Here is a 70,933-nt window from a genome sequence, read left to right as displayed (position 1 = left end):
TCAGGTGGTGTCTGCCCTTGTGCCATTTGTTACAATAATTGCCTGACTTCTTTTAAGTGGTGGAATTTTAGTTAATGTTATTGTGTGGAGGCCTTAATTTTTAAAAAAATTTTATTTAAAAAGAAAAAACAGAAAAATCAAGAAATAAACCTAAAAACAACAACAAAAACCAACAATAGCAGTATAGGTTTTCAAACAAGATGAATGATAGGAATTTAACAGCTGTTGTTATATTGCATATTGTTCTCTTTAGAATAGTTGCCCAAGTTACGAGATACAGGAATAAAGCAAAACAGTAAAACGAAAAGAAGTTGGATTTCAAAGACAAGACAGAAGGAAATCCCCCACAGTTGCCACAGTGCACACTGCCATCCTTCAAATAGAAGCCCAGACCAGCAGCCCCAGGCCTGCAGAGTCAATCAAGCAATACAAACATCAAGCTATTCCTTTCACCTCAGTTCCTATCATCTCATGCTGAGTTCCTCTGAATCAGCCAGTTGTTTACTGGGGTGTGGGTAAGGAGGTTGGGAGGATGTAAGGGTGCTACTCTTCTGGTTTCCCAGCTCAGGCACCCGCTGGCTCATGGGAAGGCATGGTTCAGCTTCTTGCTGAGTCTCTTTCGTTTCCCATGGTGAACTCTGGCTCTTACTTTTTTTTCAAAAACTCAGACTCTTCGTTTTCTTTTCTTTTTTGGTAGGGTCTTGCAATGTAGTTTAGGCTGACCTTGAACTCACTATGTAGCTCAGTCCGTCCTCCAATTCACTGTGATCCTTCCTGCATCAGCTTCCCCAATGGTCGGACTATAGGAATGCTCTGCCATGTCTGGTTCAGGTTCATATTTAAAGAATTCTCAATAAGTCTTGTGTTTTCTTCCCCGTGATCCTGCTTTTCTCTCAGCTGGGATGATTTTATTGCTTTGTATTCAGTTTCCTAACTCTAGTTTCTCTAGCTCCAACTCACATTCTGATCATTCTGCCGCAGCAAAACCAAAATATGCTTGATGAAATGATTACTGGCCCTGTATTGCTTTTGGGTCAAGTGAAAGATTGTGGTATTATTTCATGATTGTGTCTTGTTGCTCACATTGATAGGCACTAATAACAAAACAAATTACTTTTTGTTTCTATTATATTTCACCCCCACAAAATTTTCATCTGAAATCCCTTCTGTTTTCCTTTTTTGATAATGTTTTCACTGCTTCAAGCTCCATTTTCATGAATGAATTCCTCTAATTTAAATATCTACTTATCAGCTAGACATAGTATAATGTACCTATAATTTTACCTACTTGGGAAGCTGAGATGGGGATCTCAAGTTTGAGGCCAGTCTAGGTAGTGTTGTTAGACAACTTCTCCCTGCCTACTTCTCCTTTCAAGATCCAGTTATCTTTGATAATTCTCTTATGTGAAATGGTATACAGTTACTGCCAACAGAAAAATTTTAATGCATGAATTTCTAATAACTAGAGAATCAATTTTTTCGTGCTTTTCTGTACTCTGGTGGATGTTCAATTGCATTCTTAAAGTACTGTTTAATGAAATACATTGTGGCCAGATAGAATTCAGAATTAGTTACGCTATTTTGTGTTTTCCTACATAAGAAGCCAATGATAGCAGACTTTTCTGCTCTTTTTTTTTGTGAATCTCTTTTCCATAGTCTCATTTTTAGATTCTCTTTAGGAACTTGTAAAGTATGTCATTCCAAAGTGTTAGGGACACTACAAAATTCAAACAAAATAATATTTGTGACTTTTGAGTAAAAATCTCCAGATGTATAATACTAATAATTACTCTGGGCAGATGTAGTAAGAAGGATGTGGAAAAATAATGAAGTAAAAATTTATTTTTTCTTTTTTTGTGAAAGTACTGGTAATTCAGAGAGAATTCATTCATATTATTATTATTATTATTATTATTATTTTGTCTTTTTGAGACAGGGTCTCTCTATGCAGTGTAGGCTGGCCGTGAGCTCACTTTGTAGTTTAGGCTAATCTTGAACTCACAAGGATCCTCCTGCCTCAGCCTCCCAAGTGCTGGGATTACAGGCATGAGCCACCATGCCTGGCTCTCATTCATATTATTTAGATTATATATTCTGCAGGAGAACAGTGAACTCTTTATCCATCATAAAGCGTCATGGCCAAAATCCAAGTAACAAAGATATTATGACTTGTGTCTAGATGTTCCCTAAACCCTCATGTTCTCATAGGTGGAGCTTTTATGGAGGTGGATGGATTTAAGATGTGTAATACTGGGAATAAAGGTACATGGTCATATATTAGTCATCTAATTGGAATTAGCATAGTTCTGGAAGTGACTGAATGGATTGGCTGAACACAGCAGCCTCACCCTGTGTGTGGGTGGCACCACCTAAAAGGTTTATAGCTTGTTTGGGATAAAAGAGAAAAGGAGATTTACTTCTGCTGCTTTTTGTTGCTTTCTGCCTTTTGCTTGCCACACCATGGACAGTTTCTCCCCTGTGATGCACCTCTGCCATGCTGCCCTGCTTTTTAATCAACTGACTATGGACTAGAACCTGCACACACTGTGACCTGAAATAAACTTTTCACCCTTTAATTTATGGGTCTTGAGTATTTTGTCCAAGCAACAAAAAAAGTAAGAGAACGAGTTAAAAATGAAAATAAAAGCATACCACCTTTATCTGATCATAGTTTTATGTGACATAAGAGTCTTGGAGACAAGAAAAATGAAACCAAAGATAAAATGTGCATTTTTTTTTTTTTTTAAATTGGTACCAGGGATTGAATTTACCACCACCTGCTTGCAAGGCAGGTGCTTATGCCGCTGAGCTAAATCCCCAGCACAAAATGTGCATTTTAATAGGGAGAAATAGGATGGATGCAACTGAATGATATTAAAATGCATGGGGGAACTCACAAGGTCTGTTCAGATTTTTCTTGGCCTTTGTGTACAGCAATCACTCCTCCAGGAGAGGTGGCAGTACTCCTGGAATAAGGATCTTCTAATATCAAACAAGGTAGAGCAAAAAGTTTATGGCCAGCCTCGAGATGAAGACAGGTTGTTGTAAGATTAGAGCTTTATTTCTAGGCTCTATGGCCTGATAGAAGAAAAGCGTCTCTGTTTCTTTGTAATTGTTTTGGGAGGAGGGAGGAGATATTCTATTGTCTATGGTAGGCCTTGGTAGGTGGGATGAATAGGAGCTAAAGTCAAGAAAATAGTAAAAGATCAGAAACTTTCTGAAATGTAGCATTTAAGGGCCTCATTTTCTTTCTTTTTTCCTTTTTATTGGTACTGGGGATTGAACTCACAACTGCCTGCTTGTAAGGCAGGCACTTATGCCACTGAGCTAAATCCCCAGTCCCTAAGGGCCTCATTTTCTAAATCCACTGGTATCTAAAAGCAGTCCCATAAGCCTGAAGTGACTGTATAGCACAATTCACCAACAGGTACATGTAAAATACATGAATCAATTTGTGTTCTTTAGCTAGGTGTCATAGCACATGCCTATAATTCCAGAATTTGAGAGGCTGAGACAAGAGGATTGTGTAAATTCTATGCCAGCTTGTGCTTCATAGTGAATTCAAGGCTTGCCTGAACTATACACCAAGAACCTGTCCCAAAAAACAAACAAACAATCCAACTAACCAAGTAAAAAAAAACTCCACTCCCAAAAAGGATATGTAATTTCTGAATAAAATCACAATTTGTTTCATTTAGTCTTTTTATTTGTTTTGAGATAGAGTTTTACTCTGTAGCCTGGACTGGCCTGGAACTTGCAGTGACCATACTGTATCAGTTTCCTGAGTGTTGGGATTATAGGCATTATCTTGGTATAAGACATTTACAATTAAAAGCTTGAAATTCTTGTGTGTTCATGCATGTGTGGCTAACTCATCACAATGAGCCCAACCTGGGCAATATAGACAGTTACTGAGACTTTGTCTCAAAGTTAAAGTGGCTCAGTGTGAAGGACAGGAGTTAAAAATCTTAGTTTTCTCATTGCTTGAGACAAAATACTTGACACCAAAATTAAGGGAGGGCACAGTCTGTAGAGATTTCAGCCCATAATCAGCAGGCTCCAAAGCAGGATGGTGTGGCAGAGGGGCACCAGTTCATGAACTTAGAAGACAGTAAAAGTGACAAGAGCAAAAGCAGGAGAGCAGGGCTGTTTTCTTTCATTATATTCTATGCAGGCAACCCACCCTAGGGCAAGTATAGCACTCACACCGCAATCCCAGCACTAGACCGTGAACCAATTACAAACTCTATATCCTGCTATCTCTGAAAAGTCTACGTCTCATGAGCTCAAGAGGCTTTGGGGGGACATCCAGACACAATCTGTAACAAATCCCTAGTAATCCCACAGAAGTTATTAACTGAATGCCAGGTAAAGGCATTATCAATCTTAAAGCTATATTTTTAAGTATTTGAGTCAATGACATTTCAATGAAGTTTTCTTAAACTGTAGTGTAATACAGTTTACCAATAGAGCCAGTTGCAGTGGCATGGGACTATAATCTCAGAACTCTGGGAGGCAGAGGCAAGAGGCTGGCAGTTTGAGGCTAGTGTGGGCAACCTAGCGGCTTAGATAAGAAACAGAGCACAACAGAAGGCTGGGGATGCAGCACTCTGTGAAGGCCTTAGCTTTAACTGGTTATAACTTCTAACCCGTAAAAGGTTTTTTTTTTTTTTTTAATTATGAAAAAGTTTAAAACTCTACCCATAAAACTATATCAACTTTTCTTTGACGCTATCGTATTTAATTTTCTCATGATTGAGACAACATATCTAACTCCCAAAGTTAAAAAAGAAGAAAGTTTTATTTAGCTCACAGTTTGCAGAGCTTTCAATGCATAGCTGGCTGGGTGGAACTTCAGAGGGCAATGACAGAGCAGGCAGGTGGCAGGCAGAAGGCGGCAAGCAGCAAGCAAGCAACAAGTAACTTAGGATAGGCTTTTTTGTGTCCCTTATAACTTATCCAGGCTACTGACCTTTATGTAACAGACACTTCAAGTGGTAAAACTCTCTGGGGTACCTGATCATAGATGTGCTGATTTGATTATAATTGCAAACTTAATGTGAAAAGTATGGACTCTACCTACCACATTTCTGAAGCTTTCTTTTCTTGTTAGTTTAGTACCAGTAGAATGACAATTGTATCTTTGATAATTACACAGTAAATAATTAGTAATTTTTTGTTTTTATAGTATCAAAGAGGACTTCTGATCCATTGCAGCAAGTTAATAAATGCTGATAATTTTTATTTAGGATAGGAAAACTATATATTAAAATTACATAAGCTCTGCCTTTCATTTGTATTACCAGGAATGCACTACATAGTGATGTCTATTTTTTTCATAATCTTATTTTGAATGTCAATTTTATTAAAACTTCCCTTAGTGTTTGTGCTAGACACAAGGCCAGGTTGAATATTCTGGTGGATTAATAATTTAAGATGTTTATTCAGATTTAATCTGCAAAGACTTGAGAAACAACTCAATTGCAATAGGATCACAGGTGAGATCACAGTGATGGTGGTGGGGATGTAGCTCTGGCCAGAACCACGAGACATTGCGCCACTGCGTCTCAAAGTCCAACAGTTGTGAGATTGAAGTATAGGTTATGATTATGCAGTGCTAGAATCTGGATATAGGCAGCCTCAGAAATATGCAAGAAAATACATTCAGATGTGGAATTTTTTTCATTTGACATGATAGAGAGAGGTGTCTCTAACAATATCTGTGACTTGTTATTTTATGCACTGTTAAATTTTTTTCCACATAGACTTAGTTCACCAGGTAACAACATCCAAATCTTAATGTCTGCCCCTACCCATCACGATGGTTAACTGGGTTTGTGTATCACTTTATGGCACATTCATTATTAATTTTATTTCTCAATTTACTTCTTTCCTTAGTTATGTTTAATGGGAAACAACATATCATAATAATGATTTTTGATCTTATTTCAGTAAAGTTTTGTGTTTTTTGGAATAGAACCCTCTAATCTCAGTTAAAGACAACCCATGGATTTGCTAAATATTTAGGCAAAACTTCTTCCAAGAACAGTTTCTTACATAGTAAACATTCTCTTACATTTCTAAATCAAAGCAAGAGATTCAGAACTGAATTCCTGATTTCTTTTGGCTACCTGTTCAGAAATGATGAGGTGAGGAATCTTTCTTCCAGGGAAAGGACATATGTTTTAAAGATATTGCCATAATGGTGCTTTTGTATGGGTAAAATCCCAGAATATTTCCTGCAAGAGACAATGTTCCAGCAGCATCACAGGTTTTCTGTGTTTTACTGATAAATAGGGAATATTTCCATGCAACTTGATTTAGAGATTAAGAAAATATTTAGGAAAGCTTAAAAGATTTTTTGAGAAAAAATGAAAACAAAGCTTTTATGGATGAAGAGGAGAGAGGTTGAAAGGAGGATGGGGCAATGGAGAAAATAAAAGAATGAAGTTATTTCATGTAAGAGTTCAAATTCCCTGTAATGAATGTGATCATTATGTATACCTAAAATCTACCAGAAAACTCAATATTTTAAACAATTTCCTTTTGAGTACATCACTTGAAAAGTTAGAGATGCTTGGTAATCCTGTTGTACTCAGAGGTTTCTCTGAGACTGATTCATTTGTTTCTCAACTCTTTGCAGATTAAACCTGAATAAAGGCCAGTTGAAAACCTGTCTCTGTGTCCTTAGTGATCCACCTAATACTAATCTAATCCTTGGCCCATCTGGGGCTCAGGAATGTGTGCAAGACCTGATAGAAGAGGGTGCTGGCAAGCCTGGCATGTTGGTACACACCTATGGTCCTCAAACCCTAGGAAGCTGAGGAGAAGGATCACATGTTCAGTTGCAACATGATCACAGGTGAGAGTTTGGCCTGGGCAATTACTGATTTAGCAAGACAGTCTTTAAAAAAAAAAAAAAAAGGTGATGGTGGTGGGGATATTGCTCTGGCCAGAACCATGAGACACTGTGCCGCTGAGTTCATAAAAAAATAGGACTCCACCACGCCTTTGCCTCCTGTGCCTCCCTCTGCTGCATTCAGAGGTGGTACAAGTGTAGCTACTGAGAGAGCAACACAGTGCCTCCTGCAGACCAAGCCAGACACCTGCCTCCTCCAGAGTACAAGGCAGAGAACAAAGGCTAACTAAGCAAAATCAACAATGTATTAGAAAGAAACAAGGGTAATGATATTTCTTCAGGCACCAGTACTGTTTCATACAAAAGGAGCCTCCAGGTGGCTGAAGGTCAACAGACTTATATTCTAGTGGCCAGCCCTGAATCATGTCAAAGATGTAGCAAAGTGACTCTCACGTTGCAGTGTACCTAAGAATCACTGCAAGGCTTGTTAAAGAACTATAGTAGTCTCAATCAGAGCATTCTGAATTCGCCTAAAAATTTTCCCTGAAACATAGACTTAAAAGCACGTATCCCCCCACACTTATGTTGTTTTCCTTGTATTAAAGATGTAGTTATAAAATCATTAAAGGTCTACATTCTAAACAAGGAGATTAGGTTTATTCCGTAGGCACAAAAAATTGCAGAAAGCTTTTGAGCTGAGTTGATTAGTTTGCTTTTGGTGGCAGATGAGTAGACAGGAGAGAAATGTCACTGAAAAGTGATACAACACTTTTAGCTAAAGGAATAGTATGTGTAATGGGCCAACAAACAAAATCAGCGAAGTTGCAGTTTCTATTCGGGATCTAGCAACTTGTCAGTTATAGTTCCTCTGTGCCAAGTGTGAGGCATGCAGTGAACAGCATTAGCTATCATGGGCTAAAATATTCTTAGGAGACACAGACAATAAATAAGTCAGATGCTTCAGCAGAGTATTTCAAATACAGACTTCTGGATGCTGTAAAGAGATAAAACAAAACGAAATGACATGATCCTTACTAGGTGATTCTTTAGAGAAAGCAACAAAAAATTAGGAAATAAAGGTTTCAGGCGAAGGTAAGTATTGGTGTGTGTGTGTGTGTGTGTGTGTGTGTGTGTGTGTGTATTCCACAGAAAGAAATTTGTGCTAAACAAATAGGCTTGTTTGCTAAAATACTAGGAACAGAGATACAAAGATAACATGTTGAACTATGAGACTGAAGGTTAAACATGTGACTGAATATGTGATACATTATATGCCATAAAATGCACCCAGATTGTCATAGTTATGAAATCATAAAAGTACAGAACAGAGATTATGAGCACCTTTTAAGCTGAGTTGGAGAATGGAATTTATGAGAATAAGAATTAGAAAGAAGCAAGGAATAATAGTAGGTTGTAGCAATAATGAAGGTGAAATTATTAGAGTTGGTTGCAGAAGACAGTCAAGAGAATATACTGATAAACTGGGTTATACATTACAAATAGCTGACATTTACTGGATTTTTGTCATATTGTAGATAGTATTTTAGTCAGTTTTGTGCAGCTGTAACAAAATAGAGATTGGGTAATTATAATGAAACAAAAAGCTATTTCTCATAGATATAGAGGCTGGTAATACCAAGCAGCTGATGGCTAAGAGAGAGAAAGAGGCAGAATTATGCCTGAAAAGGGAGTTATTCTATATAATGAGTGCTGGAAAAAGTGGTTACCAAGGTGGTTGAATGGATGACAAATCCAAAGCATCAGGACACAATTCAGTCTTCTTCCTTAAAAAGGCTAAAAATCAATTCCTTGTTGCTTCTTATGGTTTATTTCTCAATCTTGTAAGATCCAGTCAATTCAGGGCCTTAGACCTGAGAACTGCGTTTTCCTCAGAATGGGGCTTTCTTCTCTTCTGCGCTATAAAATATGCAGAGGTGACCAACTCAAGAATATATAGATTCACTAATACCACTCAGCAAAGGGTGACAAAATGAACTTATGCAAGTTGTTCTCTAGCATTGTTAGGTCTGCCCTTGCTCTACAACTGTATCCTTCATTTCTGGGGTTCTCTGTCTCTGCTCTAAACACAGGATGCCAGGCTGACAGGAAAGCATGGGCAAGCCTCAGAGCAAAAATAAAGCCAATGAAATGCTTTATGTCCATGTCTATTTTTAAACAGATTCTTTTCAAAGGACTTTTTGATCTATCTATTAACAACTCCTCTCCAAAGAGAAGAGTGCTGTGAAATACCCAAGCCAACAGCACTTCAGACATAAGGGCAAACGTATCCTTTGATTATTAATGTGTAATGAACTCGATTCTGTTCTTCCCACACAGCAGCACAGTGCAAGAGGTAACAGGAAAAGGATCAATCATCAGCTTCCCTTAAAAGAGATGGCAGGTCAAGGCAGGGGCTACAATATCAGCTGAGAAAACTTTTGCATGGTAAACTGCTACATCCAAGTGAAGGATACATCGTTTTTAGGAACAAAGTTACTTTTCTTGTGGAACAGGCACGCAGTGATTGTTCAGCTTCTGTAAAGCCCTTCTGCCTGTGATCAACCAAGCTTTGCTTCTTCCAATTCAGTCTTGTGTGATACTTGCAACACCTTAAATGGTAGGAAGAGACAAGGTAAATTTCAGATATGACAGTGACTGTTAATCATAGCTGCTATGAAATCAGTCACAAAAGTCAGGAAGTGTTGACTCTGGCTCACAAAGTTGTCCTGCCATGTCATTATAATCATGGAATATGTATATGTATATATATATATATATATATATATATATGTATGTATTTGTAAAAGCCTTAGCTTCATGATGTTAATCTAGGTATTTAAGGCTAAATATAACTAAAGCTTTAACGAACCAAATACGACTCATCAAAATGTGGACTTAATTCCTTATAATGTAGTTGAAGATGCTAGATTACATATAGCAATGGCAGCATAGAACACCTGCTTCCGAAAGGTTATCATTAGCGAAGTTTACAATGTTTGTGACCCTCAAAATAACAAAATCTACCAAACGTGAGCATTAAACACTAAGTTTACCTTACTTCTAAGCTTGCTTAGGTGGCATACTAAAACCGCCTGGGGGCGTAGGCGCCATATCCGCGCTGTACCGCCGGCGGGGTTTTGTAACCCAAACAACCCTCCGTGCAAACTTTCCGAAATACACTGCCATCTTGTAAGTAGTTTGTCAAGCGTTCCGCCCTTTAGTGTGAAACAAGTGGTTGGTCCTGAAAAGGACCGTTTTTTAAAGTCTGTTAAGAGAAAATCCAGCCGATAGACTTAGCCGCCAAAGCCGTAGAGCGTGCGTCCCTGGCGCTTGAGCGCGTAGACCACGTCCATGGCGGTGACCGTCTTGCGCTTGGCGTGCTCCGTGTAGGTGACGGCGTCGCGGATCACGTTCTCCAGGAAGACCTTGAGTACGCCGCGGGTCTCCTCATAGATGAGGCCAGAAATGCGCTTGACACCACCGCGGCGGGCCAGGCGGCGGATGGCGGGCTTGGTGATGCCCTGGATGTTGTCGCGCAAAACCTTGCGGTGGCGCTTGGCGCCTCCTTTGCCAAGACCTTTACCTCCTTTGCCACGACCAGACATCTTGAAAGATCAGTGTGGAGAGAATAACAATGCTTGTACTGCCCCGAGAGAAATCTTTTATAATACTGTGTCGGACCTGATTGAAAACTTCAAGTGCAGGGGGCGGGAAATGTACTTCCCGCCCTTCTGCGCATTTTTTTTCTATTCAGACTGCAGGAGAGAGGAAGGAGCTAGAGAAAATAGCAGAGCCAGAGTCAGCCACTGCAGGAGAGAGGAGGAGCCAGAGAAAATAGCAGAGCTTGAGTCAGCCACTAAAGTTTGTGATAATCCTTAGGAAAAGATGAGGCGATGTGGGCTGACCTTTTGTCATGGCTCATGACTCTCAATCATCTCTTTTAAATTAGTGGAAAATTTTTTCTGTATGTACGGTGATGAAGCCGTTGCACGTATTACTTTAACACCTATCTTTTCTTTTCTTTCTTTTTGAAAGTCAGGGTCTGCCCAAGTTGGCCTTGAATTTATATGTGGCTTGGTCTGACCTTGAGCTAGTGGTGATATCCTGTTTTAGCCTCCAAAGTGTTGGGATTGCAAGGGTGAGATATCACTCCTGGACCAGGCTATTTGTGATACACATTTTAACTTCTTAAGGTTTTGGGAAAATTTTCTTAGATCGTCCTTTGTTAGGAATTTTATACAAATCTGAAACAAATGAGTGTCTTGTAGAAAAAAATGAATACTTTCAATTAAAGAGGACAGTAATGCCTGGTAAAATTGTCTTTGAGAGTGGGAAAATGCTAAAATTTATTGAGCAATTACATCACCAGTGTGGGCCTAACATTTATTTTCTCTTTAATGCTTTTCTATCTGTTAATATAGTCTTGCATTCTGAAACTATCTTCTGTTCCATAGTAATCTCCAAATGTTTGTATTTGTAAATGTTATTGAAGAAGTCAATGAAAATTCTCTTGATTACTATTAATCTAATCTCTCAGCTTTCTCAATTTTCGTTACCATCTCTACATCCCAAAAGCAATTTCTCTTCAGATCTTCCTGTCTAGTAAAATAATAGTTTAGGACCATTTGTGGCCTTACAATGTGGACTTGTTACAGACAGGAAAACATTAGCTATAGCTGAACAGTTCATATGTGTAAAATTAAGTTTTTCAATAAAGTTTATAAATCTGAAGGCACTGTATTTGCTTTTGCTAAGTTAGTTACCAGCTTGAATAAAATATACACTCAACTTGGAATATTAAGATAATCAAAGGCAAGAAATTTTACATCGATATTGTTTATATTGATTACATTTTGAAATGATAATATTTTTACATTTGAGGTTAAGTAGAACAAGTTGCTGTATGTTTTTTAGTTTTGAAAATACTGTTTCTGGAGATTTCAAATTTGTATACATGGCTTTCACTCTTTTATCCCTTTGCATTGTATTGCATTTTAAAAATTTATCAGGATTCTTCTTTTAAATTCTTCACGTCTTATTCTTTACATAATCTTGACAGCATAAGCTTTGCAAAATAACAAACATTCAGTGGCTCTCTAAGGAATTTAGAAGTCAATGGAGGCTGCTTTAGAGGGCCTGAGAAACTGGACTTGCGGAAGACTAATGGGTAACTCAAGCACAACCAATCTTGGCGTCTGTGTCTTCATTTCATAAATATTTAACTCATTATTAAAAACTTTGAGTCAAGTCTTTGCTTACTTCTCTATGCAATCATAAGAATCACTATATGTATATTTTTATAAAACCTTTTATAAAAAGTTTATTATATAAATTCATTTATATAAATTATATAAATTCATTTATATCATCCCTGTTCAGGAGTGAGATAAGATTCACAGGAGCTCTTAACTGCCAATTTTTGCAAAGTCTTGTTCTGTGGAGCAACACCTAGAAATCTTCAATTACTGTCCTAAACTTACAATGTACCTTGTAGGATTCTATGAAATGTAGAATCTTGTGGAACATCCTAAGATGAGGTCACATAAGTTGTCAGTTCACAAAGTCATAAAGTCTGCTCTGGAACAACCTAGAAGAACCAGACCTGAGGTTGTGATGAACCAGGCCACTACTTGACTAGGATTACCTGTGTTGAAAGCTATATACACTTCATAATGATGCAAACTTCTTAACTCTCCCTTTTACGCTCTTTTCATGTAAAACCTCATGGTTTCTGTCAAACATTAAAATACCAACAGTGATTGTCTTTATTTGTCCTTCCTAGAAATATCAAACTGATGAACACTTCTCCTGGCATTCACTAGGTCCTGTCACATAGAATTCAGGTGCTGGTCCTGTCACATGTAGTTCATCTACTTGAATGACATTTTGCCAGTAATGGTAAGGCATGGTTTCACAGATCTCTTAGAGCTGGGATTTTCCCCTTTAAACTGTGGCACCAGTTTGACTCAACACAGAATGAAGGATTGCATAAAAACCAGTCATACTAGAAACAAAGGGAGGCTTGTCAAGCTCATCATTAATCAAGGTGAAAAAAGTGGACAGTTAGAAAACCTATTTAAATTTTTCAGATGCATTCAGCAGATAGCTAGAACTTGATACTTTATGCACATTTTTTCCTCTAAAAGTGTATTTTTAAGGGAAAGCATCAAAAACTGGTTTTTAAACTCATTCGTATGCTCCCAAATTTAAGCATTATACAAAACGATGTATATAGATTATTAAACTAATCTTGCAATCTATAAAAAAAAAGTTATGTATTTCTTGATGAATTAGTAAGGTAAGTACATAAAAATTTACAATATGACAATTCACAGACTTTGAATGTAGAGGTGGATTATTTAATTATTTTTCTAGTGACTGAGGATTCAGAGTATGAGTTAAATTCTCTAGTTGCAAGCAATGCAAACGGCAGTTTAATTTTAGATCTGTTGTCTTCATTGGACAACTTACTACTGATAAAAGTACCAAACTTTGTTAAATTTCCTAAGTATTCTCTTTTCTTCTTATAGTCATTCACAAATTTTCTATTCATTGGAACAGCTGTAACTACAAAGACTGATGGCCTGTCATTGACTAATTTTTTTTTTTTTTTTTTTTTTTTTTGGTCTTTTTCCTTTTTATTGGTACCGGGGATTGAACTCAGGACTCCCTGCTTGCAAGGCAGGCGCTTATGCAGCTGAGCTAAATCCCCAGCCCCCAACTATGTTTTTGACAAATTCAGTAATCCATCCAAATTGTTCTTTGTGAAATTGTCTGCCAAATACATAATTTAAATGGCCTGTCAGTCTATCAGAAATTTTCATTCATTAATTGAGGTCAGTTTATTTTCTCATTTATTTATTTTTTGGTTTCTTTCTTTCTTTTCTTTTTTTTTTTTTTTTTTTTTTTTTTTTTTGATGCAGTGTCTTAATATATACTGCAGCGTAGCTTTGTAGTGGTTTTTGTAGTTAGACTGTCCTGGAAGTCAGGGTGTTCTTCCTTCCTCAGGTTTCACAGTCATGGTATTGTTTCCGTGATTCACTACACCCTACAAGTCTAACTCTCGGTACCTATTAATTTTGTTATTTTTAAGTCATTACTTCATTGTTGTTAGAGTATTCTGGTGCAATAGAAAAGCAAAAAGTACAAACAAATAGGTTTATTGAGGACATAAAAAGGAGCAAACAACCCATGGTGGTTAGGCTGTCTCCTTTGACAGGATAGAGAGGCAGAGGGTTGTATGACCTCTGATTGAAGTCGTGCATGAGGCCGATATTGATGGTGCTTGAGGAACCAAATTGGAATTCTCTGCATGTGCAAACAGGAAGGGAGCTGCAATAGGGCTGAAGAAGTACGAAGTGGTATGTGTTCCTGCTTTGGCCTTCCACCATGTTAGACCACTGCCAGAATTGTACAGTAATTTATACCAGGGCAAGAACCTTTCAACTGTTTTAAAATAATTGGTTTAAAGAGATGTCATATTATTTGTAGCTAAAAAGATACGTACTGGGCCTGTCACATATTTTCTGTCTGGGGAACATTAGTCCCGTATGTCATATCAGCATCAGTGGTAAGCAGCTGTTGGTGGGATAGAAAATACAAATGAAAAAGTTGATTGCCAGCATTCGCTATCAGACCTAAGGGGAGGATAGTGGTCTTCAGGAAAGAGCTCTGAACACTTTTTAGAGGTATGCAAATTGAAAAATGGAGGTAAAGGAATGGACTACACTCTTTCATTCTTGTAAGTTGGCATAGTCTAAACCTGCCAAAGTTTCCTAAGAGTGTTTTAGGGGAATCTACTTCTGTTTGAATATCAGGGCTCCTTATCTCAGGAGGTTAATAATTACAATGATTTGTGTACATTCCACATTGCAATAATTTGTGTCCAATAGAAAACAATTCAAAAGTTACAACTGTGTAAGACAATAACAATTTTGATTATGAGTTTCCTTTGTTTCTCAAATCTTCCTTGAACCATGTATATTCTTGTTAATCTCCTGTGTTCCTTTGAAGCAGGATTGTCTTCTTGATATATCTATACTAATGAGTTCTGCAGTATAGGGATATTTGACTGAAATATTTTAGGCTTTTTTTCTGTTTTTAATTTATCTGTTGATAACGATCATAAGGTATTGCTTTAAAATCTAATTGTTTATATGCGAAAGGAGGCATTTGCTTAGGCCTGCCCAGTGCAGTTTAGGTTTGATAACAAATGATTTCTTCTGGTTTCCCACTTGTACATGTTTGTAAATGTTTTTACCAATGTCTTATAAGAATATTAAGAGGCAAGCCTCATCAGCAGTAACTTTCTTCTAACAATTAATGCCTAAAATCTTCCCATATATCCCTGCTTTACCATCAACGCATTCACCTCTACAATTTGAAACTCCACCTTTGATGGGAAAAATGAAGTGATTTTCTAAATAAATTACAGATCACCCATTATTATATATCACAGACAAGGTCCTATAAAAGAACAACGATATATATATATATATATATATATATATATATATATCATTCCAGTTTTAAAAAAATTTGATTTCTTTTCACCAAGGGATGTACACTATTGTTTCTAAATGCATTACAAGCAGTTTTTATTGACAAGATGGATCCAAGGTTCTGAAAAGAACTTTTTCATTCCCAAAGAAATCATTGGTTTGGATTAGGCCCTCTTTTCTATGAAAGCAGCATGCTGGCTCAGTGTCCATTACTATGAAAGTGATGCCCTGGATGAAGACAGCAATTAAACTGGTTACTGAAAGAGAAGCACCACGTACAGTATTTCCCATATGCCACCTGCAGTGGCATGCTAGCCCAGTTCTGGAAACGCAGGTCGATCTTGAAGTCCTGCATGGCATCACTCACCAGCTGCTGAAATGGCAGCTTAAAGATCAGCAGTTTGGTGGACTTCTGGCAGCGCTGGATCTCGCGCAGCACCAAGGTACCAGCACTGGGCTTTGGTTCAGTGAACTTGCTCGCTGACTGCTTCCTATGGCTGCAGCAGAAAGGACCACTACAGGCTGATATTGTCCTATCATACTTTTATGAAGCTGACTGAGCCCTGTTTATCGATCCCTCGCTGAAACTTCCTTTAGGAGCAGATTGAGTAATACGTTGTTTCCAGGTTAGTTCACTTTTTAATACATGTAAGCAAAGAATCATGTAGTCTTTATTTTTTATTTTATTTAATTTTGGGGGTGTTATAAGGAATTGGGCTCACGACTTGTCAGGCAAGTGCTTATGCCACTGAACTGTATCCTTGGCAACCTCATGTAGCCTTGACTGGCTTTTTCAACCCTCATGTGGTCTAAAATTAGCTTTTTCATAACTACATTTTCTTGAAGGGTGATAACCAACAGTTAAAAGTATTACTGCTTATAGAAATGCCCTCTTCTCAACTAAAAAACCCAGCCCTGAAATCTAACTGATCACTTTTCCTTCTTTTTCTTCTACCTTTATTATTTTGGGCTTTATACTTATCTTCAGATTTCATGAGAGTATGAACACTCAACTTACATGTAATTTTGTGTACTGAGATTTATGCGTACATGGTTACACACACAAAGTATTTCTTTGGACGTTATACTTTCACTGCTTTTGATTATATTGCCTAAATCCCACTTTTGTTCTGATATGACTATAGTTGCTTTTCTTTTGAGAATTGTGTGGATGTTAGGAGCTAAGTTTTGCTTTTCTTCTGAAATACTGATGTATGAAAGTTAAAAGTGCCATCCTGGGGCAAAGCTTGATTTTTCAATTCGTGAAAATTCCAAGTGTCAGTAAAACGTCTGGTACACTTCAAAAGCATTGCAGCGCTTTACAGAAAAACTGGGTGGCTCTGAAAAGAGCCTTTGTTTTTCAAGGAATATAGATCACTAGAGCTGCTAAGCTCCTCACTTGCCCTTGGCCTTGTGGTGGCTCTCGGTCTTCTTGGGCAGCAGCACGGCCTGGATGTTGGGCAGCACGCCGCCCTGCGCGATCGTCACCTTGCCCAGCAGCTTGTTGAGCTCCTCGTCGTTGCGGATGGCCAGCTGCAAGTGGCGCGGGATGATGCGCGTCTTCTTGTTGTCGCGCGCCGCGTTGCCCGCCAGCTCCAGGATCTCCGCTGTCAGGTACTCCAGCACCGCCGCCAGGTAGACCGGAGCGCCGGCGCCCACGCGCTCAGCGTAGTTACCCTTGCGGAGCAGGCGGTGCACGCGGCCCACGGGGAACTGCAGCCCGGCGCGGGAGGACCGCGTCTTAGCCTTGGCGCGAGCCTTGCCGCCCTGCTTACCGCGTCCAGACATAGCTGAATCGTAACAGCAAAACAGTAGAAAGGAAAAAAAAAGAATAGGACAGCTTGCTAGCCAGATGACAAGCTATTATACTGCCAATACGGATTGTAAATTGCAACTTTTGATTTGCTAAAAGAAGTCTTGAAATGAGCCAATTACAAAAGAGGATTTAAAAATGCTTAATTTGCATATGACGTATGGACCATGCAAAATTCTCCAATCAGAGTCTAAGTTTTGAAACACCTCGTTTATTTACATAAGCGCCTTGCAACTATATATGCTGTTTTCCATTGTAGCCATACCATTTCTCTTTTCCTTGGTCTCCTGAGTTGTGTTCGTTATGCCTGAGCCAGCGAAGTCGGCGCCTGCCCCCAAGAAGGGCTCCAAGAAAGCCGTCACCAAGGCGCAGAAGAAGGATGGCAAGAAGCGCAAGCGCAGCCGCAAGGAGAGCTACTCGGTCTACGTGTACAAGGTGCTCAAGCAGGTGCACCCCGACACGGGCATCTCGTCCAAGGCCATGGGCATCATGAACTCCTTCGTCAACGACATCTTCGAGCGCATCGCCGGCGAGGCGTCGCGCCTGGCGCACTACAACAAGCGCTCCACCATCACGTCGCGGGAGATCCAGACTGCCGTGCGGCTGCTGCTGCCCGGGGAGCTGGCCAAGCACGCCGTGTCGGAGGGCACCAAGGCTGTCACCAAGTACACCAGCTCCAAGTGAACGCCCCTGGCTGCTGCCTATAACCCAAAGGCTCTTTTCAGAGCCCCTCATTTTTTCAACAAAAAGAATTGTAATACTTTTCTAGCGTTTGACTTTTAAATTTTGAAAGAAAGCAAGCGGTTTAGGTGATTGCATTCACTGTATTTTACAAGTACTTCGGTCTTTATTGTTTTCTCATGGCATTCAGAGTGCTTTGAGTAGTAAAATCTTCCTGCAAATTCATTTTTCACCTCAGTTTTCAAATTATAGCTGAAACCTGAATACTTCTGTGTGGAATGGGTGCAGTGGCCCCAATGAGGTGTTTTATTTCCTGACATATGTTGCACTTAGATTTTCACTTCAAACTTGTGGTCACCAACTAGGATGTTAGCGCTATGTATAATGCAACACAATTGTATTTCTTGTATATATTTTCCATTTTTTTGTGTGTATCCTCTTTGAAAGTTAGGCCAAATTCTTTGTGGCAGTGGAGTATCCCTAGGACTCCTTCCAAAATGATAGTGAACTTAAGAGAAACCGGTCACTTTGTAACCTTGTAAATGGGACCCTGTCACTTACTGGATTGCATTTATTAAAAAGTATTATTCCCTTTTCTCAAGATGATTGTATACTGTAAGTGGGTCACTCAGAAAATCACTGACATGTGATAGAAGTTCCTTTTCAGTGATAAATACTAGTAACTAAATGTATTGGCACACAATTCTCTAGTTTTGACTGGAAAACAGATTGTGCTTTCTGTTGCTTGCTTCGCTGTCTAAAATACTGGCTGGACCGGGAAATATGGGGCATCAGAACCATAGCTGCCTGGGAGCAGTGGAGAGAAGTCAATGTGGACAGCATTGTAGACCTTAATTATTTTCTTTCCTTTTCTCTTCTGTTTTAGTTTGGTCTTTTGTTTGTTTGCTTTTCCCAAGTTGGATATTCTTAGGCTAGAAATGTAGGGAACTGGAAACCAGGAGGTCAAATGGGTGCTCTTATCTGCATCATAGAATTAAAGCTCTCTCCTTCTGGTATTAGTAATTTGTTCCACTTCTTTGGTTTTCTTCGCACACTCCTAGGATCATCCCCATTTTCTCCTCCCAGTGTTCTGATCCCCAGCTGGCCCAGGTTGCCCTCCTGTTTTCTGTATGCTAACCTTCTGATTTTTCTCTGCATTCCCTGGCTTCTACTATTGTCCTTCCTCTCAGAATACTGTAGGTCAGATTTTGTTTTCTGTATGCCAGTATAACTTTTATTAAATTATTTTTATAAAAAATGATGTTTAAGAGTTTCTGTGTTCCTGAGTGGATACTGACTGAAAGAACCAAACCTCTCTTGGTTTATGGGGAACATTGTTACTTTACATATTAATACATGTGGCTATTGAATTTTTTATTCACATTAAGAACTTTGATATTTTTTCTTGCTCTCAAAGAACCAAGTCTCTAAAGCATTTGTCACTGTCAATTTTTGCAGTAGATAAAGCAATTATTTGAAGTGTCATGAGAAGATTGGTAAAGTTTAATGTTGCATACAGGCCTCTAAAACAACAGTGCCTACCCCAGCAGGAGATTTTGGTGAACTTAAAATATTCAGAGATGGATAAGGAGCCTGGGAATTTTGCTCAGTGGTAGAATGCTTGACTGAAATGTTTGAGGCCCTGAATTCAATCTCTCAGTCCTTAAAATACTACCATCACCATTGCTACTGCCGCTACTAAAATGGAGCAGGAATGCAAATAAATCAAGTGTAGGCTATAGTTGTGGGAGAAGATACTCTATTTTAGAAATAATTCCCAAAGCTTTGAAACATTAACTGACTAAAGTGCTTTTGAATTCTATTAAGACATCTTTGAGAACACATAGTGTTGTAACCTAGTTTTAACCACTGTGCCTCATTTTCTGTTCTGTATGCATCTTACTGCCTCCCCCTCCCCTTTCCCCTTCCTATCTTTCTAGGTTAAGTTTCTGTTTCCTGAGAAAGCTGTAAAAGCCTTAGGTGTCTCTCCCCTACCCCTCATCTGACTATCTGTAACAAAATGTGCTGTTCTTTAAGAAATGCTTAACTTCAAGGAAATTACAGGAAGTTCTGTAAGGCCCAAATGCTATCTAACTGAGTCAAAGTTTGCAACATTCCTGTGGTTTTCGGCTTTAAAACCCAACCTTTCTAGCTGTAAGGTGCGCAGTCTCCAAATTGGCTCCTGGAGACTGTGATGCCAGGCCTGGCCTAAAATAAAGCCTTTGCTCCCCAAATTTTAATTTCTTACTTCCTTGGATTTTATTCCAGGGTATGAGCTATCACACATAGCATTAAACATTATAATAGATATTTGTGTTTTGTCATGTAAATGAAGTTTTTTTCTCACATACTGTATTCCTTTCTTACAGTGAGAATATTATTAAATCAACTCTATTGGCATTTTTTCTCAAAAGAATTATAATGCAAGGAATCATTTTAGATAAGTTTATAGTTCATAGAGTTGTCCCATGGAACCCAGGTCCTTTAATGGTGAAGAACCAGCCTCTCACTTCCTGGATCTTTGGATCTTTGTGCCTTTGGTTATGGGAGAGCAGGCTGAAGAATCAGACCTACTTTGCGTCTTTTATGAGTACTAAGGAGAAAGACTGAGTTCAAGCATGCTGACACACTGCAGGTTCCAGAAAAGATTCAACAAAGCTGCGATCCTATTGTTTATCTAGATATGTACCAATGATGATGGGAAGCAGATGAATCCTGTGATATTCTGATTGCTAGTATCTCTGTCTGAGTGAATACAGGGGAAGGTGAGCCAGTCTGAGGGTGAGGAACATCTATGCTGAATGAAAATAGGAGTCATTGGCTCACATGATTTTTAAAATTTAATGGTATCTGTCTTTGTTTTTCATCATCTTAGTTCTTTGGTTAGATATAAAGTATTTTGGGCTGATTCCTACACTTGATGAAAGAATCCAGTCAAGACATGTAGATACTAGATAATGGTAGAATGTTTGTAAAGTACTTTTAGAGAGAGTTACAGCTTCAAGCAAGAATGTAAGCAATGTCAAGTTCCCATCTGCACCAGCTGACAATTTGAATACCTCTATCAGTGGCTAGCTTGGGCCCTTACTTCTAGAAATAACAGAATTTAAACTAAAGCACAATTTTATAGACAAACAAGTTTTAATTGAAAAGTTATAGAGGAGGAGATAGGAAAGGACTCCAGTTTACGTAGCTGGAAGGGCTTTAAGCTGGCATAAGGGTGAGAGAATTGTGGTGTGGCTGAAAAGTTAAGTATGAAATATAAATGACTTTTATTTTAAATATGCAGGGAGAGATCCCCCGACCCTCCGGGGTCAGGCATAGTCTCTGGCGTTGGCAAGCTCTCCGTTGGACACGTGGAGTGGGGGCATACAGGTAGCTTAGGTTTGGGGTGGAGCCTACGGGGCATTACTGATGCGCAGGTAGCCCATTGGTATTTATTTGGTGCCAGAGGCAAATTCCTAGGGGTGGGGAAGATAGAGCCACAGGTAAATTCCTAGGGGTGGGGAAAATGGAGCTCCTTGGTTTTGCCTTCAAGGCTTTACAGGTTACAGTGTCTGGCCTAGGGCAAGATTCTTTCAAAGGGTTTATACTGGCCATCCACAAGGCAGGAGTGCAGCTCTTAAGGATTATCAGGTGGACTGGGTCATGTTGACACTTACAGTACCTCAGTTCTACTGTCATAGTTTCTCAGTCCTGGTGTCGTCATGTTAGAATCTTTAGCCCAGGAGACTGTTTTATTCTCAGATGCTTAGAGGGTCACAACAAGCAGTTTAAGGACAATAACTAAAGACTTGTTAGGCATAGTTGGATGTCCATAGAGATAACCTATCCTGGTATCCTCAGTCTTCACAAAGGTGAGATAATGTAAATTTAGGGCCAATCTTGTTCTTCCAACTTTTAGATAGATCACTACTAAATAACTAATATACCTATCTGTAGAGCTCAGATTTGACCGAAGTTTTATAGCAACAAGAGGGTATAAAATTAAAGTCAAACTTTGTTGTAATTCTGGTGACCTATTGAGCATCTGTAGGTTCAAGTGAAGATTTGTGGTTCATGGCAAAGATGACTTCAAGTCCCTAATTATCCCAGGAGAAAACATAAGTCATGTGTTTAATGAGGAGTGGAAAAGGGCCCATGGCTCTCCTTCCTGTTTCCCCATTCCCTTAGTGAATCCTAACTGTGTGCTTGTTCTTGCATATACAAAATGGGTGCTGTTTACCTACCTTAGGTAAAAGTAGGTCTTTGTTTATTTCTCATGTGGTTGTCTCTATTTAGTTTGTGTGAGCTTTTGAGGTTTTTCTAACCCATCACCAATAGTCCAAAATTTTTATGGTCCCTGAGCCTCATCAGCAACACAATGCTAGGCAGAAAGGAGAAACAAACATGAACTCAGCAATCAGGACAGGTTTACTTGGAATAAACCTGAGAGAGGCTGCTGCTCTGTAGATCAAAGTAGCCACTATTAGAAAGGGGGCTGGGGATTTAGTTCAGCCACATAAGCCCCTGCCTGGCAGCTCCAGGTCCACAGTATCAAAAAAAAAAAAAAAAAAAAAAGACTACGAGGCTTTTTTTTTTTTTTTTTTTTTTTAAGGGTTGTGAGCATAAAGGGTGCCTCTGAGGGGAAAAGTTCAGTGAAAAGCTGTTTTGGCTATCTGTTAGAATTAAGGCTTAAGACTTGCATGGTGTTGTGGTTGTCTGTCAGGAGCAGGGCTGAAGACTGATGGGAATTATTGGATTAAGCTGTGGTTATTGGGCCTAATTAACCCATGATTATACATCTTCAGTAGATATGACAGCATAAAGGGATGGAAGAGGATTGCAGTAGCCTCTAGTTAGCCTAGGAAGGTAGTGGTTGGATTTCTTCATTTAGAGGATGTTACGTTCTTTTAAGCTACATTCTTTTTAGCTTTCCAACCTTCAAGAATCCAGTGATTAAGAAAGTGAAGGAAAAAATCCCATCTTTGCTTTTCAAGTAGCCCCTCTGTTACTAGTCTCCAGGCTGTTAACAACTCTCTGTCTAACACCACGACTTGCAGTGCCTTTTATACATACAAACAATTATTCTTGGGATTCAAGGACGCATGGTGATTATGAAGCTTATCAACATTTTCCTTAGAAGTTACTTTTGAGCTGAAAAATGTCTTATTCTTCTTTTTCATTGTTCAGTGTTTCTTCAGAGGCTTCTGTCACATAAGAAACTTCTGAAGAATAAATTTATTTAAACCACGTGCCAGCCTAAGATTGGAGCCTCTTTAAAGAACCCTGGTTTTTCTCATACCACTGAATTGTAGGTTATGGTAACTAAGAATTGTATATGTTTTGTTCTGGAACTACATGCAGGTGGCCGGTTATTTAGGTAAGATGAAAGAAATAAAGATAGGTTGAAAAGAGAAAAAGAAAATCATAATTAGAAAGTACAACTTCTGCGACCCAATCATGGTTACCAAAAACTATCTCTGTATGAGTCAGTTTAGGCTCCTCTCTCTTACAACACGTCACACTGAATGTTCCTTCAGCATATTGTAAGTTCATGTGTTTCCCTGAGTAAGAGTAGGAATCCGATTCAAATATAAAGGAACAGGTTGAACCTTTTAAAATAATGCTTACATTATCCATCATACTGAGTATATTTGTCACTGATTCTTTTACTTGTAGTGTTGTATTAGCTTCTTATTGGTGATCCAAAATGTATTATGCACTTTGTGGATAAAAGTAATAAAAATTTAAAATTATATAGTTCTGTAAATCTATATGACATAAATCTCACTGGGCTAAGTTCAGAATGTTGTTCTGATTTTAACTCACGAACTGAACACTTAAGATCTATTTTCTTATTTTTCAGATGTTAGAGTTCACTCTCTTTCTCACTTTTGGTCATATTCCATCATTTTCAAAGCCAGCAATCTATGGCCAAAGCATTCGTACACTGCAATTTGTATTATGATCTATTATCTCTCTTATACTAATGAGGACCGTGGGGGTTAAATAGTTATTTGCAAATTATGGTAAAATTTTACTATTAATGTAGGTCAACTGGCAGACTTAATTCAGTGTACAACTTTATTCTTTGTCAGATAAGGTGAAGAAGTCTAGTATCACTTTGGTGACATTATATGTATGTCACTATGGGATACAATAATTTTTAGAACTTGATAGTTACATAATTACAAAATAGTTACATAATTTCTACTCTCGGAAGAGTAGCCAAATAAGAACATGTTTCCTCTTATAACATAGGAGAGTTCAGTAATTCCGTAAATTACAGGCCATGATTATTTTTATTTATGCTAACAAGCAGTTTTTGTTTTTAGTTTTTCTTTTAGTTTTTGCTACTTTTGTTAATTTGAAGTTTATACATGTTCTTGTGTATGTTGTATACACAGTATTTGTTGGACAGAGAGTAAAACATGCAGTGCAGAAACATCTTTTGCCAGGACTGGATTGAAATTCTGAAATATTTTTTATGTAGATAACATTTCTTCAGCATTTCTTACAGGCTGTAAATTTTTTTTTTTTTTTTTTTTTTAAGATAAGGTCTAGTTCTGCAGTTCAGGCTGGACTTTAACTCACTTTGTAGCACAGGCTGGCCTCAAACTCAGTAGTCTTCCTGCCTCAGCCTCCCAAGTGCTGCAGTTACAGGCATGTGACATCACTTGGCTAGTTTATAAATTTAAATAAAATTTGTAATTATCACAAAAACATGTAAGTCTCCATTATGCAATATATACATATATATGACAACAAAGTCAAGGTCTAACTATTTATACTATTTTTCCTTAATTTATCCAGAACAAATTGCAAGATAAACTGATATAAATCATGCATTAAAAAAATCCCAAAATAATTTTTAAATATCTACAAACTGAGTTCCAAGAATTTCCTGAACTTTCCTTAACTGCTGTAATTGTGTCTGACTTGGTACCTGGAAAACTGTAAATGTACCTTCCCAGGAACCAGTTAGTCACTTTGATCTTGTTGCATGTCAGTTGCACTCCTCTCCTTACTTTGGAGGATTTAAAGTAAATTAATTGACTTGAAAGAAATTTTGCCTTTACTAAGAGTATTGTAATTTAGTGGCCCCCAAGGATACAAATAACAAAAGAATTAAGCATATTTACTGAATCCTTTCCATTAAGAAACCAATTAGGTAATACACATGATGCGGCAATGTAAGGATAGTAAGCAGCCAATAGAAAAAAAATGCAAAGGTGGTAACAACTGTTACTATTTGCAAGTAAATGTGATTTATCTATGTGTCACTGTTCCACACAAATGCAAATCTCCATTTTCTGCAAAGTAATTTACTTCAAAAAATAAAAATACAAATAAATGCTTTATCACAAAAAACAGGTAAGTCATCACAACTCTTACAGTGAAAAAGTAGGTGGCTCTGAAAAGAGCCTTTGGGTTGTAGGCAGCTGCCAGATGCTCACTTGGAGCTGGTGTACTTGGTGACAGCCTTGGTGCCCTCCGACACGGCGTGCTTGGCCAGCTCCCCGGGCAGCAGCAGCCGCACGGCCGTCTGGATCTCCCGCGACGTGATGGTGGATCGCTTGTTGTAGTGCGCCAGGCGTGACGCCTCGCCGGCGATGCGCTCAAAAATGTCGTTGACGAAGGAGTTCATGATGCCCATGGCCTTGGACGAGATGCCCGTGTCGGGGTGCACCTGCTTGAGCACCTTGTACACGTAGACCGAGTAGCTCTCTTTTCGGCTGCGCTTGCGCTTCTTGCCATCCTTCTTCTGCGCCTTGGTGACGGCCTTCTTGGAGCCCTTCTTCGGGGCAGGCGCCGACTTCGCTGGCTCAGGCATGTTAACAGACCTGGGACTGAAATACAGATCGAAAAGAAAACTAAGCAGAAACACAAGAAGCAGTATATTTATAGGGCGTCTATGCAAATAAGGCTTCAAGAATATTTAGATTTGATTTGAAAACATACCAGTGACGAAATATATGCAAATTTGGTTTATTCAATCTGCTCTCTTATTGGTTAGCTAGGTAAAGCAGCTGTTAACCAATCAAATGTTGCAGTTTACACTTCCACCTATCAGTATAAGGAGCTTCCTATTGCTTGTAGCTGGACAGTTTTTTCTTTCCTTCTTAGCTGTTTCATCTCTGTTTTTATCTTACAATGTCTGGACGCGGTAAGCAGGGCGGTAAGGCTCGCGCCAAGGCCAAGACGCGGTCCTCCCGCGCCGGGCTCCAGTTTCCTGTCGGCCGCGTGCACCGCCTTCTCCGTAAAGGTAACTATGCCGAACGTGTGGGCGCTGGCGCCCCGGTCTACCTTGCAGCTGTGCTGGAGTACCTGACAGCCGAGATCCTGGAGTTGGCGGGCAACGCAGCGCGCGACAACAAGAAGACACGTATCATCCCGCGTCACCTGCAGCTGGCCATCCGCAATGACGAGGAGCTCAACAAGCTGTTGGGCAAAGTGACGATCGCGCAGGGCGGCGTGCTGCCCAACATCCAGGCAGTGCTGCTGCCCAAGAAGACCGAGAGCCACCACAAGGCTAAGGGCAAGTGAACAGCTTCGCAGCTGTAGTGATCCATGTTCCTGGAAAAAACCAAAGGCTCTTTTCAGAGCCACCCATGTATTCAGTAAAAGGGCGCACATTTTTTTTCCTATTGCAATAGTTAATTTTTGTTTCTAGTGAGCGAAGCAGAAGTTGGAGAAAATGGGGATATGTGCTGTGAATGTCACTCCAGATATCAGGCTGTTTTAATAGCTAATCATGTCTTAGAATGTCTTAGAATGTCTGGACGCGGTAAGCAGGGCGGTAAGGCTGGCGCCAAGGCCAAGACGCGGTCCTCCCGCGCTTTTCGAAGCTTTTTCGAAGTGCAACACAATTAGGATCCAATAACCTTAAGAAAGGTACTGAACAAGGCAAACAGTTGATGACTTAAGTTTTAAGTTTTGCAAGTAGGAATACATTTGAAATACACCTAATGGTGTGACCATATTTGCACAAAAGGTTTACTAGTGAGTCTAATAAACATTTCTAGTGACACATCAAGGCCCTCTTCTATCAGGAATACATCACTAGCCTTAAAAAGGCTGTCCCCTATGTAAAAGTGCTCAGCTTCGCTATGAAAGGACACATGTTCTCTAGGCCATCCGTAATGATATATTTTTCAAAATGTTTCCCAAATGTCTTCAATTTATGTATGCTCTTATGAGGATGCTGTACTTTAATTGAAGGTGTAGTTGGACATTGGATTTATAATTGTTCATTTATAGTTAATGACCATAGGACAGCTATAACATGTTTGAGTTACCAGTTTACAAGTCAATATATTTAATGTGAGGTTACGCTTTCTTTATAAATGTGGCTTAAAAAATCACTTAGCTAATCCCATCACGTGCTCGTTTAAAAAAATGACAACCAACTTTTGGTGCCTGAATTTGAAAATATTTATTTTGCAAGCTATTTTCATTGTAATGACTAGGTAAAATCCCCCTAAGCTTTGTAAAGGAACATCCTAAATAAAATGCATGAGGACTCCTCAAAGGACAAGTTAAAAAACAGCAGTTAAGGGGGAGTGACTACAGAAATATGATTTTTCTTTTTTAAATGCTAGCGAGGTTTAAGTGATCCGGAAGCAAAGGTAGCCACCAATGCTTGTGTTTGGAGCTACAAAGTATCCAATGACAATAAGTCAATTTCTCTTTCTCATTCTCTCTCTCTCTGTCTCTTGGTCTCCCCTCCCCACCCTGTTTCTTTGTCTCTCTGTCTCTCTGCTTGACAAGACTTCTGGAAGTCTCCATTTTGTTATTAGCGTTTTTTGTTAGTGACTTTTTAATGGCTCGCACGAAGCAGACAGCGAGCAAATCCACAGGCGGCAAGGCCCTGCGCAAGTAGCTGGCTACCCACGATGCTCGCAAGAGCGACGTGGCCACCGGCGGCTTGAGGAAGCCGCACTGCTAACCAGCTGGCACCGTGGTGCTGCGCGAAAGATCTGGTACTACCAGGAGTCCACCGAGTTGCTGATCCATAAACTGCCTTTCCAGCGGCTGGTGTGCGAGATCGCGAGGGACTTCAACACCAACCTGAATTCCCAGAGCTTGGCTGTCATGGCGCTGCAGGAGGCTTCCCAGGCCTGACTGGTGGATCTTTTTGAGGACACCAGACTGTCTGCCATCCTGGCCAAGCGGCTCACCATTATGCCAAAGGACCTCCAGCTTGCACCACATTCTTGGGAAAGAGGGCTTAAAGTTTTCTTCTTGAGCTATTGCAGAATTGAACCCAAAGGCTCTTTGCAGAGCCCACTACCTTATAAAAACTGTGTAGTGCTATGGTAGCATTAAAAAGGCAGGCGCTTCACACAGGTATATAGCCTCTGTCCTCGTGAAGATAAAGGAATTAATTAGGTCTGATTTTTGGACTTTTCTGTACTTCCTGTTTTGGCACTGCTTTGGATCCGCTTGACTTTTGTAGGTTTGATTACTTCACTTGTGGGACCTTTGGTTTTATTTTTGCCTCTAGTCCTTTTAGCCTTACCTTCCTTAATCTTTGGGGGACTCTAGGCACTTTATAATCAGCAGTTGAGTATTTTGGGGTTCCTGCTATGAGCTAGTCCATCGCTTTCCTGAGATTCTTGACTGCACTTGCCCAGTTGCCTTGTCCTTTCTTAGCTAGAAATCCTGAATTGAGCTTGAAGGGAGAGGTGCCGTACTTTTAAGTCCCAGCTTGGCAAGGTATTGTCAAGGTTTCCATAGCTTTGAACTTGGCCAGAGAGAAACTTTGCCTCCCTGGGCTGGCAAGGGAAGTGGGGAGGTGGATTCTAAGGTTTGATGTGATGATCTTGAGTGTAATGTGCTGAAAAGTCTTGTTCTTGAGGCATTGCCCCTCCACCAATTTTTTTTTCAATTGCAATATTTCTGCTGGAAACAGCGTAAGTCTTGAAAGATTGTTTCATACATAATTTCAGGGTTTAAGTGACCACCTATCCTCCAAATATAGTTGTTAATGGTGCTGGCTTAAGTGTATGGTCATTTTATGCCATATCCCATCTCACATTCGATGAGCTCTTCTCCTTATTTGAATTCCTACACTGAGATCTTTACTAGCCATTTTAATTTATGTTGTTATTTGCATATCTGTTGTCTTTTAAATCTACCTAGTACATTGTACACACCCCAAAGTATGGAGTTGTGACATCTCTTCCTCCTGTCCTTCTCTCTACAGAATCTCACAGTGCAGTTTGGTCTGGCCTTAACTCATGTGGTCCAAGTTTAAGCTCATCCTGCCTCAGCCACGTGAATGCTGGACTCACAAATGTGCACCACCATGCCAGGTGGGCTGCATGCAGTCATTTATACAAGAGAACGTGTGCAAATATATGAAGGGAGTCTGCTGAACTTGAGCAGCATAAAACTGTGGAATTTAAATTTCTCCCATTGCTGCTTCTTGCTGTCATGGCTGATGCTCAAACGCATCTTTTATTTGCCAGTGGGTTCTGTGCAGCACTACAACTGTACTAGTACTTGATCTTTGTTACTCATTTTAAATGAAAGGAACCATGAAGACATGGAAGAAGTAAAATAAGAAGCTGCTTTTTTTTTTTTTTTTTTTTTTTTTTTGTCTTTTTCCTTTTGATCGGCACCAGGGATCAAACTCACAACTGCCTGCTTGCAAAGCAGGCGCTTGTGCTGCTGAGCTAAATCTCTAGCCCCAAGAAACTGCTTTTAATATAAATCAAAAGCTTTTGATCTCTGAGAGGCCAATATTGTGTTTCTTTTTTAAAGAATTTTAATACTAATAATTGATAGATTTTTCGGCATGGATAAAAAGATAAGAAATATGAAATGAAAGTGGACTTTATTTTAGGAATGTGGAGAGAGACTCCATGACCTCTGAGGTCTGGCTTTGTCTCTGCTGGACACGTGGTGTGGGGGTATACATATAGCTTAGGTTTGGGGTGGTGCCTAAGGAGCATTACTGATGCACAGGTAGCCCACTGGAATTCATTTTGTGCCACAGGTAAATTGCCTAGGGGCAAGATAGAGCCCCTTGGTTCTGCCTCCCAGCCTCCCACCGGTGCATCTGTCCATTCAATCCTTTCAATAATGTAGGCAAATAATTTGTACTCAGTAAACATTTTTAAATTCAGAATAAAGCAACATGACATGTATGAGTGGAAGAAATAGGTCGAGAAAGTCTTTAAGATAAAGACCTAAGGCAGGAAAATGAGCAATTGTTACAGAGAAAGGGTATATACTTCTTATATGCAATGAGGAAGTTTAGGGCCTTCTATTGTCAGAATCAGGTATTTGAAATTTTGATCACTGGGCCATCTCATAAAAGGCTAAATGCCCTTTGATCTTGGAATGTCTTGCACAGTAAACAGATTTCATGGGCTTTGTAATTATGGGACACAGAAGAATGTAGGTAGGGGCAAAATGCCCCTTCATGATAAAATGCGCACTGGCTTTTACCTTCCATGGAACTTTTGGGCACCTTCACATTTTGGAGAAACAAAACAATCTGATAATAAAATGATCTGTAACCAGAGAGAAAGAACATCAGTTGTTATTGAGAAACAATTAACAGATTTACATAGATATAAGTACAACAGAAATTACAAAATTAGGACAGTGTCTCTATACAATGAAGTAGAAGAACGACAACATCTTTTATCTCCTTCACTGCTCAGGGCTACATTTTCTGACAATTTATTATATATCTTGAGTGAGACTATTAAACTAATTCCAAAGATATAGTTAAGTATATCAAGAGGACATTTGTCCTATGACCTTAGAGATATAGACCCATTATTAAAATTGGAAAGTGCTTATAATCTGTATACTATTTTATCGCTGTTTCTAAAAGTTGAGTAAAGACTTAGGCCATTTTTCCAATAAAATTTCATAAAGAATAGTTTTACCCTTTATCATGAGAAAGTCAGGGTCCTTTATCCTTATGTATTGCCTTGAGATTACTGTGACTAACATGATTTTGATCTCTAAGTTGATACTGTTTCTTAATTCTCCTCACTGCACATTTTTGGATGCTAGAATCTTTCAAGTATCTCTGAATCTTCTAGAAGACTTCTTTCCACTTTTCATGCCATGTATTTTTTTTTTTGTATATTTGATGAAGTCTTAGTGCCCCTTTTTGAATGTTTTTTAGCATCTGAAGAAACATACATGGAAGTACAAAAGAAATAAAATTATCATATTGTCAAAATATTTTAAAAAATCAAAGTTGATAAAACACTAACATGGTTTTGTGTTTCTTCATTAATGCATAAAATAACCAAATCTACCGATCTAACACACAATAGTGTGAAAAAGAAGTGATATATTTAAATTATATGTTGAGAATTTGACAAATGAAATTTTATGTGAATAGCATATGTCATGTCACTTACATTGTTTGTTGTCTGTGGAGGACAAGCTGGAGGACAAGCTCCTTAAAAGAAAAGTAATTATCACAATTTTGGGTCAACCTGGCCCTATTCCCATGTATTACTATGCCAAGAGCTGGTTAGGTCTTTTCCTTATTCTTTCAGTTGCCTTTAAGCAGTAAGCACATCGGTCTAGCCAAGGTGCTAAGGTATAGTCTTTGAGATAAGGTGACCGTCAGTGTTATCCTGCCTGGTAGCTCCTAAAAAACTTGTGTGAGCCAGGCTGAAGGGAAAGCCATACTCCAGGATGTTGGTTAAGATCCAGCCTCTAGAAAAGAGGGTATGACTTCCCAGGGCATAAAAGATTACCCATCAGAGCTTAAGCACTGGGCCCAAAACATTGGCTACTACTTCAAATTGTGTTACTCTTTCTGCATATCCTTCTCTCTGCATATTGCAAGGGTGACTTCAGACCTCCTACTTAGCCCAGTTCACAACACCTATGTACTCCCTACTCTTCTCACAGTCATTCATCCTTGAGTTACTCCCTTCTTCACAAATGGATAAAACCTGGGTTAGGCCCTGGATCTAGGCCTTTGTTCCAGTTATCCATCATCCTAGATGTATTTGGAGCCCTTTTTGCTCCCCACAACTACAGATATGCCTTAGTGCCTCTGTTCTCACTATGAGTTATACTGTAAGGGTCAAATTGGAATAACTAGAATTCCAAAAATTTTTCCATGGGATAACAAATATAAACTTCCTGGACCATCACGATGACTGGAAAGGGCTTTCTATAGTTATCTGAATTCAAGCTATATAGAATGTTAAGGTTTGTTTGGGTGTTTATAAAAATGAAGATCAAAATTTTTGTGTATCTGTGTTTCACATTCCTTGAATCCTGAGATACTCTCAGAATAAGAATGCATCAATGGGAAAGTTGCAATGAACTTGGTCTTTCCCATCAATCATGGAGAATACCAGCTTTCTACCCAAAGGACTTAACTTCTTAAGGATGTAATTGTGAAATAAGTACTCTTTTTTTTTTTTTTGGTCAGCGAGGATTGAACTCATGACTTCACACTTGCCAGTCAGTCTTTATGCCGCCGAGCTAAATCTCTACCCATGTATTCATCATTTTGAGGAGTTCTTAAAACGAAGTTTAGCAATGAGGATTATCTCTTAGGAGCATTAGTCTAAAGAAATCAATTTTGCAGGAAGAGGAGCCACAATAGTATCATACAAGATAATAATGTTGGGTTGTTTTTAAAAAGCAATTTATGTAGTATTCTAAAACAATATATGTAAAAACAAATATATAACCTACCCAAGAATACTCAGTGGTCATGCTGAGGATGCTCTTGAAGCTGGATATTATACTACAGGTTGGTTGGGAAGACAACATGTGGTGACAGACACAGAGTTGCATTTGATTAAAGATGACTGTAAGCCTCGAATTCCCCTAACTAGTATCTCTTGCCTTCGTGATTTACCCATGTATAAATCTTCACTGCAGCCCTTAATGCCTTTAGCCGGACTGACCTGTAATTCTGTAACTGTCACATATTTTTACCCCTCATTCTGTTTGGGTGCCAAAGAACTTTGTTAACTACACATACATCAATCAATAAAATAACCTTGGATTCTTAAACAACAAGGACATGAATTGCTTAAACCATATTTCAAGCATGTAATATATGGGATAATAACTTTAACTTTACATACTCTGTGAATTCTGAGGTACTACTACAGGTTCAATCTTCTTTCCTGAAAATATGAATAGGCCAGTTCCAAGCTGCCTCAGGCTCTGCTGTTGCTTCTGCTTCCGCCCCTCTTTGGTTTGAACAGGAAAAAAATGCTCAGACGGGCGGGAAACATGGTTCCCGCCCTTGCGTTTCCTGTTTTCAACCAGGTCCGCAGTGCTACTATAAAATGCTGGTCCATGAGCCCTGAGACACATTGTGCACTTTGCTCAAACACAGCTTGCATAATGTCTGGACGTGGCAAGGGAGGCAAAGGCCTTGGCAAGGGCGGCGCTAAGCGCCACCGTAAGGTGCTGCGCGACAACATCCAGGGTATCACCAAGCCAGCCATCCGTCGCCTAGCCCGCCGTGGTGGCGTCAAACGAATTTCTGGCCTAATCTATGAGGAGACCCGCGGCGTACTCAAGGTCTTCCTGGAGAACGTGATCCGCGACGCCGTCACCTACACGGAGCACGCCAAGCGCAAGACGGTCACCGCCATGGACGTGGTCTACGCGCTCAAGCGCCAGGGACGCACGCTCTACGGCTTCGGCGGCTAAGTCTATCGGCTGGATTTTCTCTTAACAGACTTTAAAAAACGGTCCTTTTCAGGGCCAACTACTTATTTCACTTTTAAAGGGCAGTACACTTGAATTAAGGTAGTAGCCCTTGAGTTTTCCCTCAAGGAGGCGAGTTGCTTAGGTCATAACTGGTGGCTGCACCGTGGTAGTCTCAGCATGCCAAGAATGTTTTGAAACAATTGGTGAACTACATGGAACTTTGAAGGTATGCCTTTCTAAAAACCACATTCCAAGTCCAATCAAAAAGAAACTTGGAAACTGTTAATGTTGATTTTCAGTGGTAAACTCTCTACTGCCACTGGTGAATGATAACTTACTGCCTGGTTAGTCTTTAACTATGAAGGAATACACATTTACAAGTTATGTACTCGGTTCTTTAAACGTATGGTTATTCAGTCAGCACAGTGATGTACTGTTAGAGTAACGGGTGTAAGCCGTCTTGTGTATTCCAAGGTTCTCCCCTCATCGGCATTCATATACGACCGGGCAATACGGCTGCTTTTTGAGCCAAAGTCAACACTTTAAAAAAAACATGTGGCTGATTTCCTAACTTTGAGAGGGACATTCAGTGTCAGATGACTTATCTTTGCATTGCCTCTCCTTTTTCTTCTAGTTCAGGTGTTACAGGCATCTTCAGGGAACCAAGAGTTAAGTGAATGGAGCAAGATTTCCTCATTGATCCCCCAGTAAAGATGCTTTACGGAATCCAAATAAGCACTATGCGCCTATTCCACAACAAGAAGTAACTGTCCTTATAAACGCATGTATCATTGGCTCGGGTGTAGCAGTTTAATTTCACCATACAAGAGGATTTTCTCAGTTTATATTGTAGCCCCTGCCTTGACCTGCCACCTTTTTTAAATAAAGGTGATGATTGATCCTTTTCCTGTTACCTCTTGCACTGTGCTGCAGTGTGGGAAGAACAGGATTGAATTCATTACACGTTAAAAATCAAAGGATACGTTTGCCCTGTGTCTTAAGCGCTGTTGCTTTCACATCACTCTTCTGTTTGGAGAGGAGTTGTTTAATAGATGGATCAAAAAGTCCTTTGAAAAGAATCTGTTTAAAAATAAACACGGACATAAAGCATTTCATTGGGTTTATTTTTGCTCTGAGGCTTGCCCATGCTTTCCTGTCAGCCTGGCATCCGGTGTTTAGAGCAGAGAGAGATAACCCCAGAAATGAAGGATACAGTTGTAGAGCAAGGGCAGACCTAACAATGCTAAAGAACAACTTGCATAAGTTCATTCTGTCACCCTTTGCTGAGTGGTATTAGTCAACCTATATATTCTTGAGTTGGTCACCTCTGCATATTTTATAGTGCAGAAGAAAAGAAAGCCCCATTCCGAGGAAAACGCAGTTCTCAGGTCTAAGGCCCTGAATTGACTGAATCTTACAAGACTGAGAAATAAACCATAAGAAGCAACAAGGAATTGATTTTTAGCCTTTTTAAGGAAGAAGACTGAATTGTGTCCTGATGCTTTGGATTTGTCCTCCATTCAACCACCTTATGTTATTTAATACAATAAATATTAAGTAATTGGTCATTATGCAAGTCATACGTATTAAATTTATAGGAAGCATTCCCAGGATCCCCTGGAAGTTTTGGAATGCTTTGCATGGAAGGGTGCTTGTGACAGTACTATTTCATAGCTTTGGTACTCAGTGGAGTTATTTACTAAATATTTTGTTGACTAGTGCATGTCACAGGATACCCTATGTGTTTAGGCAACTATGATTGCTATGTCTTGTATCTCATGACAATAGCATGACCTAGACAAAAAAGACAGATTTGACCCTGCAAATGTGTAGTGAAGTTTTCAGAGCTACGCTTCTTAAAAAATTTAATCTTTGTAGTCTGTGGCAAGTTGGCACTATTGTGGCATTCATTATATAGGATAACTCTCTTTTCAGGTATAGTTCTTCCCCTTTTTCTCTCACAGCCTTTGTCCACCTCCCACAGGATGCTGCAGGGAGAAAGACTTTGCCAGGTACCAGCTAGCTGCTTTATCTTACCAGCCTCTACATCTCTGAGAAATACTTTGTATTTCATTATTAATTGCCCTGTCTCTGTTCTGTAACAGCTGTACAAAACTATGATACTGTCATTGGTATGGTAAAGGTCTAATAAATGTCAACTATCTTTAATTTGTAAATTTCAATTAATTCATCAGTAAATTGTGTTCTATAAGTAACTACTGATTTTCCCTTCACTATTTCTATCATCTGCTTTATTTCTGTTTCTTTCCAGTTTTTACTCTCATTAATTTCATTCTCCACATTACAGTTAAAACCTTGCTTATAATCTCTGTACTGTGTTAGGTATGACTAAATAGTAATCTGGGTCCGTCTTTTGGCATATTATATACCACATAAGCTGTGTCATGTTAACCCTTGCCCTCATGGTTTTACTCTTTATCCTTGTGACTAGTACCTTGGCACAGAATTCTATTTTTTTTTTTTTTAGCACAATCTCCTTTCTCTAGGATATATATATATATATATTTTTTTTTTTTTTTGAGATAGGGAGGCTACCAATACTTACCTTGCCCTAGCACCTTTAATTTCCTACATTTTGGTTTGTTCCTTTAAATAATTTTCTAGTCCAGAGCATGTCCTTTCACAGCATGCATAAGTCTTTACTAAAAATATCCTGATGAAGTTTCTAACTTGTTTATTGTCTATCTCTCATTAGGATATTTTAACCTAGGATGTCTAAACTCTGTTCATTGCTGTGCCTCACACCTGGCAGAGGAAATAGAACCAATGATCTGCAAATCCCAAACAGAAACTTCCGGGCATTATAGTATTCCCCAAACCCTGGCCCATCATTGTCACTGTTTCTTTAGCTTGAACTTTTGTCACTTTTCAGTGACATTTCCCTGCATTCTGTCCAGTTGCCTGCCATCAAAAGCAAGCTAACCAGGCTAGTCCCTGCTCAGAAGCTTTCTTCAACTTTTTTTTATGACCTATGTAATAAGCGATCTCATTGTTTGGGATATAGTTCTTTCATGATTTTGCAACTTCATCTTTAACACAAGGAAAACAACATATTATGTGTGTGTATGTGTGTGTGTGTGTGTGTGTGTGTGTGTGTGTGTGTGTGTGTGTTGGCAAGAGAGGATTTTGCCTATAAAGACTATTTCTCAGGGAAACATTTTTAGTAAGGCAAATTCCTGGGTCTTACCCTAGACCTAATAGAACAGAAATGCTCTGATTGGGACTAGAGTAGTTCTTTAACAAGTTTTGCAGGTGATTTTTCTCTACAGTGTATTTTGAGTTATTTCACTATATCTTTCGACATGATTCAATGCTTGCCACTAGAATGAGTGAATGATTATTGACCTTTAGTGTCCTGGACACCCCTTTGTGTGTTTGGAATGTTCTAGTGAAATACTACTACCCTTTTTCTCTCTCTAATACATTGTTGGTTTTTCTTAGTTGACCCTTTGTTCCCTGGTTTGTGCTCTAGAGGAGGCATAGTTCTTTCCAGCTTTAGGAATTATTCCCGATTCAGCTACAGCAATTTCTAGGGTTCTAGGACTTTTACAAGTGAATGACTTAGGTCCAGATATAGAGAAAGTTTTCTGGGCCATGAGAATCTTTTACAGTGGATATGTTTCCACACGCTGCGCTTGAAACTGATCAATAAATCAGCTCTGTGTGTGTGTGTGTGTGTGTGTAATGGTGTAAGAGTGTATAATCAGAGGAATTTCAGGAGAAAAAAATTGAAAAGTTCCTAAGCCTATAGGCGTCATGAGTAATTCCAAAAACTGGAAGAGGAAAAAGAAAAAAGAAACAAACAAAGAAATGAACAAAAACAAATAGAAAAAAGACCAAAAATAAGGAAAGGCACATTATTTGGTTTGCAGAGTTAGAGGAGGCCCAGACTTTGCAGTTTGAGGCCATAGAACCATTTGTGATTTTTATAACACCAGTTCGGAGTAGTCACAAAAGTATCAGAGCAGGGGCACACAGGTGATCAGATGTGCCTTTACAATGATCACTGTGACTTAGAAAAAAGTGGATTCATGATAGATTGGAAACTTTCAATGTAACTCACACTAAAATAAAAGTAAGTAGGTAAACTTAAAATACAGTTGCAATTTGGTAACTAACAAAAACTTGTTCCCTTTCTACTTTTACTTTATTTAGAGAATAAAACGATATATAAACTGCTGGGAAGACGCTAATCATTTCGGAAGAATCGTTTATTTCTGATTTAATCTGTTAAGGGTGTGGGACCCTTAACCAAACTTCACTTGCTTCTATTTTCCCCAGTCACAAAGCTGTGTCCAACATAGGAACAACAAAAACCTACACCTCAAATGGTGTAGCTATGGATTAGTGGTAGTGGTATGTACAAGATCCTGGGCTGTATCCCAAGTGCTCCATCTGTCAAAGCCCACTTATGCCTAGGTCCAAATTTTTCTTCCTTTCTAGGGTTGATAAATCGTTGTGATTAACTAGAGAGCCAAAAATTTCTGGAGAGAAAAAGATCAGGATACAAGAAGTTGCACGTAAGGTCTAAGTTGGATTTAGATTCATTACATTGGACTTACATCTCATATAGTTAATTTAGGCCACATCCTTACAAATTCATATGACAAACGCTAAGAATCTTTGTAGGCATAGCTTGTGAGAAAAAGGAATCAAAAAGATGAAAAAAGACCCTAGAAAAAAAGCTTTAACCTCAATACTGCCCTAAAATTTTTATGGGATATTCGGGGCCCTTAAAGCCCTAGTTAAATATGAGGTGAGGAAAACACCCAAACTGACAGAAAATTTCTCAAGTAAGTTTTGAATTGAAAGTAACTGTGGGCAACAGCTTTATGAACTGCTACTAAAACCCACCCAACACTGCAGGAAGTATTCACATCTATGTAGGATTCAAAGGCTCAGAATGAGCATTGTCATAACTAAAGCTTGTGCGAAATTGTAGACAGGTAACAAGTGCTCAGTAATAAATGTTCTAAAGCTATACCAAGCCTTGCCCCTTGTTGGGACGCGATCTATCAGTGTGCAGCTCCCATTATGGAGAAGTGGGTGGCTCTGAAAAGAGCCTTTGGGTTATAGGCAGCAGCCAGGGGCGCTCACTTGGAGCTGGTGTACTTGGTGACAGCCTTGGTGCCCTCCGACACGGCGTGCTTGGCCAGCTCCCCGGGCAGCAGCAGCCGCACGGCAGTCTGGATCTCCCGCGACGTGATGGTGGAGCGCTTGTTGTAGTGCGCCAGGCGCGACGCCTCGCCGGCGATGCGCTCGAAGATGTCGTTGACGAAGGAGTTCATGATGCCCATGGCCTTGGACGAGATGCCCGTGTCGGGGTGCACCTGCTTGAGCACCTTGTACACGTAGACCGAGTAGCTCTCCTTGCGGCTGCGCTTGCGCTTCTTGCCATCCTTCTTCTGCGCCTTGGTGACGGCTTTCTTGGAGCCCTTCTTGGGGGCAGGCGCCGACTTCGCTGGCTCAGGCATACTGACTACAGTCTTTGCAGGCCGACTGGAGAATGAGTGCGAAGCAGTGAGATTTTTCCCTATTTGTAGACAATGGTATGCAAATGAGGACTTGAATTTTCCTGCTTCTGATTGGTTATTTCTAGCATGGTACGTATGCAAAAACAGGAGTCTAAGTGAATCTCTCATTGGCCAAATCCTTGAGCCAGTCCCTCCCCCCAGTCAGGCCAGTTTTTTCAACAAATAATATCTTTTCCAAAGTAAATTTCTGTATTTCACAGCAATTTAGTTATACTTATCAGATATTACTTTCTCCTATGTTTTGAAATGTCCGGCAGGCAAAACTCGCGGCCCAGATATCTCCACGATTCGTTTAAAAGCTCTTGGAAGAGCAATAAAAATTTTAGCTTTCAGTCTAGATTCTAGACCAATGGCAGGAAAGGGAGAAGTGAGATCGATTTTCGCCCGCAGTTAGGCAGACAGCCTCCTGACAGTGTTGGTTTTCTCCTGCTGTGCCCAGAAAACAGATAAGGGTGAAAAGGAAAAGTACCAGATCCCGGAGAGGTAGCAAGATATTTGCGCAGAGATAACCAGAGAAAAGATTTAGCCAACATTGTTCTTCCTTCTCAGAGGAAAAGAGCGAATTCAGCCTTCATTAACCACAGACCGGAAAGTGGACAAATACCCAACCAAATTATCCAACCTAACCAGTCAAAAGATGAAAAGAAAGAGTGTAAAATTCTTTTTCTTTCTTTCTTTCTTTCTTTCTTTCTTTCTTTCTTTCTTTCTTTCTCTCTCTCTTTCTTTCTTTCATTCATTCTTTCTTTCTTTCATTCTTTCTATCTTTTTTAAATAGAAGATGCCTTTTAAGGGGATTTCTTCCGTTCTGAAATTTTCCTTCTACCGTGTCCTTCCATGGTCCTTTTTCTAGATCCTCCTGCTGTGTCCTCTCAGTCTCTCCTGCTGGGTTTTAGGTCCCTAGGGGGAGGAGTCGCTTGTTGGAAAGATTTCTATAGGGAATATTTAACTTCAAGGGATCACTAAGGAGTTGAATTGGAGGCCCAGAAAAATCTGTTCATACAAATGTTATAAACCAAGCCTGATGTAGTTTTCCACTGTCAACTTCCTTATCCTAAGCCCTTAGTTTCCTGGTTTCATAATTTGCTGCACTTTATCTAAATTAATGTACATGTGAGTGTGATACAAATGGCTTTTTTGGTTATTTTTCCCTAAGGATTCATGTACATGTAAAATTTACTAAATCGTGTATTCTTTTCTCCTGCTAATGTGTTCTGTGACACTTTAACTCTTAGGCTCAGCCAAAGACCATGAAGAAGATACAAAATAAAAATTTCCAACATTATATATGTATTGTGAAAAATGAATAGCCTATGTCTTTTCATATATAATTAACAGGTTGGATCTGTACACAATTTTGATTTTTTTTTGCTTCATTTTTCTGATTGATTAGATATTTAAAGCTATTTCTTATTTAGCTCCTTAAAGGTGGGTCATAAGCATTGATTATCACTAAAGCTACAAATATGTACATGTGTGTATGGTGTGGAGTACCGGGAATCAAATTGACGGTATCATGATAGCCAGGCAGGAAATGTGCCACCGAGCTAAATCCCAGGCCCCTAGAGGTTTGTTACTTTGTCATTATTTAACTGGCTCTTATGCTTATTTTTTTGAACTTTTTTTAACTTACTTTTCTGAACATGCCTCTGATTTTCTTAACTGTAGTCTTGCGTAATCATGCTTTGCTTTGGTGGGTCTGCATCCCAGGGACTTTTTCCATAGAAGTAACTCAATATAACTGCTTTCTTTCTGCTACAGTCTTGCTATTCGGTTGTGGTCCCTGGACCAGCATTAGCAAGTCATCCATAAATTTAGAAATGGAGTCCAGTGTAGATGTACATACACTATATCCTAAAGTCAATTCCCAGGTGTTCTGGACTGGCACTGCAGTGTGAGAAGTGCTGCGCTAGGAGATGTGTGGATCTGTCGTGCTGCTGCTTTTGTCCTTTCTTTCTGAGGAGGTTCTAGTGGCAGAGACACTATAGAATATATATATATATATATATATATATATATATATATATATATGGAGAGAGAGAGAGAGAATCAAAGGACATATTTCCTTCATTCTTCCTCTATCCCACATTTTTTCCATTATGCCTTTTTCATTCTTCTTTCCTCCTTATATATGTATTTTGAAAAATGAATATCTTTTCAGATATATATCAAATGTAAAAATTTATATAAGCATTTTTATTTTACTTATTAATGTACATTTCAGCAATATCAGTTGTTAATTTAATAATTGAGAATTTCATAATTTTCAAAAGACTCCTATCAAGAACCAAAGCTTCAGAGTTTAGACAATATCCAGTCATTTTGGACATGACATTTTCTTTCAAAAAGGAGGCCAAAATTTGACCCGACTGAAATTTCAGCTCCTCCATGAGATTTCATGCCAAAACGAATATCTATTTGTACAAATGTATATGATCAGTGTTAAGGCACAATGCCCAGAAACCCAAGATCTCTTTAGTCTGACCTGCTGTCAGTTTCAGAAAAATATAACCAATAAAATGAGAGTACTAATTCAAAAAAGCTTTATTATGTGCCCCATAATCATTTGGATTCAATCCAAGGTCTTATTTCTGCTAAGCAAGCACCATAACACTGAAATAATTCCTTTTCATTTTCATCTTGAGGCATGGTCTTGTTAAGTTACCCAAAGAGACTCAAACTTGTTCGTGGCCCTTTTAACTCTGCCTCTGAAGTAAGGACTACAGGTGTGGATCCCCATATCCAACTATAAGTCATCTTTGTTTTTTAGCTACAACCATCTTTCATAACTATTGGGCTTACAGGATTTAAATCATGAATCTAAAGGGTCAGTCAACTAATTTAAAGGTGTACATCATATATAAATGAATTTGGCTTGTATGTGACACTGAAAAGTGGAGAGAATAGACCCGAAGTGCAATTATTTCATTCCTAAATAAATTTGGTGAAATATAATGTACACAAAGCAAACACAATAACCCAAGCATTATGGCAAATAAGATTTAGGAAAACGAGAGATTTTCTTCAGGTTACTGATGAGTAACGCACTAATATGGTATGAGGAGTGTGACTATCATGTAAAGATTTGCAAGTTTCACACAGGTCATGCAAGATAAAATTTTCCTTTTATAGAAAACAGTGAAAAAGATTGGAAGGCTTTGAGTGAGGAGAAGTAGGAAGAAAAAAAAATCACCTTATTGGATGTATAATAGATCAAAGAATGTTTTACCCTAAAGCCACTCCTGTGCAGTAACTCTTAAGCAGGATATTTTGGTTCAGGCAGAGTGGAGGCAAAAGTTCAAGCACCTGGGGAAAGGAGATACTTTAATTTTTGGCTAAGAAACATACTTTTGCAGGGTGTGATAGTGCATGCCAGTAATCACAGCACTTAAGGAAGGCAGGAAGATCATTGTGAGTTGAAGGGTAGCCTAGGTTACAATAGTGTGTTTAAAAACAATCACTTGGTTAGATGGATAATATTTAATAGATCAAAGAATGTTTTACCCTGAAGCTGCTCAACAGTGACTCTTCATCAGGGTATTTTGGTTCAGGCTGAGGGTAGGCAAAAGTTCAGGTGCTGGGGAAAGGAGATATGTTAACTAACTTTTGGTTAGGAAACGTATTTTTGCAGGGTGTGGTGGTCCTTGCCTTTAATCCCAGCACTCAAGGGAGGCAGAGGCAGGAGGATCACTGAGTTGAATGGTAGCCTATGTTATAAAGTGTGTTCAAAGGTTAACATAGATAACACAGTGAGTCCCTGTTTCAAAAAACAAACAAACATTTTGTTTTGTTTGTTTATTTTTTAATGCCAGTACGGAAAAGCAATCTACCTAATTGGTTATGAGGAACTTGGAGTGTCTATGTTTGAAAATGTATTGTTATAGGTGAAAAAGAACACTCATAAGAGATTTTTTTTGTCCTTTGAGTTTCTCCCAGCAAGCCATTTTCAGAACAACAACAAAGGTAAGGAGATTTCTTTATTTGTTGCTGTTTTCCTGGAGCACAGTACTTACATCAGATTGCGTACAATATTTTCAATTGCAATTAATAACAACACATGATGAATCTGATGTTTATAAAGTAGTAACACATTTGGTTTCATTTTAATGTAATATAGAATTGTTGAACTACATCAGATATTTATAATAACATGTTGTATACCATGAAGATTTTTGTCCAGGTCAAGGTTCTAAATGAATCTTGTTCTAAAACTCTTTGTTACAGTGATCACTTGGTAAGGAACTAATGGGTAGAAACTAGATCCCAAGACTATTAAAAGTCAGAAGTTGGCCACTGTATTTTCTTTGATACCTTTTTTTTCCCCAGTAAAAATTAACTCCAAATTTAAAGCTGACTTTTTTTCAGGAAAACATAAACTTCAAAGTAATAGGAAATATTAACTTAAGTATGGCATAAGTATTTTGCTGAATGACTTTGATCTCATGAAAGAAAATTTTATGTTTTTTTCTTTTCCAGAAAAATATATCAGTACTGAAATATGTACGGTGTATTTTAACGATATGTTTACTTTTAAATAAAAAAAATATTCAATCAACTCTATTTAATTTCTTATTTCAAATTAGAATTGCTAAAATATATTAATTAAATATTAACAAATATATTGGTCTTAAGAAAAACTATACATGGAACGAAAAATAATATAACAAAAGATGAACAAAAAAAGGAAAATATTTATCAAGAGAACCCAAGTGCAGACACGGTAAGGTTTTATTTGCAATGAAGAAAAGATTTTGGGAAGCTATTGTGAAGCAAAACACCTAAGGATACCCATCACCACATCTCTGCTCAGCTAACAAAAAACAAATTGGAAAATTTTCTGAAACTTCCTTACAATAAAAACCTAGGGGATGAAACTAAAGTGGTAAACAAAGTTTACAACAGCTACAGAGCCTTCGACCAAATACTGTTAGTAGAAAACTGTGAACTTTGGAAATTAATGTATGCCCTCTGAGAAGGAGAATTCTAGGGTCTTACAAACAATTAAGTTACCTAGCACAAATGGAAAACTCTCCAAAAATGCATTAAATAGGAGGAAAAAAAAAACATATAGCAATACAGCAACAAAATCTGCTTGTCTCTGCAAGGTTTTGCAGAGGAGGTATGGCTTGCATCTAGATGTACTGCCAAAGCCTCATGCAGTCAAAATTGGGACTTTGAAGAGGTGGCTGAATCTAGGATGTACAATGCTGATATTAAGTGTGTGATGCTGGACATTAAAGGTGTGTGATTACTAAATTACTCTGCTGGTTGGTTTGGTATAGTTTTGGGTGTTGATAATGAGAAGGCCCACTGTGTGTGTGAATGCAATCACTTAAGCACCGGTAGCCTGGAAGAGATAAAAGGGAGAGAAAGGCTGTGCTGAGGCTTTCCTAGCTACTTTGCTGCTTTGTTGTCTTCCTGCTCTGGCCTGCCACAAACTGCTTCTCCTTTCTGATGCCTCTTTGCTATGCCACCTTGCCTTGGATCCAGCCAACTATCAACTGAAACTTCCACAAATGGTTAGCCAAAATAAATCCTTTCTTTTTATAGTTGGGTGTCTGATATTTTAGGTACAAGAAAAGTAACTAAGACAGGAGAGGAAAGGGAGTTTGCTCTTAAATTTAATCCTAGATTTGCTCAGACTTTGGTTTTCACTGAAATGGTTCTCAGATTAAAGTGATGCGCGTTCCTATCGCCACCTAGCGTCTTAAAAGACAAATTCTTTCTCCGGAGATCCAGAACCTTTAAAATGATGTGGCCTGGGACTGCAGTTCCTTTGAAGTGGGAAGCATCTGGAACCTTAAACTCTCTAGATGGACACAGGTTTATTTATTCATTAAGTGTTTATTCTTTTAGCACTATACCAGACTTGAAAACAGTACTTGATTTAAAAAAGAAGAAAAATTATTTACTAAAAGACAATTTGAATACAGAATTCATGATTAATAGGCAGTCAAAAAAAACCCCAAAACAAAACAACAAAACTCCTCTGTGCCCTAGAATACACATAATGACAAGCCCAGTTGAATTTTACAAGTTTTGGTGAATTTTAGGGACTCAGTAATCTTTATTTTACAGAATCAATAGAAAAATAGTTCTTTTTTGTTTTGATATTATGTAACCTTATTCTAAACTGGAGGACAACAGAAAAGAAAACAAGAGAAAGAGACAGAGAGAGAGAGAGAGAGAGGGAGAAGGAGAGAGAGAAGTGAAGAGAAGAGAAGAGAAAGTAAAGGACAGGAAAGGAAGTAAGAGTCCCACCTCATTTATAAAGATTCATTTTAAAAAGTCCTATTTAAAATGTTAGGAAATGTAAACAGGACATTTGCTTTAAAAATAGTTTATTATGTAGAGTTTATTGTAACAGAAACATTTAGTATTATAAATCTCCAAACATAAGGGACTAATAGATACAAACTGTGCTCATCTTCATAAATGCTAGGAAATATATAATGGAATATAAACTTAGTCTTCATAACCATTTTAAATAGATTAGGAGGAGAACTTCACAAAGCATAGCTAGAAGGAGAATAACACTTAATGGTGTAAATTTGAAAGAAGTCTCATAGAAGCAGAAGCAGGCCTGGAGGCTGTGGCACTACTGCTATTCTGTGTGGCAGCACAGAGTCCTGAAACATGGACAGGAAGAAAGAAAGGAGAGATTAAATAATAGAAGATGATTAATTTTGCTTTTGAAAATAATATAGCTGCCAGTGTTAAAGTTCATGAGAATTTATTAGCAATCAGATCTAATAAAAGAACTCAATAAAGGTGTTAGGTATGAGACCACCATGTAAAAAATTATGGTCTTTCTATATATTAGCAATCACCTATATGAAAATAGCTAGAAAAACCAGACATTATGTACAACAGGACTAAAGATTCTAAATACAATTGGCTGGATGTGGTGGTACACATCTGTAATCTCAGCATTCACACAGGCTGAGGCAGGACGATCATCATAAATTCAAGCCTGGCCCGAACTACATAGCAAGACGCTGTCTCCAAAACAAGCCAACCGACAAACCCAAAAACCACAACAAAATATCCCACCAAAACAAATAAACAAAAAATAAAATCCCAAAATGAGACTCTAAATATGAGAATAAATATTCCATATCTATATAAAATATCAGATTTTATTGAAGGACAAAAAATCCATATAGTAGAATATATAGTAGTCCATATAGTAGAATATATACCCTTTCTCTATGATATATATATATATATATATATATATATAATATTTGATGATTCAACATGGTAATATGTTCACACATTGCAAAACAAGCTAAAAATTTGTTGTAACACCAAGCTTTTGGACATATTTGGTAGGCTCTTTTGTAACATTCATATTAGTGAATAAAACCAGTTAAAATGATTTTCAAAAAGGAAGAAGATAGTAGTGTCTTAAATTAGATGAACACATATAAATTTACAGTGATTAAAGGAATGCCATTGGCTCAGATGTAGACAGCAGGGAAACAGAGCACAGTTGTGGATCTTTGCTGTTCCCTAAGAGCCTCTTTTACTGATATTTTCTGGTTGTGAATAGTTCTTCACCAAGTGTTTTCAGTCCTTTGAGTCTTAGCTTCTGTATCCTTGGAGACGTGTCAGGGGTATGAACATTAAACTCAGCTCAATTTACACTGTTCACAAAAGTAACTCAAGATTGGGTGCTCAGATTGGTGAGTGCTTTCAATACAGAATACACAGGCTTCCTTTATATAAATATGGTGTTCTATTGGGAACCACAAATTGTGGCTAATTTTGCATACTTCCCTACAGGATAAAATGGAGGTTCCAGATTATAGGTAGCACCCATCTGAGATTTCCTGATGATTTTTCTTAGCTTAAAACCATCTACATCCCCTTGAGTCAGCCCAGGATTATACTCTAAGACAAGATCTCTCTTAGCATACAACCATTTATGCCCTTTTGAATCGTCCCAGGATTATTCTTGCTCATTGAGTCATAAACCTCTGAGACTTCTGCCAAATTTGAATCTTTCACTAGCCCCACGTATCACTGCGTACACCCAGTAAATTGTGACTGTTTTGGAGTACTGGGGGTAGACCTTCTGGGGGCATCAGCTTCCCAGCAACTCAACTATTACTAAACTTGTCTCTGTTTTGTATTTTATCCTCTAAACATAGATTTAACAGACAATCGGGGCTCTTCTCTGCGTCCCTAATGGTGTTCAGTGTCAAAGTAACACATGATAAATCCCTGCAGAAGAGATGGGTGGTAGCTGAAGTTATGCACATAGGAGAGAATACCTGTGTAGCATTACACTGGGGGTAGGTACGGCAGAAGAGGAGAAATGTCAGTATCTTGTGAGAAGTGACTTTTTTAGGGGTCAGATTAACATGCTACTTGGATTAATTCCTTAGAATCATAAAGAGATAATATTTGTACTGTGATGTTAAGAAATTCCAGCTGACTTCCCTGGCACAGAAGGCACCGGCAATTTGTTAGCTATAAAATATCGAGTAAGTTATTTCAAGATTCATTTGATACACTCATAGGTAAAAATGGAACAGTGCACAGGTGCATTGTGAAAATTAAATATGTGAACATCTGAAAAGCACTTGAAATATGTCTGGGCATTTACTTTAAAAAAGAAAAGTAAATAAAAGTAACTCTGAAGAATGATCTGCTATGTGCACGAACAGCCACAGTACTTTGTTTGTATCCAAAGTACTTTCGCCTTCGTGGGTCTCTTCCTCTATTAAAATAATGTAGAGCTTAATATATACTAAAACATTTTTTTGATCTTTTCATTCTTTTATTATTTTGGAAAGAAATTAAATATTTTTAATATTTAATTTCGCATGTTTCCAAATGATAGTGTCCTAGGAAGACACGATTGTGCCTGAACATAGATTTAAGTGCATATGTAGGTGTTCAATTAGGGCATAACTATCCACACACATGCATACATAACATAATCCTCACACCAACTGCATATTGCCAGCAAGTGTCCCTGGTATTATGAAGGATGTCCCCAGCTACTGAGAGAGAGGAAATGTCTGTCCCTAACAGAGCAAGGAGGTGCAAAAACATACAAGGAGGATAGAGCTGCAACTTCTTGCTTCACTCCTTAAAGGTTTCAGTCAGCCGAGAAAGGCTATAAGTGGAGCAAATAAGCTGACGGTGGGTCGTTGCCCTGCTTTTCGTTCTGTGGCTTGAGGTGCACACTGGCTTGATGGTGTTTGTACACTCCTTTGTTTAGTGGTCGTGCTAAATCAGGGGGACTTAGAAGGTGGGGTCGTTGAGTCATCAGGGGCGCCCGCAGGCGACGTTACTTTATAAAGATATTAGCGAGTCTGCAGAGCAGCCAGAGAGGCGTAACGTGACGGGTGCTTAAGGAGTGACAACACGTTCCCCTCGTTAGGGGTCGTAGTGAGAGGGCCCCTGGAGCGCATCCGGCAGCAGGAACCACCAGACTTAGCAGACAACTGTTAATGAGGCTGCATAGCAGGATGGCCGCCTCTGAGAGTCGGCGTGGAGAGGTGTGGCGATATAGCCCTATCAGAGAACCAGCGTAAGGGGGCGTAGCAAGACGGCCCTATCAGAGAGCCGTTGAGGCGGGCCCTCAAGGTTGTTGCTAGGCTTGGGTAGTCTCAACAGGAGGAGTCTTGTCTGATCTTTCTCTGTGCTCTCAAGTCCATTTTAAAGATACAGACTTTAAGGGTTTGTGTGATTATTTGGTATTAGCAGTTAAGGTCAACTTCATGTCCCATCCACATGTCCTCAGACCAGCAGCACTGGCATCGCCTAGGAAGGTTATAAATACAAACTATCACGTCCTCCTCCAGACATAATGAATCAGAAGCTATGCAGGTGCACCCAGCAGTTTGTTTATAAAAATTTTTCAGGAAATTTTGGTGCACATGCCTTTGTTTGTACTAAACTTGAGTGTTCACCAAATACTACACCAAGGTATTGTTTCCTTTATTTCAGATACACGAAGTGAATTCAAAAAGGTAACAGGTAAATTAAACTGTTTTACCATCAGGATCAATACTGGAGCCCCAAAGTGCTTAGGACTTAACTCAGGCTTTGAATGCAGAGAATAATGTGAAGCTAGATAGGCACAGACATGGATGGATGAATAGACAGAGAAAGAGTAGATTGTATAATAAAGACTCAAACTAACCATGAAACCAGACTTCTAATTCTTTACACGTTTCATCAGTCATGTTTAATTTACAGACATTCTGCTGTGCTCTCATGCAAACTCTTGTGGGAAGCTTAGTCCATGGTAAATAATCAATTCTAGTAACTAGTAAAAGAAATAAAAATTCCAACTGAACATGTTGATGCATATCTGTAATTTATGCATTTGGGAGGCTGAGTCAGAAAGAATTCAAGGGCAAGTTTGCAACACTTGTCTAAAATAATAATAATAATGTATATCCTATTTTTATAAATCAAACAAAAAGTAAAAAGCTGCAACATCTTGTTTAATCTTTTGTGCTCAATTAATTATCCTTTTGATGAACCAACGTGCTGAAAACCACGATAGGTTAAATTTGTGTAGGATATACACACTAGTCAATCATTCTTATACAGATGAGACTTTTCATATTTTATAACTTCTATGGACAGATAGATATTTTCACTTACTTTATGAATTAACATTTTGTCTGTATTCATAAGTATTTCTTCTGATTAAAGAAATAAAAATGTATTTTAGGAGTCATTTTATCATCAGTAATATTTTCTATATAGAAAAGAGAATAGTTTTTACACATGTCTGCATAATGATCTACCATTAAATCTCCACACCTTTTTTTTTTTTTTGCATTTTTGACAGAAAATTTCACTATGCATTTCAGACTGGCTTTGAGCTCATTCTGTAGCCCAGGCTGGCCTTGAACTCATAGCAATCCTCTTGCCTCAGCCTGCAGAGCACAAGGATTACAAGCATGAACCACTACACACATCTTAATGTTACCTTTACTTCACTCATTATTAGCATTAACAAATAATAGCTTAAATCATGTTTAATGAAAAGACTCTAAATATTATGACTTTACTCTGATCTCCCTTGGTATCTTTAGGAATCATTCAAATAGTTTAAAATCTCATTTATTGCCTTTAGTTTTTGACCTGAAGAGATGTGGCAGCCAACAATAACTGCTTTTCATTTCAACTCAGTGAAAAGAGAAATACAGTAATTGATAACACTTGATATCTGTAAGTGCTCACTAGTTGTCTATCATTTGAAAATTTATGTGAATTATCTCAAAGCTTAAAATATTCCTAAAAAAGAAATCTATTATTATTATCCTCTTAATACAGATGAGGTAAATGAAACCTTTTTTCTGGTCACTCATTCAGCTGAACCATTGTGACCTCAACATTTTCTTCTACCCCTGTTGCTATAGACATATATGCACTTTAAACAGTTAGTTATAACTCCTTGAAAATAGATTTTGAACATCTTCTCTAGGTACAGAATGCTTTAAGCATTAGGGATCCTAAAAAAAAGATGAAGTCCTCCTCTTGTAGATGAGAAGCAGAGGCAAAAAGTAGACAAATAAATTGTTTATTAATAGTGACTATAATTAAGATGAATGAATAAAGAATGGATAGAAGGATGTGATTTTTCATATGACACTCAATGAAAACCTTTTTGATGTGATATTTTAACCCAATCCACTCAACTCAGAATCCAAGAAATGTGAAGTCTTTCTGTTAATATGACAAATATTTTATACAGCCAAGACATCAAATGTATACGATCAATTTACTCATTCTCCTTTTAGCTCAGTCTTTTGCCTTTCACACTCTATTGTAGGATTTTCTTTGGTACCTAAGATTTTTTCCAAAGTTTGTTTTTTTCATCTATGACACATTGTCGCTTCATGCTGTCTTAAAAAACTCAAAGCAGCAGCAATGTTTATAAAATAGTTTTGTATTTCTAAAGCACTGCTTAGCATTGTAAAAAATTTAAGCAAAGTTCTAAAATACAATTTGTCCACACTTCTACGATCCCCATTCCCTGTAATTTTGGCAAACACCACGGTTTACAGAAAGAAAGTCCACGAGAGTGAGTTGCTGCCGGTCATATGAAGAAAGGCAGCGCCTTTTCTACATCGAACAGAATGCCCAGACTACCATAATGAAGTTCAAGATCCTCAAACTTGCCCCAAAACTAATCTCTAGTCTCCTGAATCTTATTTTCTAGAGGAGGAATTAGGGAGTACAAATACAGGCGGGTACGGTTGAGATTGTTTATCTGAGTAAACTAATAAAAAAAAATTCAGTGAAAAATTTTCTAGTATTTTTTGTGTCCACAGTTGATCTAAACATGATGTGTACTGTGATACTTCTGAAATCCTGGCACTCTCGAAGGATGTAGCAGAAGGATTTCATGTTTAAGTCCAACCTGGGCAATTTAGGGACTTATGAAGACTCTGTCTCAAAATTTAATAAAGAAATAAAAATAAAGGGCTAGAAATGTAGCTCAGTGCAAGGGCCCTGGGTTCAGTCACCAGTACTGCAAAGCAAGATAAAAACAAAAACACCACCACAATGTGACATAACAATCGAAAGACAGTAAGTGTAGAATTCATTAATGATAGATATCTAATTAAAAATTGTGGCGAACGCTTTTTTATGACTATATGTAAAGAACTATGTGTAAAGAAGTCATCTTATCTAAAGAATCATATGGCTTTTGTTCTTGACGAGGAGATGATCTGCTGTTTTCAGGGACGTCCTGCCTGGTAAGAGTGTTTTTGTTTACCAGGCACCCTCGGGTACTCCAGATAGTATAACACTGATCTCTGGTGGAGGTTTGGCATTGTCATATCTGTCTGCTCTCTGGAGAAACTGAAGATGAAAGACCAGCTATACCAGCAGCCTTGCATGTAATGGAGGAATAGTGAAGAGAATAAACACAAAAGCCGGGGAGTTTTCCTGGTTGTCCTCCACATTGTACCTTATGGCCTTTTCTCATTGCCCAGAGATGAAAATGCATTTGGAACTCTCTAGCATTCTGCTTTGTCTCTTCTTGTAGCTGATTTTATTCTGTATTTTTGCTCTAACCAGTTACAATCTTAAATATAATCGCTTTAACTGAGTTCTGTGAATTTTAGTAAATTATCAAATCAGGCACTGGCTTTGAAAATCTTGAACTCTGCATTTGGTATCAGATTAAAGAGCAGTAAATAAAACTGTTTCGTAACATCAGAATATGTCACATCAAAATATTACTCTATTACTCCTTGACTGAAGGCAACAGGAGGTCATGGATTGCATTCTTACACCCCTTTTTTATCTCCAGTGCCAACACTAGTGCCCAGCCCAAGATCATTCAGTGACAATTCCTTGAATACACTGATTTATAAGTAAACACTATGAATACAGTTCTATTATTTACCAGAGAATATGGACATACTTCAAGAATCTCCTTGTATATCTTGAATAAGTTGTTCTGTTTCTTCTTTAATATTCCTGAGGGTAACTCATAACCAATTGTCTTATATTTTCAATATTATACTTTTATTTTATGGTTATTCAATCATCTGTTTTAGTGCTGGAGATTTAGCTCAGGGGCATAAGCGCTTGCCTAGCAAATGTGAGGTTGTGAGTTCGATCCCCAGTATCCAAAAATAAATAAATAAATAAAAATAAAAACATCAGTTTTAAACTCTATGTAAATAGGCAATGAAGTTAGCTTTATCTTTTTTGTCCAAATTTAAATTTCATTAATTTGGTTTTAACACTATTTTCTTAGACTTTTACTACCTCATACTTTCCAAGATTTTAATTTTCATCACTGTGTTTATTTTTCTACCTCACTACTTTTCTTTTTTAAAAAAGTTCAGACAAATTTATTGGGTATTTCAAGCACAGTCATGAAGTAGATTTGCTTTATAGGTTGTATCTTAGAATTTCTCACATTAATTCAATCCTTTAAAAGAAAATGTTCTTGCTCTTGGTAATGTTGTGTAGAGGCATTTTATTCTTACCAATGGCTTGGAAACATTCACTGGGAACTAATGCAATGAATTGTAATCTATGTTGATGGGATTCTTGAAAGTCTACTTTTATAGACGTATCAGATCCAGGTGATTGTACAGTTGATTTTTGTGTAGACTTTAAAGAGCAAATACTTTTTACATTCCAGTATTTCTGACATTAAAAAGATGGCATGGTACTAAAAAATATGTCCACAAAAATTTTGTTTTCTATCCCTGCTTTAAAAAAATGGATCCCAAATCCCCTGCAAGACAGATGCCATGTTGGGAGAGGCTTACTTGTACTGAACACAATATGGTGGAAGTGATAGTACTGACTTCCAAAAACTTGGTCATAAAATGCATTGTGGCTTGCTACACTCTTTATCTGAATTCTTTTTTTTTTTTTTTTTTGAGTGATAACAGCCACCATGTTTAGAAGATGTTTTGACTTTCACCTCATAAAAGATCCTGAGCCACCTACAGCCATTCTGTTCCTAACCCACAGATACTAAAAGAAGTAGTAAATGTTATATGTTGCAAATTTGTTACACAGGAATAGACAACTGAAGTGGAGAGTCCCACCTTTAAGTTTATGAGGCTACCATAATCTTAGTGAGAAAATCTGATGAAAGCAAACCAAAAGAGAAAAATCATAGAATAATTTTATGTGCAAACAAAAATGGAAAAAAATAATCCATGTAAAATAAAACCAGAATTTATCCAGCAATTAAGTTAACAATATAACATGAATAAATAAAATTTGGCACAATAATGCACATATGAATATTAGGAAATTCACCTACACATCAATTTAACAGAGTAAAGAAGCAAAAGTACACAATTCTATCATGTGACAAAAATGATTAAATTTCTTTCTTTTTTTTTTTTTTTTTTTTTTGTCTTTTTCTTTTTTATCGGTACCAGGGATCGGAAATGATTAAATTTCTTAATTCTTTTCTTACAAAAATTTAAAAACTGAATTGGAACAAAACATCAACAAAGTACTGAATACATACACACATACTAAATCACAAACTACAAAAGCTATTTTCATAGAAATAAGGAAGACAATGACAGCTAGCATTTTGAGTATGACATATATAGTGTAGTTAACATAATAAAAGCAACTAACAAATACTTATGAGAAAGAATAACATTTTCATTTGCTAATAATATCATCTGCAAAGAAAAATCAAGGCAATGCATTAAGTATGGATTGGAATTAACACAATTTGGTAAAGTTAGCAAGATAGAAAATCCAAGTAAATAAACTGTTACGTATTTTTGCAGAATTTCAACGTTCTTTAGTCTGATGCCAGTCAATAAAGAGCACAAGGTATAAGCTTATGAAAATTAATATCCCATTTATGGAACTAGTTATAAAAGTTGTTTAGATTCTTGTTTGGGTCTTTTCTGAAGTCTGATCTTTGTATTTTTTCAGTCCATCTACACATCTTTCATGTTTACACAGACACTAGGGTTATTTAAGTCTGATTTGCCTTTTATTCCTCATTTCTATTGTCATTTGATCACTTTTTCTATTTTTAAAAAATTTATTAGTGTATGTTTTCAGTACATGATTATGTTCCTCATGAGAAGTTGGTACATGAATTAGACATTTTAATTCTATTTTGTTGCCTTCACCTCCAGATGCCTTCCCATCTGCATTTTTCCTTGCCTCCTATCCGTTTTCCTATTATCTCATTTTGCTCTTTATATTTTGAACTTTTCATGTAAGAGAAACCACACAATGTTTACGTTTGTCTCATTTATTTCACTTAATAGTCTTGAGAAACATCCATTTTCTTACAAAGTTTATTTCTTCTGGCAGAGTAGTACTCCACTGTGTATTAATACATTTTCTTTATTCATATATTGCCAGACATGTAGGCCACCACCAAGATTTGGCAACTGTGAATTGTGCTGCTATAAACATGTGTATGCACGCACCACTGTAATATGATACATGCTCTTTTAGGGAAGATACCAAGGATGGAAATAGCTGGGTTGCATGACATTTTAGTTTTTTTGAGGACTATGTATACTGAATTTCATGATTGTATTAGTTTATTTTCTCACCAAGGAAAAACATTTTTCCTTTCCAGAGGCACCAGCATTTGCTGATTTCTTAGACGTCACTTTGCAGTAAAAAGAATCTCAATGTTGTTTCTAGTGGTATTTCTCTAAATTGCTCTTTCAGGTCATAATTCCTTGTTTCATGGTGTTTGTGTCGGTTCTATTTTTTTTTAATTCTCTGTGGGTGTTTTGTGAGAACTTTTAAACTGAAGGACACAAAAATACCATAAACTACCTTTCTCAGAAGGGTACAGTAACATAAAACTTGTAAATGTCGAAGAGTGTTTACCTTTCCCTTTCTCTCCAGGCTTTTTGGATAGAAAATACCGGCTTCTTGCTCCATTGCCTATCAGAGGCTCTCCTGGAAAAAGGTTTAGCCGCAAAGTAAGCAATAGTTTTTCGTATTTCGGTGAAATCTCACATTATCTTTAGCCACTTTTTAATATCACACACGTTACAAAGAGCTGCAAATTCAGACTGTCACTTGCAGGTCATTTGGTAATTTAGTTTTAGGATAGTTACACAGAATGTACACGGGATTACAGGATAGGAAGTAGGCAATCTCTGAGAGCTATTTCCTGTATTTTACAAATGTTTTCTATGGGAAATAAAACGTTAAGACCAAAAACTAAGTTTTCAGACAACATGAAAAAATTTCTTGGGGTTGGGGATTTAGCTCAGCGGCATAAGCGCCTGCCTTGCAAGCAGGCAGTCGTGAGTTCGATCCCTGGTACCGATAAAAACGAAAAGACAAAAAAAAAAAAAAAATTTCCTGGAGTAAAATAATTGTAAATCACGCACAGCTCTTAAAAGAGCCTTTGGGGTTAGGTGTAAACACAGCTTACTTGCCAAATTTACTTGGAGCTGATGTATTTGGTGACGGCCTTAGTGTCTTCAGTCATGGCGTTCTTGGTCAGCTCCTGGGGCAGCAGTTGTCTGGATCTCCCGCGACGATACGCTCGAAGACGTCGTTTACGAAGCTCACGATGCCCACGGCCTTGGATGAGATGCCCTGGTCGGTGTTCACTTGCTCGAGCATCTTGTATGCATACACAGAGTGGCTCTCACTGCGGCCGCGCTTGCGCTTCTTGCCGTCCTTCTTCCGCTCCTTGGTACCTGCCTTTTTCGGGCCAGGTCTGAATATGTGGGTTCAAGCGTTTCAGAGATTGAAACATATCGCAAGAGTAGAGGAATAACCATCCCATAGCAGCTAAACCACATTCCTTTATAGATGTGGTATTTAAATGAGGCTAGTGAGATTTCGCCTATGATTGGATTAATTTTAGTGTGTCGTCAAAAGTACGAAAGTAAACGACACTGACTCGTCTACTTTCTTCATTGGCTACTTTGTTGTTTCACTTTGGTCCAATCAGAAAGCTCTAACTAGACTCCCTAAAGCTACTATAAATAGCCCTTCTCAAGCACTGCAGCTTTAGTCCTCATGGAGCGCGAGATTGTTGGGTGGTTGCATACTTAATGCTTGTAACTAACTAGTGTGAAAAATCTAATCATAAGCGAGTTTTGTGAAAGTAAGGCGAAGCGCTGCTTTTAGGCCTTACACTAGTTATGTAAAGCCTCACTAGGAGCTATACTCGATTCCATTGTCTTTTAAAAATTTGTAATCAGTAGTATTGCAAGGCCACGCCTCCAAGCTAAAGAGGACTTCGCCTTACCCAAGTTAATTTTAAACACAATTGTTTCCTATAGTTAAAGTGGAAATCAACTCATCGGACCAATGAAGTTCAGAACGGGTGCCTACTTCGCAGCTATGCAGACCCCAAACCTGACTGACTAATCCGTTCTTTCCTGGCTGCTTGTAATTGTCAAGCCGTTTGTAATTATGTGAGCACGGCAGCAGATTATCCATTACTCTTCTGCTGCCACCCTCTGCACAGCACACGCTAGGAACCACGCCCCCAAGATGTGCAACAGCTCTTTTCTTGAAAAGTGTGGGTGGCTCTGAAAAGAGCCTTTGGGTTGGGTGGAACTAGCAGCTAGGCCTAAAGAACTTATTTCTTCTTGGCTGCCGCCTTCTTGGGCTTGGCAGCCTTTGGCTTGGCGGTCTTGGGCTTTGCCGCCTTGGGCTTCACTGCTTTGGCCTTCGCTGGGCTCTTGGGCGCCTTCTTGGGCTTTGCAGCTTTTGCTTTCTTGGGGCTCTTTGCCTTCTTGGCCCCAGCAGCTGCGGCGGGCTTCTTTGCCTTCTTTGGGGTCTTCTTGGCGCTCTTCTTGGGGGTAGCCGTGCCCGCAGCTTTCTTGGGCTTCTTGGTGGCCCCCGCGGGTTTCTTGGCTTTGGCCGCGCCTGCCTTCTTCGTCTTGGGCTTGGCCTCCCCGGAAGCTGCCTTCTTGTTGAGCTTGAAAGAGCCAGACGCGCCGGTGCCCTTGGTCTGCACCAAGGTACCCTTGCTCACCAGGCTTTTCAGCCCCAGTTTGATGCGGCTGTTGTTTTTCTCTACATCGTAGCCAGCAGCCGCAAGCGCCTTCTTCAGCGCAGCCAAAGACACCCCGCTCCGCTCCTTGGAGGCGGCCACAGCTTTGGTGATGAGCTCGGACACCGGGGGCCCGGCTGCCTTGCGCCTTGCAGCACCTGCTGATTTGCGCGCCTTCTTCTTCACGGGTGTCTTTTCGGCTGGAGCCGGAGCGGCGGGTGCAGCGGGCGCAGTCTCGGACATGGTGAAGACGGGGTAGGCAAAGTACTCGAGCCGGAAGCAGAGGCACTGGCCGATACTCGACCGCGGCGCTGCGCCCGCCCGCTTATATAGGGCGGAGCTGCGCGGTGATTGGTGCGCTGTCCAGCCCGCCTCGCTGGCAGCCGCAGAGTGTCCTCTCTGATCCCGAGTTGTGTTTGTTACACCTCAAAAAAAGCCAAAAATATCAAAATTCTCTACATTGAATTGCCTGATTTTTCTCAGATAATGGTCCCTGAAGACTCAGGCTTCATACAGACCTGAAATAAGGAGGAAAGCGCTGAACCTTTTGCCAAAAATTAGTAATATTTCCTACAGTGCTCAGCAAATTTCAACTCAGAGAAACAAAACTTTCTATTTTCTTCGTAAATTATAAACTGATCTTTAACTGTAGAGTTTTCTGACCTCTTAAATATGATTCTCCAAGTGGTTAGCTTCTAATATATCCAAAAAATATGGCACTGGCACTAAAATTTTTATTACAAATCTGCACTTAAGTGAGGGAAGTAACACAAACTCCTCAGAGAGTCCTGCCTATTGAGCCGAGGGCATTTGAGTTCATCAAACTGGTTTAGTTTAATGCCACACAAATTATTGCCCATTTGAGGTTAAATTTTGGACCCCAGGGATATCAGTCTAAGCAACCATGGTTTTATTTCCTTCTGCAGCACCTGATTTTTAAAATAATTCTTTAGGAAAATTCTTTTCCTTTTTGCTCCCAAGGGTTGGGGGCGGGGCTGTTGCTTCTCTTTCTTCTGGACTACTGTTCATGGGTTGAGGTACCTTGAATTTAAGGTATTTGGGAAGTAAGAGAAGTCCAAAACATATTCAGGATACTGAGATGAAAAAGGATTAATTTTCAAATAACACACATATGATGTCCATAAAGTCGCTGGAAGCAGAGGTGCACTTTACTTTGAAGTGTTTGTCAATTTGTGTTTCTCAGGTTCTTTGGCATATGTTTCTGGATGAAATTGTAATATACTAATTAGAACTGGAACCCAAGCCTTGTTAATGAGAGAAAAATAAATGAGAAGTGTGGATTGGAATATTACTAATCCCATTGTTAAATAAACTCAGACCTTGTTATTACGGAATAGCTGATGACTGACCGGTCTACCCACCATATACGGTTTCAGGCTTCATGAAGCATATAGCTTAATGCTTCTCAGAGGTCCTTCAAAAAGAAAATAAGTAACATGCAGGGATTGAATGACAAGCTAAAATTTCCATCTCAGAAGCAGCTTTGAGAAGTTATACAAGTGAAGTCGTTGTCTTTTGCAAAGGCTTTTAGATAGTTGTGCAGTCAAGGAAAGTGTAAATTGGCAGTGAAAGCCTAACAAAAGGAACTATTTCTGGGAATGTCTTCATTTTAAAAACTGCAATCCACACTAAAAGACAAAATATAATAGTGCCCAGTGCTATAAGATGATATAAATCTATTTTATGGATAAGATTATTTGTAAAGTGTCATTGGATATCATTTAAAGTTTTAGTTCTCCAAATCTTTTTGATACACATGGATTTGACTAATGAAATAGAAAGCAGAACTTTGGTGATACATCCATGAAATATTTTTAAAATACTGTAGTGCTGTTTAAATTAATGCTACACTTGGGGTAAAATGATGTTCTCTATCAATATTTCTTAAGCCTTAGTTTGTAGATATTTTCAGGGGTTTTTTTGTGGGGGTGCTGGCATTTAAACCTTATAAAGATGCTTCTTTGAACCTAAAAAGCTTCTTCGCCCATTTTTAAATTTTCAGATAGGATCTCACTAAATTAATTTGCTCGGGGTGGAATAAAACTTGCTATCCTCCTATTTCAGCCTCCCAGAGTGCTGGAATTACAGGTATCTGCTGTCATGTTCAGCTAATACATTCAGTTTGATTAGTGCATGGTCATGCAAAATAAATATGCCTTTTACCATTTGTTAAACTAGAAAGAAAATGGCAAAAACTCAAGAGCAGACTTTTGATTACATAAAGCTGAGCTGACATTCAATGTTAATGAAAACTAATAATGTAAATGGAACAGTCTACAAGAAATTGAAATTTGCTCACATGCATTTCTTTAATCTATGTATTTCTTGCTTCTAGTTCATAGGGACTTAAACTATCTAAATTCTTTGATTTTTCAACTTATCTCTATGTGTCCTTTATGGTACAGTATATTTTCTGATGAATAAAACTGTTTTTTGCTTTATTTTGATTTTTGAAATAGGGTCTCATAGTTCAGGCTAAACTGAGCTTTCTACATAGCCCATTCTGAATTTGCACTACCAGTGAGCCTCCTGATTCAGCCTTTACAATGCTGGGATTACAGAGATGTAATACCATGCCTGGTTAATGAATAAACCTGACAAAGAAAATCATTGACATTTGCCTCACTATATTCATTTGACGCTGTAATATGATAAAATAGACAAAATACCAAAAGTCTTCCCTTTCTCATTGACCTGCCTGTTGGGTGGGCTGTATCAGAACCATGTAACAGATGAATCTTTATCTGTACAATTTAAATATGAATTCAAAGACATTTCTCCAACGAATCCAATCTGATAAATCTCCAATGTGTCCTCAGAATCTGAATATTTAGCATGTTTCCCTGCTAGTCTTATGGCCAGTCAAATCTGAGAAGAATTGTTCTTACTGCAGTTCATTGGCAGGGCAAAAGCATTTCTTGTGTTGTTAGAATTTCCCCTCAATTTCCTGGTCTGAATTTCCTGGTCATCCATGATGAATGTGACTATGCATTGGGAGGATGCAGAGCAATCCAATCCTGACTTCGTTAGATTCACCCATGATCAGCCACCATGGTGAACTCAACAAGGAGAAAGAAGAGCAAAACTGAACATTCTGTGTTTTATTATTTTCTAACTCCACAGGGTTGACTGAACCTTGCCAATGATCTACTCGAATCTCTTAGCACAGCATCTCCTTACGTAACTTCTCTTGCTTAATAATTACTGCTTCTGTTTCTTCAGTAATGTATTGTGGGTTTACCTGGACATTCTTAGTCAGTATACAAATCTTCTGCTACGTAGAGTGTCATCATTTTAAATGGTTGAAAATCGACCTGCAAAGGTTAAGGAAATTTCCTGAGAGAGGTACATCCCTGATTTCTCTCACAATACTCGGAATGCCAAGTGTATGCTCTTGTTAACCAGTGCTTTTCGGGCTGAAGGTCTTTAACTAGCATTAAAAATCATGAAATTAATGTAGTAGTGTAAAGCCAAAAATTTCTTTTTTAGTGAATTATAATAGAATATAAAATAACAGAGTACAACACATACAGTTTATCAAATATACAAACTTTTTTCTCAGACCCTGCATTGCTTACTATGCAATTTTCTTTATCCAGAAACTATGCATTTTTTAAACTTTTGTATTAATAAAATATTGTCAAGTGTGCTATTCTTTAATGAGTTAAAAAAGGCTTTTCCTAGTTCTGCTAATTTTAAAGGTCTTACAAGACCAGAGTGATTTAGATATTAATGACTGTGCTAAAAGGAAAAATGTGATTTGTAGGAAAGTTGAACAGAAAGGAAGCTTTTTCTTGGTTACTCTTACTCCACAGTTCTGTGCCTGTACTTAATTCTGGACTTTATCATCTTCTTATATTATCTTGGCTATTTTACTTATTAAAAACAGAGTTTGAGGTAGGTGTGTTTTGCTTCAGATTAGGAGCTTATTTATTATCTGTGATACAGTTTCCTTTTTTATTTATGCCAACATCTAAAACCGCAGGTTGCATATTCCAGGCAATTCATTGCAGGAATGTTTGGAATTGTAAAATATTGAAAACAACTTTAACGTGGATTCAAAAGAGTGATTAAATAAATTAAGGCATGTTCATTTAGTGGCATAATATGCAGCTACAAAAATAACTGAGGCCCTAGTGTGAGGGAACTTGCTTGTCATCTCAGCTAAAAGAGAGGTTGAAGCAGCAGGATTTAAGGTTTGATGCTGGACAATTAAGCCAGACCTTGTCTCAAAATGAAAGAAGAGGAGAGAAAGGAGGAGGAGCAAGAAGATGACTAAATATTTATGGACTCACAGAGAATGAATTCTAAGAATTATATGTAAGTAATTAAGCAAAGCATGAAAGAATATTTTCCTTTGTATGGAACAAAAGAAAAATAAAAAATCAATTTCCTACTCATTTGTGCAAGAGAAAAACAGAAAAGGAAGACCAAAAATGAAGACTACTTATCTAAAGGAGGAGGAAAACAAAGGAAAAAGTGGAAAGTAGATGTGATATGTAGAGTAGCGGGAATGAGAAGAGAGTGGATTTTATTTATTTTTAGTAAACTTTTACATAGCAATAACTTACAACTATAGCAATGTTTTATATACTAGTAAAATAAATAATTAAATAACCTTATAAGAATGGCAAAATTAAAAATTGAATACAAGGTTAGTGAATCAGCTATATTAAAATAACGCAACACTAAAGGGATTAAATAACTTCAAAATTAAATAACTGGTAAACAATATTGATTGGATACTAAAAAACTAAAGACAACAAAGATATATATACATATACACACTGTAATCTAATAAGATTTCTTCAGGTATGCATATGGATCGGCAATTGTACTTGAATAAATACATTACAAATGAGCAAGTGTGTATGTTATCTGTGTTGCAGATAATGAGATCCAATTGCCATGCTCATTGGTAGAGAAAAAGTATTGGATAAAGTGACTCTCATGCTCCTAGATAAGAATCAGGTGTATTAATATATATATATATATATATATATTGTGTATAGTCTGCATGTGTATATGCAAAGGTTAGTATACAAACATGTGTCCCTCGTTCTGTCAGCTGAGAAAGTTTAAAGAGGTCAGCACCCCAATACCAGTTAGCATGCTGTCTTACAATCCTTGCTTTCTAAGCACCATTTCCCAACTAAAAGAACCAACCGTCTTTACAGAACGGGTTGATTCCAAGGCTGAGGTAGGAAACAAATATATAGGGAAGGCTTGGGATATCTTGTATTAGAAAATAATTAGAAAATGTGGTTTAAAAAAAGGGAAATTTATTGAAATAACAAAAAAGCCAATGTTACAGAACTCCACATGGGCAAAGCTAGCATTGTATGAGCAACAAAATAAGAGATGAGAGTACTTGATTTTAACTTATTGAATAAAAATTATATCCATAAATAAAAAGAGAAGTAACTCTTCCATATGTCATAATTCTAATTCACTCATGCAGAAGATAAGACGGAAATAGGAATAACAAAGGGAAAGGTGATTAGACTATGGCAAAGAATCCTGTTAGATGCCTTCTTGAATAAGTCAGGTAAACATCACAAAGTAATGAGACCTATATGAGTCATGGAATCTTCATATTGAGAAAGTCTCTTCATCATTTTGGTACTGTTTTGAGGTATAGCTAACTCTCTTTTCTCTAACTCTCTCTTGAGGTATAACTATAACTCTCTTCAGTAAGGAGAAGACATCAAACAAATTCAAATTGAGGGCCATTCTTCCAAATAATTTATCAGCATTTTGCAGAAGAGTAGAAGTCAAAAAAGACAACTAGAGACTGTAAATCCAGTGTAGAAGAAATGTAAGAAAATAAGGAGTAAATTTAATGTGAAAACTGAAGCAGAATCCTGGAACAGAAAAATCACATTATCAGAAAAACTGTGAAACTGGAACATAATGAAAAGTTTAAATAATACTGTATCAATGTTCATGTACTATTCTGGTTATTTACAGTTCAGTATAACATCATTTGATAAAGTGAGTCTCATGTTCCCAGTGCAACATTAGGGCAAGTTGTTTGCAAGAAATACTAAACTTTTTGAGTTTTTGTGGGAGATTTTCTGCAAAATTAAAATCATTTCAAAATAAAATTTTTCTAAAATATTTTTTATTAGTATTTTACCATCTTATAGCATTTTCAATAGAAGAGTAAACAATACAAAAATGTGACACTGATTATTTTTATTCATGAGTCTAAACTAAATGATCTATTTCTGTTAAAAGTATGAAAATGCATTTTAAAAAAAGCGTATGTTCAGGTCCCCAGACATTCAGATGATCCCTTTCCCCTTTTGCCTTCTTTCTTATTATCTGGATTTTCCTTGAAATTGTTTCCTTTTGTTTTTGATTCATCACCTGTATGTGTTCCTATAAACAATATGTTTTAATTCCTTTTGTTTTTGAAGTTATAATTGTGAAACCATTGCATAATTACTATTTTGTGCCTTGCTTTTCCTTCTTCAATGAGATTCAGTTCTATTATGTTGATGCAAAAAATTTAAGATTATCATTTTATTGCTACTTAATATTATAAATGTAGCTGAGTATATTTATTTTCATAAACTACTTATGAACATTCTTGTAGTCTTGACAAATTTAGTTTTGGTGGAATTCTCAAGCTTGACTTCTGATTCATCTCCTAAGAATTTTATTGTTTTTTGAGGTCACCATACTGTGTTAAAGTCTATGTTATATACAGAGACAGTATTTGGATTCTATGTGGCCATTCTACTTTCCAATCCATCCACATTCAAATATACAATGTGCAAGAACATGTTTCCAGATATTTCTATGCTTCCCCAGTTGATTATACTCAGATGAAGCCCTGAATATCCTAGAAAGAAGATTCTGGCCTATCTGGATTCCTGGGGTACAAGATGTTGACCCATTTTCAAATGGTTGTTGTAAGACGTTTGTTCTGGAAGCATTATGTTAGCTGGTATGAGTCACCTCAATAGTAATGGTTTCAATTTGTTTCCATGTGTTACCAACAGACCTTATTTTGTCTTGCTTTTTAAAGAAATAGTTTTGGCCATAAAGAGACGTGTTTTTTGTCATGCACTCTCTTGCATTTATACTTGAACTAAAACAAAAGTTTGAGAAAGTGCAGTGACAGATGTTCATGTTACATGCAATTTACCTTATACTCTCTTTTCTCCTCTGCTTCTTTCTCCCTTTTCATCTTCTTTCCTCTTCTCTTTTCCTCCTGTCTCCTCTCCTCTCTTCTCTCTTTTTACTTAATTTCAGTAAAACTGACCACAACCAACTGATTTCATGAATAATGGATTTTAATTAGCAGGCTGAAAATAAACCTTATGTTATAGGTAGTAGTTTAAGAGATAATGGTCATCTGCCTATCTACCTTTATATTTTACATAATGTCTATAGTTTTATATTTTATGTGCTTCACTTTACATATCTATATATGTGTACCCTGAATTTTATCACATTAGCCTATGGGTAATTAAATCAAACAAAAAGAATATGAAAACAGTAAATCTAATAAAGATTCCAAATATAATTTTTTGGTAGAAGCAGAGGGTAATTCCAAGACTATTATTGTTTCAAGGTGAGTGCTTCTGGGTTGCTAGAAAGAAAATCCTGGGGAATCTGGAGATAAGGTGATTTTAAATGGTGCAGGTAGAGGGTAGATTGGCTTGGGGATGAGCTGAATGTCTGTATATACTTTCTTGGGATAGGAGATTTGAAGAATGTAGAACATAAGTGCTTATATATATTCTTTTTAGAAGCAAAAACAGATTTCTTAATCCTTGAAAGAGACTGGGCATATTGTTTTTTGCATGGCAAAGGTGCCTTATGAAAACCAGTCTTTGCAGACATGTTAACTACTTTCTCATTAAGCTTAGCATCTAATCCATAACCATTTTTCTAATAACTATCTTTAGGATCTATTGGTAAAAATATCTTGTTGATAGAAGTGATGGTTCAGTGAGAAAGAATAGATTATATTTGGATGTCTTGAATGTATATTTTTGTTCTTCAGCTTCTATCTACAGTCGTCATTCTGTTACTGTAACAGAATACCTCAGATAACAGTTTATGGAAAGGAGATAGTCACAGTTTTGGAAGTTTCAATCCAAAGTCAGTTGGAACCACTGCTTTTTTTCCTGTGGTGTGAGAGGACACGATATCATGGTGAGAGCAGTGACAGAGGAAGATCTTCACCTCATGGTGATCAGGTAAGGAATCAGAGGAGAGAGGAAAGAGGGAGAGGAGTAGGGAGGAGAGGGAGAAAAAGAAAACGAAGGATGTGGAGAAGGGAGAGGAGAAAAGAAGCAGAAGGAGGAGAGAAGGGAGAAAAGGAGAATGGGGTATCTTAATATTCCTCAAGCATATATGGTAGATGAATTAAGTTCTTCCCACTAAGCCCCGTCTCTAAAAGGTTCCACTACCTCCTAATACCTCCATGGGCCTGCAAACAGCCCAAGTCTCTGGGGGGAATATTCAAGCTCCAACTACAGCAAAATCATGTTTATTACTACTATTTCATCTATATTCCATTTCTTTTCTTATTATAAATAGTAACTGGAAGTTCATTACATAAACTTACCTGGTTTTGAAATGTATACTTTATGTGCTGAGCAGGATCATTAATTCATTTGTGAGTGTGATATGGCATAATGATTAATCAGAATCTTATATAATCTTCTATTGCTACATAACAGATTGTCTCAAAACTTAGTGTTTTAAAGTAATAAATGTCATTATTTCATATAGCTTTAATGGGTCATGAATTTGGGGATAACAACAATGTAGGTTTGACTTAGAATCACCAACAAGACTCAAGTTAAGATGTTAGCAGGAGTTTCAGTCATCTACTCAATTAATTTGAAGACATTGAAAAATCAAATTTTATGCTGTGTCCTAGCTGGCAGGTTAGTGGTGCCTGTTGGCAGCGGCCTCTGCTCCTTGGCACATATAACTGTCCAATGTACTGCATCAGAGCTAAGTGATACCTGGGATCCCCAGAGTAAGTAATGCAAGAAAAAAAGCAAAAGTCTTAATATTCAATTAGATCCATTATATTAACCCTGTCTAATGTGGAAATAAACCACACAAATTGTTTTATACTAGAAAGCAAGAATTACCAGGATTGTCTTTTTCACTTTTATAGCTCTGCAGATAAGCTACTCCATTTCACATTTCAAGCTCAATTTTCTTATGCCTATAATTTGAATATACTGAATGTATTGCAGTATATTTATACTATTGCTCCCAATTTTTTATTGCTTTTGTTCAAAGATAACAAAATCCTTCTCATTGGCATGGATTTGTGTTCTTCTTCCCCCTATTGGGAATACTCTCCTGTACCACATCTACATCAATTGTCTGCATGTGAGCAGATCTGTAGGTAAAGTACAAGCAATATTTACCCACTTTCCAGAACAATCAAGAGAAATGAGTTCCTTTCATGTCATCTTCCTTCAACCTGGGTTCCTCCATGAGTTAGGGGTAAAGTAGAGTCACTACAAATCTTCAAAAGAATTTAGTGTGGGCCTGAAACAGTCCTGTTGATATTCATCAGGATAACCAAGATGTGGTGGTTGTTAGATTTAGCCAAATCTGAGACAACTATGATCTACTAAGTGTTAGTGCTAGAATTATATTATATTTTTGAAGTACTTATAAAGGAAAGTAACTATAGTGATACATAGTAAGTAACTATACATGTGATATCTCCCATGATTATACAAATGTGAGTTCATCTGATACAGGTTTACAAACATTATTAATTTATTAATTTATTAAAGGCACATATTATACTAAACATAAGTATCAGAAATAGGTTTATAGCATTATTTTTGAATCAGGAGGCTAAGATACAGATTGAAGAATAATTTCTGAGTATAACTATTTCTTCTTTTGAGATAGGAATCTTGCTATGTAGTTCAGGCTGGCCTTAGAGTCACTATGTTGCCCACACTGGTCTTGGATTTGAGGCATTTCTTCTGCCTCACATTTCTGAATACTGGAATTTATAGGTGTGTGTGTCACTGTGCCTCACAGAGTTATCATAAAGGATATTTATCTTAAGCAAAACTTTTCTGATCCATTAGTTGCTCTGCCTTAGGGATGTTTATACACTATATTCTACTTTGTTGAAAAAAAGACCAAGTCACTATTCTATGAACTTTATTTTCTAGATATTCATTGTTATGACTTTGTTTAGATGTCCCCCAAAGCCTCATGTGGTCATAGGTGGGGATTTTTCGGGGCTACTGAATCTAGAGTGTGTGATTGTTTCATGGTGCAGTTTTAAGATCAAGGATGCTAGGACTAAGGGTAGATGATTACTAAGTTAGCCCAGCGATTGACACTGCCTTAATTCTAGTAGCCTGGACACAATGCAAGGGACAGAAAGAGGCTTGTCTTGTCCCTTGCTTGCTTTGCTACCTTCTGCCCTCCATGAACTGTTTCTTTTCTGTCATTCCCCTCTATCATGCTACCTCGCTTGGGAGCCAGCTGATTATGGGCTGAAACTTCTACAAACTGTGAATTAAATCTTTCTTCTTTTAACTTTGGGTGTTGGATATTTTGTCTTAGCAGTGAAGCACTCATTGATCTTCCTTTCCTTTTTTTTTTTTATATTTGCTTTTACATGATTTTTCTGAACATGTAGCAATCATAATGTATCTGTTATTTACATTGCTTACAAAATAAATGTAGTCAGTTACAATTTAGACATAACAACATAAATTTAAAAATTTACTGTGTAGTAGATACTATGTGCCAGGAAGTGCTTTAAGCACTTTACAAATAGTCTTAAATCTTTTTTTTTTTTTCTGTACTGTGAATCAAACTGGACCTTGTACATTCCAGGCAGGCACTTATGTTGCTGAGCTATATTCCCAGCTTCATTTGATTCTTATAGTAATCTCATCTATTATTATCATCATTCTTCTTGTTGTTGTTGCTGAGATTAAACCCAGGGTACTCTAACCGATTGATAACTCTTTTTATATTTTATTCTGTGACAAAAGCTTGCTAAGTTCTGTAAATAGGGCTCAGAGTTGTAGTCTTTCTGTCTCAACCTCCTTCAGTGCTGGGATTATAGGTATGCATCACTATTCTGGCCTGTATTAATATTCTAACCATTTCTCAGAAGCCAAAGCTGAATCTAAGGATTCTAAATAATTATGAAAGGATCTTACAGCTAAGAGAATTTGCTTTGCTTCTCCTTTTGGAAATATTTCTTTAGTGATCATTTCTACTATGCTTTGTAAATATTTGTTATCTAAAGTATAAGAAAATGTTATTTCTTATTTCATATTTGTTACTGTTCCTAAAAACTCTTCCATCAATTTGGGGTGAGATAGAAAGCAGGAACTAGAATAGAACACACCAAGCAATTTGTAGGAACATACATAGTCATCTTTTAGTATACTTAGGGAATGGGTTCCAGGATGCTCTCAGGTACCAAAGTCCCTGGATTTCAGATCCCTTATATAAAATAGCATGGCATTTTTACCTAGCCTATATAAATTTTCCTGAATACTTGGAATCATCTTGTCTTGGTTACTTTCTTGTTGTTGGGAAAAAAATATCTGACATCCACAAGTTAAAGCAGGACAGATTTATTTTATCTCACAGTTTGTAGAGCTTTCAGTCCATAGCTGGTTGATTCCAAGGAGTGGCGGTATTGCACAGGGTCATGGCAGTGGAAAAATAGTCCATGGAATGGAACACACAGCAAGCCTTCTTTCTTTCCCTTTTTATTCCATCCAGCTGTAAGCCTATTGGTTAGTACCACCCACAACCACAGTGTGTTTCCTCTCTAGTAAATCCATCATTCACACCCAGAGCTATGCTAACCCAATCCATGGACAAATCTAGTATCCCATACCCATAATCCATTCACTCTCAAAAGCCCCACTCATGAACCTATGAGGCTTTAGGGGGACATCTAGCTATAAACCATAACATGTCTAGATTACTCTTTAATACTCAATACAGTGTAAATACCATGCAAGAAATTATTATACCATACTGTTTAGGTAGTGATGACAAGAAAAAGGGAGTACATGTTCAGTATAGATGCAATTTCTGTTTTAAAAATTATTTTAGGTTTGTGGTTGGTTGAACTGTGGACATGGAGCCTGTAGATAAGGAGACCAACTGAACTTATGAAGTTGTGGCATTATGCATGTTACCTTCTCCAATGGTAGTCTCCCTCCTTCTATGATGAGTATGCTTTTACCAATTGCTCTTTTAAAGTAGTACAAACAAAGAAGAGAGTAAGACAATAGGAAAATTGGACAATAAAAAGATGAATGTTCAAAGAAATGAATGGAAAATTAGAAAAAGGGCTATGGGGCTTTCATTAAATGCATTTGGAAAAATGAGGCACAAAGTGATAGGAATGCTGCCGTGATGAATTTAAGCCTCTGACCTTTAATGATTATTTGTATTTGATCATGACCACTGACTTATGCCTGTCCTGAAAGTTTAGCTCCTCCCAACAGGTCTGCTCACTCTTGGTATCTGTCTTCTCAGCAGACAAAAGAATCGTGTGCATTCTTGAGCTGAGGTTGGCAAATGCCAGATGCTTGGCATGGGACAGCTTTACGCCGATGGTTGGGGAGCTATGCTGCAGAAGAGGACCCACATTCCACAGGAAGCAAGGGCTCAGACTTGAATAAGGAGAATAAACATTTTCTATGCAGGTGTCAGAGAAGAGAGCCAGATCCCAGCAGGAGCAACATAGGCTAATCCTCCCACAGGGAGCAAAGCAGGCACTGTTTCTACTGAGTTCATCACCAGGCAACCCAAGGAAGTCTCTGGGGTCACTGGTTGAAGAGCTGTGCTTAGTGCTCATGGTGCTTTTGGCCACACTGTGCTGACATGCCAAAATCTCAGAGTCACCACTGAGATAACCAAACCACAGTCATCCTCTCAGGGGAAACTTCTGCCAGTCTGGTAATAGGAGAACTGGCAGGAAAGGCCTCAGTGAGAGGGGACATTTGTACAAGAGACTGATGAAAAAGAGGGGCCATGGCAGGTGAGATTCTCTAAGAAGAGTGTTCTAGGTTTCTTTATAATATTTGGAAAGCAGACATAGAAATGAAGGATGTGGGAAACAATAGAGAAATATGTGATCACTGAAGATCATAGGAAAGAGTGAGGAACCTGAATCCATCTAGAAGAATGGGAGTCATTTGGCAAGTAAGAAAGAGTATTTTAGGTACGAAAATAACACAAACGTGTAAGCCAGTGTGTCAATGTGTGTAGAGGTGTGCATGTGTGCATGCATGTATGTGTGTATATGTGTATGTGTGCATGTGTTTGAGAGACTGAGAGACACAGAGTGACTCAAGGAGCAGAGGATGCTCAAGA

The 70,933-nt window shown here is 38.0% G+C and overlaps 8 protein-coding genes and 2 pseudogenes across 8 annotated transcripts in view; 4 read left to right on the top strand and 6 right to left on the bottom strand.

The window, feature by feature from the left end:
- Positions 1–10,506, bottom strand: part of LOC100733876 (uncharacterized) — a 21,221-nt gene extending 10,715 nt beyond the window's left edge. The window contains exon 1 of the mRNA XM_063259714.1: positions 10,155–10,506. Within this exon, the coding sequence (XP_063115784.1) occupies positions 10,155–10,464 (310 nt within the window). The 5' untranslated portion in view covers positions 10,465–10,506. The remainder of the gene's footprint in view (positions 1–10,154) is intronic.
- Positions 10,507–15,439: 4,933 nt separating this feature from the next.
- Positions 15,440–17,202, bottom strand: LOC111756489 (histone H2A type 1). Its single transcript, XM_063259997.1, has one exon. The coding sequence runs from the start codon at positions 17,146–17,148 to the stop codon at positions 16,756–16,758; it is 393 nt and encodes a 130-aa protein (XP_063116067.1). The 5' UTR covers positions 17,149–17,202; the 3' UTR covers positions 15,440–16,755.
- Positions 17,203–17,438: 236 nt separating this feature from the next.
- Positions 17,439–18,455, top strand: LOC100733033 (histone H2B type 1-C/E/F/G/I). The gene has a single exon (XM_003468799.4). The coding sequence runs from the start codon at positions 17,477–17,479 to the stop codon at positions 17,855–17,857; it is 381 nt and encodes a 126-aa protein (XP_003468847.1). The 5' UTR covers positions 17,439–17,476; the 3' UTR covers positions 17,858–18,455.
- A 6,686-nt stretch (positions 18,456–25,141) lies between these two features.
- On the bottom strand, positions 25,142–25,725 carry LOC106027457 (histone H2B type 1-C/E/F/G/I). The gene has a single exon (XM_013151438.3). The coding sequence runs from the start codon at positions 25,668–25,670 to the stop codon at positions 25,290–25,292; it is 381 nt and encodes a 126-aa protein (XP_013006892.1). The 5' UTR covers positions 25,671–25,725; the 3' UTR covers positions 25,142–25,289.
- A 205-nt stretch (positions 25,726–25,930) lies between these two features.
- On the top strand, positions 25,931–26,484 carry LOC100732749 (histone H2A type 1). Its single transcript, XM_003468798.5, has one exon. The coding sequence runs from the start codon at positions 25,991–25,993 to the stop codon at positions 26,381–26,383; it is 393 nt and encodes a 130-aa protein (XP_003468846.1). The 5' UTR covers positions 25,931–25,990; the 3' UTR covers positions 26,384–26,484.
- A 132-nt stretch (positions 26,485–26,616) lies between these two features.
- LOC134478521 (histone H3-like) lies at positions 26,617–33,046 on the top strand (annotated as a pseudogene).
- Positions 33,047–33,152: 106 nt separating this feature from the next.
- On the top strand, positions 33,153–35,677 carry LOC134478522 (histone H4). The gene is made up of 2 exons (XM_063259995.1): positions 33,153–33,734; positions 34,143–35,677. The coding sequence occupies exon 1, from the start codon at positions 33,197–33,199 to the stop codon at positions 33,506–33,508; it is 312 nt and encodes a 103-aa protein (XP_063116065.1). The 5' UTR covers positions 33,153–33,196; the 3' UTR covers positions 33,509–33,734; positions 34,143–35,677.
- Positions 35,678–37,722: 2,045 nt separating this feature from the next.
- Positions 37,723–39,047, bottom strand: LOC100732199 (histone H2B type 1-C/E/F/G/I). Its single transcript, XM_063259994.1, has one exon. It carries the CDS (start codon positions 39,001–39,003, stop codon positions 38,623–38,625), a length of 381 nt encoding a protein of 126 aa, XP_063116064.1. The 5' UTR covers positions 39,004–39,047; the 3' UTR covers positions 37,723–38,622.
- Positions 39,048–44,884: 5,837 nt separating this feature from the next.
- H1-4 (H1.4 linker histone, cluster member) lies at positions 44,885–57,837 on the bottom strand. Its single transcript, XM_063259993.1, has 2 exons — positions 55,961–57,837; positions 44,885–45,689 (listed from the first exon to the last, which is right to left on the bottom strand). The coding sequence occupies exon 1, from the start codon at positions 57,782–57,784 to the stop codon at positions 57,125–57,127; it is 660 nt and encodes a 219-aa protein (XP_063116063.1). The 5' UTR covers positions 57,785–57,837; the 3' UTR covers positions 44,885–45,689; positions 55,961–57,124.
- Positions 54,793–56,265, bottom strand: LOC134478434 (histone H2B type 3-B-like; annotated as a pseudogene).
- Positions 57,838–70,933: the final 13,096 nt, after the last annotated feature.

Source organism: Cavia porcellus, unplaced genomic scaffold (genome assembly GCF_034190915.1).
Source record: "Cavia porcellus strain 051 isolate PalLab524CR breed Dunkin Hartley unplaced genomic scaffold, mCavPor4.1 scaffold_13, whole genome shotgun sequence".
In the NCBI taxonomy this organism is placed as follows: Eukaryota; Metazoa; Chordata; class Mammalia; order Rodentia; family Caviidae; genus Cavia; species Cavia porcellus.
This window is presented reverse-complemented; position numbering and strand designations above follow the sequence as displayed.

Bases quoted from the DNA above. Each gene is read 5' to 3' on its own strand.
- H1-4 (XM_063259993.1), bottom strand. From the start codon at position 57,784: ATGTCCGAGACTGCGCCCGCTGCACCCGCCGCTCCGGCTCCAGCCGAA.
- LOC100733033 (XM_003468799.4), top strand. From the start codon at position 17,477: ATGCCTGAGCCAGCGAAGTCGGCGCCTGCCCCCAAGAAGGGCTCCAAG.
- LOC100732749 (XM_003468798.5), top strand. From the start codon at position 25,991: ATGTCTGGACGCGGTAAGCAGGGCGGTAAGGCTCGCGCCAAGGCCAAG.
- LOC106027457 (XM_013151438.3), bottom strand. From the start codon at position 25,670: ATGCCTGAGCCAGCGAAGTCGGCGCCTGCCCCGAAGAAGGGCTCCAAG.
- LOC111756489 (XM_063259997.1), bottom strand. From the start codon at position 17,148: ATGTCTGGACGCGGTAAGCAGGGCGGCAAGGCTCGCGCCAAGGCTAAG.
- LOC100732199 (XM_063259994.1), bottom strand. From the start codon at position 39,003: ATGCCTGAGCCAGCGAAGTCGGCGCCTGCCCCCAAGAAGGGCTCCAAG.
- LOC134478522 (XM_063259995.1), top strand. From the start codon at position 33,197: ATGTCTGGACGTGGCAAGGGAGGCAAAGGCCTTGGCAAGGGCGGCGCT.